Genomic DNA, 71735 nt, shown 5'->3' with positions numbered 1-71735 from the left:
TGTCAGCATCTATAATAAAAAGCTTATTATTTATGTTCCACTCTAGAGCTACTGATTTCACAAAATCTGCTAGAACTTCTCCAGTATGTGGTGATGACACTAAATATATGATAGTGTTTTCTTAACCATTTTCCAATCATCATACATGTAATGCATTGTCACACAACAATAATCATCTTTTGTATGTTTACATGTCCACATATCTGTTGTTAAACTACATTTAGATGTTATTGTGTCAAATAGTTCCTGTAATTGCAGTTTGAACTCAGCAAAAAGTTTCATTATATCTTCACTAATTGTATTCCTAGTGTAACACTTAGCAGCAGGATTCAGAGACTTAACAAATTCTCTAAAATATGGATGCTCAACTATATTGATTTGATAACCATGCTTAGCAATCATCTTGGATAGTAGCATCAGGATCATATTTCCAATTAGATAATTAGTTTGTGCATTAACTGTTTTGATTGCCGTAGTCTTTCTTTGCCAGGCTTATTCTCTGTTTTATCTCTGCAGGTAGCTAGATGGAACTTCAGGCGGCTAGTTTCTTGGTTACTTGGTGCTTCAATTCTCTTCTCACAATGTTGGCATTCGGTTTATGCAACCTCCCTCTCATATGATCCTTTCTTCTTTCCAACTATTCTTTCAAATTCAAGCCATACATCAGACCTTGTTGAACGTAGTTTTTTCTTTTCTTCAGCAACAATTGGATCTTCCTCTACCTGTCCCTCTTCTCTGGGACGAATCGCAGGTGTAACAATTGTTGAGTTTATTCTTAAACCTTGAACACATGTATGTTCTTGTAATTGTGATGCCACTGAAATTGATGGATTGATTGAGGAGCCAACATGATTGGATGCTCTTTCGCTTTGGGACATGATTAATTTCACGAATCAATACTGAAAACCCTAATTTCAGAAATCCTAAATTGAAAATTGAGTTTTTAAAAACGAAATTGAACTCAAAAGAAATAGAAGAAGAGTAATCACACATGATTTGAATAGAGAAGAAGATGATTTTGCACTGAGCCGAAGATGGTAGGCAGGGGAAGTGAGTTTTTCTTCTCTTTTTTTTTCCTCTTTTATATCGACTGAACTGAAGTGAATCAAATGATTCAAGTGAAGGAACAACTTAGGTATAGGATTTTGCATGCGAATATCAGGCTAACAAAAAATGCCTCAACTAGTATCGTTACGATAACATAAATAATTCCAATAAGTTTTGCGACTTCAATATCCGATAATCGTTATGTCCGAAATTAATATATCGGAATCCGGACGATTATCGGATATCGGATACGCATTGACAGCTCTAGTCGAAGAATCCATGAGTTATAATTATTGTCTACTATTTGTGTTAGCCCATTAAACTCAACAAATCTAAGATTCTAAATATCTAATCTAATACCCTTGTCACGAAGAAAGAAACAATTATCTTGAATCCGTTGTGAACAGATTCCAGCTGTGTTTCTCTTGTTATTATAAGCTACAAACAAAATGAGTTGGAATTTTAATAAACACTTTACATACTCTTTTCATTTTTATTGTTTTCGAGATACCAAACCCTTATTATGGTCATCGAAAACTCATAACCTACCCAGAACTGGAAATTCTTGATCAAGCCTTCATCATATCTAAAACTCAACACAATCCAAACTATCAAAAATCAAATCAAATCGAACCACAGAAATCAAAAATTTGTCTCCTCCTCCTAGTTTCAATTGGTCCATTTTGCACTCCATTGGTAGGTCCCACACTCTCTCATTCACTGTGGGTCCCACATTAAACTAAAACAAAGACACCCCTTCTCTCCTCCACCATAGAGAGAGGAGGAGGAGAAAAACCAAAAACCAAACCTAGATGATTGAAATTTGAAAGGTGGCTTCTTTTGTTCAGTCAATAATCCAATCAACTAACTACACACTCACTTCCTCCTCTCCTGCTCCTGTTCTTCTGCTGTGAAAATGGCAGAGTTGGCGCAGCAAACCAGTACTAGTACAGATGTGTACACAACTGGAACACCTAGCAGTGGTGGTAGTAATAAAAACAACACAATATGGAGAGGTTTGTTAAATTGGTTGAGTTTTTTCTTCCAAGTATTCATTCAATTGCTCAAAGGGACACCATCTTTTACAACTAAGTTTCTCTCGTTTACTCATTTCCGCCATAGATTTCTTCTTTCTTCTTCTCCTTCTTTGGATTCTTCTCCTTCTTTCTCTCCTTTGCCTGTTGTTGATGAAGTTGAACTCGACCATCTTGAGTCACCACCTTCTCATCTCAATACCCCCACCACCAATAACAATAACAAAGATGATGAGGGCATTGAAAAGCTCACGGTATGTTGAAAAATCTACTGTCTTTTGGATCTGATTCTATGGGTTTTTATTTCTGTTTTTGGGTGTCTTGATTCAATTGTTAGGGAAGGAGATTGATTTGATTTAGTGGATGTGAAATTTTCCTATTTAGGTGAATTGTGAAATGGGTTTTGTTTGAAACTGAATAAAGTTTGCAAATTTAGTATGTTTTACTGTACATTTAAGAAAATGGGCCTTAAATGGTGCACCCCCTTTTGGCATGTTGGCATTACAGGTAGTTCTTGATTTAGATGAGACGTTGGTGTCTGCGTATGAGACATCGAGTTTGCCTGCTTCGATTATTAACCAAGCGAAAGAAGCTGGATTGATGTGTTTTGAACTGGAATGTGTATCTGTGGAAAAGGTATGGGTTTGAGTTGTAGTTATTATATGTTGCTTCATTGTTCTGGAAAGGTAACTTACTTGAAGGTAAATTGTTTTGAGTTGAAGGATTATGATGGAAAACCGAAGGTGAATCATGTGACGGTGTTTGAGCGTCCGAATCTGAAAGAATTCTTGAAGCAGATAAGTGCATTTGCAGATCTTATACTCTTCACTGCTGGACTTGAAGGTATGCAGTGTCTACTTCTATGTGTTCACATAGGTTTCAACTCTTGTTTTACTTTTTTGATTGACTCTTGTGCCATCCATCAGGGTATGCGAAACCGCTTGTTGATATAATTGACACCGGAAATCTATTTAAGCTTCGACTTTACCGGCCTTCGACATGTAGCACGTAAGTTGTCTTTGCTTTTTAAGAATGTTGCATTATGAGTAGCACATTACTTTTCTTTATAGTCAAACATGAGTACATAACAACACAGTTTCAGACCTACTTGTCACATGACATTATGTTGGAGTCAACGCATATAGAGAGCTGATAGTCGCACACATTCGTTTGGTGAAGTGTCGGGGATCTACCATCCTACCAGATAACTACTAGGTGTCGCCTGCAACGCTCAATAAATTTTACCTACTCATTTCAAGAAGTTAAACTAATTGAAATGAGTCTAATGATGAGATTTATACTGCAGTGCAGGTCAACTATTGAGCTAACTGACAACTCCATGTTTATAGAACTTTGTAGCAAAGTGAGTACGAATACCAGGCGGTGTATTTGCAAGTACGAGATTTTACTAGCTGTCCCCCTTAGAGTTCTGTGCACTGTAAGAGGTAAACTGGATTATCTGGAACGGAAAGACTGACACGTTTGAGTTATGAGTCCGTCTAGCTATCCTTTTTATTTGTTGCCTATACAGGAATTTCACCATCGTTAGGAGTATCTTTGCTTGACCTACCAGGTGAATAGGAGTTCATTACTATTGTCTGCTTGTTTGAGCTATCAAAGTGCTAAGTTTACATACATTCCCAAATATGGCATGGGTCTCATCTTCGAATATGAGAGGAATGCAATGGCAAGCAATGTTTTAACATGAGGGACCACAAGTCTTTCTAAGGAAGCATGGCATAAAAATGTTTAGTACTATAATGTTTTCTACTGTACCATCAATCTACGACAACTGATTTCTGACTTTTAAAATTGATACAGTTGTAGTTAACTTGTTAATGACCTTGCTAATGTTGTGTAAAATAACAGGGAGTATAGGGAGCACGTTAAAGATCTATCTTGCCTTTCAAAAGACCTCAGTCGAACAGTTATTGTAGATAACAACCCTTTCAGTTTCTTGTTACAACCACTCAACGGAATTCCATGTGTTCCGTTTGTTGCAGGACAGCCTAGGGATGATCAGGTATAAAAAGTTACAGGACTTAGCAGTTCCTTAATATATATATTTGCTTCATGTTCGTTCATAATTCTAATTGTTCTGTTTATCCGTCTATTATCCTTGTTTAGCTTTTGGAGGTACTTCTTCCTCTTTTAAAGCACCTCTCTCTGCAAAAGGATGTACGACCCGTACTGTATGAAAGATTTCACATGCCTGAATGGTTCGAAAAACATGGAATCCCAGCATGCAATTGGACATACAATTCTGTTTCTTAAGGTTCCTGAACATCTCCATCATTTTGTACACACGTATAATCCAATTAATGATGCCACTCATTGTATATTATCAGTTCCTTGTGTATTTCCCAGTTCGTTCAGTAGGGCAAGTTGCATCAACTCATAGGGAAAAATTGCCGAACTTTAGCTATGTGATGGTTCATAATATTGTTATGCGATTTGTTTATATCATATGCTTGAAGTTGTCTTCGTTGTCCTAGGAGTATTGAGCTGTCTAAGCTGTTCCTGCTGTCTCGATAGCTGCCTGTAATAGCAGTTGTACATGTGGATTAAACTGTAACAAATTTATACAGCAAATTAACATTCTTGAATTAAGTTTTGTTTCTATAACTGGATCTTCAAAAGATTAGCTTTTGCATCGTCAGGTACCTCCAAACCTAAAATGGATGCATCATCCGTTCTTTTTGAATTTTTATTCTCTGCTGTTTGTTTCTTATCTTTGTCTTGCGGTGTCATATTGTGATTCTGAATCAATTGTCTGCATTTGTTCGTAACCATGGATGAACATGAATTTGTGGAGCAGTTAAACGCTTACTTGGGTCATGCACTAGCACTTTCCTGATAAGTTTTTTCGCGCTCTTAGAAATCTTTGGCCATGGATATGTGCTCAAATTTAACTCCCCTTTAAGAATTAGCCTCCCAGTATCTTCATAAGTATGTGCAGACCATGGATTGTACCCACTTAACATGGTATACAGAATCACTCCTGCACTCCATATATCAGCCTCTGGTCCATAATTTTTATTGATAATCTCAGGTGCAAGATAGTGAATGTCTCCGACTACCTCATCAAACTTCTCCCCGGGTTCGAAACAAACTGAAAGTCCAAAATCAGACACTTTAACAACAGAATCTTCATTTTCATCAACCAGCAGCAGATTCTGTGGCTTCATATCTCTGTGCATAATTCCATGTCTGTGTAACTTGTCAATTACTTGTACAACAGTCTTGAAAATATTTGCCGCGATACGGTTCCGTAAAAGGGCCTCGTGCTGCCATCCGATCGTAAAGATTGCCGGCTTCACATAGCTCCATTACTATCTGAATTGATTCTTTGTCTACATGAACATCTTTTAGTCCAACAATATTTGGATGATGAATGTTCCTCATAACATATACCTCTTGATCATCATCGTCTACACCATCATCGCCATCATCATTGTCACCAATTTCGTCGTCTTCCAGCAGGATACATTTACAGGCATAAGCTTGTTTAGTTTCTTTATCTACAAAACGGTAGACGATCCCAAATCCTCGTCTGCCAATTTCACAACCCACCAAGTATTTTCCGTCACAAATTTCTCTTGGTGTCTCGCTATCATCATCACCTTCCAAAAACTGCTCGTTGTCGCCGTTTTCCAGATCCATCGCTAATGATGATCTAAGATTTCTCTACTGCTTCTGGTTTTTCACTCTCAGTTTGTTTGTAACCAACTTGGAAACAGATGCAAAGAATAAATAGAAACAAACAAAAACTTGGTAAGGAAGAAAAATAAGTAGTCCAATTTTCTGTCCATAACAACCGACACGGTTTGACCGCGGATCAGTCCATCAGAATCACGAGGAGTATATAGTAAGTCCTATAAGTACCCTTACTTTTCACATTAGACTATTAGACTAAAAGAATGCTCCCGTTTTTTTGAAATTTATTAAAGTATCCCGTTTTATTCAAAAGGCAAATTCCATCCTGCTAAGTGTCAGGTGACATTCATCTTTCAGATTAAAAGTCCTATTTACCCCTGAACTACATCTCCTTGGAGGGGAGGATAAATGTTCCGACGATCCTGAAAACGGTGTAACGATCCTGAACGGGGCTCGACGAACCTGAAAGCGTTGTCACGATCCTGAACCGGGCTCGGCGAACCTAAAAATATGCCGTAGACGGTAGATTTCTTCCAACCAAAAACCCCAAAACACTTGAGATGATGAACCCTTTTTGGGAAATGAGGTAACGAACCTGAAAGCGGTGTAACGATCCTGAACCGGACTCGAAAAGCCTGAAAAATGATGTATAAAATCAATGTGGGAATAAATAAAGGGCAAATATGTAAAGTAAATTATACTTAACTAACACTAGATGGAAATACTAACGTGAGGGCATTTTAACAAATTATAAAAAACGGGGGCATTTATTTTTTGGATATAAAAAAACTGGGATACTTTATCAAAATTCCTTTCATTAAACGGTCCGCGAGTTATAACCCCAAAGGTGTCACTATCCATATACAAAAACTTCAACAAAACAAATTGTTCACAAAAACCCCATTTAATATAAACTGTCTATATTACCCTTCTAGTTTAAATCACCCCAACAAAAACAAAAATCAACCACACTTTAATTCTTATTATATTGTCACCCCCAACAAGAAATAGACAACCACCAATAAGCACTGCCGCCACCGATAACCACCGCCACCACTTCCGACCACCGCCGCCACCGCCACCACTTCCGACCACCGCCACCGCCGCCGCCACCGACCACCGCCGCCGCCACGACAACCACCGCCCCAACTGCCGCCAAATGACCACCGCACCGCTCCGCCGCCCACCACCGACCACCACCCACCACCACCCCCACCACCCACCCACCACCACCACCACCTCCACCGACCCACCACCTCCCCACCGACCACACCACTCCGCACCGACCACCACCACCGCCGCCCGCCGATACTGCGCAATTGCACCACCACTGCCAGCCACCCTACCATCCAGCACACCATTGTCGACCACCACGCCACCACCTCCGACCACCACCACCACCACCACCGATACTACGTAATTGACCACCAATACCAGCCACCCTACCATCCAGCACCACCACTGTCGACCACCGCCGACCAAAACCAGCACCACGACCGCCCACCACCACCACCTCCCAAAAATACGATGAAACCATTTTGGTTTCATCATAAATACGATGAAACCGATTTTGTTTCATCTTGGTTTCGTGAGAAATCACCGGCAAGAAATTTTTTAAGAGGTATTATACATCTTCATGGATAGAAATACATTGTTGAAATACGATGAAACCGATTTTGGTTTCATCATAAATAAGATGAAACCATAATTGGTTTCTGCGCTTCAACAGCAATACCACCAGTTATGTCTCAAGACCCATTACTCAGCTTCACAGGTATATCTTTCCATCTAGGTTTACAGGCAATTCCTCATTGTATTGCAGCACTTCATTGCACCTGCAACTACAAATTCACTTCAAATCCCATACCCACTGCATTACTGCCTTCCATTTCAGTTCAAGCTCATACCTGAACACCACAAATGCTCCATCTCAGGCTCAGTTTGATCTTCAACTGGACCTGCAATATCCATATTAATTCAACCAGAGCAACACCAGTTCCTCCATGGATTCTGATTATCACCAGCTGCAGTTCATAATCACCACCAACATAGGCATCTCAGTTCTTCTCTACACTCTCAACCTGCAACTGTACTTAAAAACCATTCTCAAGCATCAGCTCAAACCATTCTTCATAGAGAACCAACTCAAAGCCAACACCAGTACCACCTTCTCTATAATATTAACTTCAGCTGCAACCGGAGCTTACTAGCAGCATCAAATGAAACTCGTCACAAGACCCTGTCACTGCAATAACCATATCAAACCCATCACTGCAATAACCATATCAACAATACCAGCAACTACACTTGCACACTGCCAATCTGAAAGCAGCGGCAAACATCTCCTAGCTGACTCTACTCAGCTCCACAATCCAATTCACCACCTGCAATTGCTTCCCATTTCAACTGTAAGAAAAATTATAAGAGATATTATACATGTTCATTGATAGATGGAACCAATTTGGTTTCATCATAAATATGATGAAACCATAATTGGTTCATCATAAATAAGATGAAACCATAATTGGTTTCGTCATAATTCAACTGCACATGTACATGAACCTGCATGTTATTGATTCATTGACCTCCACATGTACATGAACCTGCATTTCATACTTTTATGACATAAATAAGCAATTTCTTATTACTTAGCACATGGTTAATGAACAAGCTGTAGACAAGTTCGAAGTCTCTGATATGAGTTTTGTGACTATCAACACAAATCAAACATCCATTGTTGATTACATCGCATTTTACTAGCTACGAACGTAGGTCAACATATACAGAGTTGATAACCAAACAAGAACAAAGATATCAGGACACCTAGGAGAGTATAATCGGCGAAAGTCATGCATATTGTGACAAATGAAATTCTTAAGCATGAGATTTATTTAATTTCAAGGTTGGATAGGCTACAAACACTAAACAATTAAGATGCAAGCAACTTCCTGACACTGGCAGCATGTAGATTAAAGAAAAAATTGAACAAGGAGAATTGAGTTACCCGTGGCATATTCAACTAGTTGAATAAGCTCAGTGTCCCTAACTTGGACGATAACATATGAAGTAGTGGACACAGCTGTGATGTTACCAAAATCATTGACTGCAGCTTCTTTACAGATGCTTTTTGTCTTGTCCAATTTAGCTTCTCCAATTCCCCTATATTCCAAAGATTGCAATGTTGATAACTTCTTCTCATGCTCAATATTTTCCCTTTCAAGAGCCTAAAAATCAAGCAACATATAACACATATAAGCAATCATTAAGACTAAGACTAATGCTCCACGTTACATTGAAACTCAACAAGACACCTAATGGCTTCACAAGCAAATTAAAATCTGAATTATCAAAGGTCAAATTTCCAATTTATAATGAATTCAATGTTCAATATCCTAGTCTAGTGGTTCTCAATTTTGTGTCACAAACAAGCAGTACAATTCTGCATACCTTAACTTCCTGGTGTAGCTTCTTCTCCCATGCCAAGAGTTGCTCCAATGTGGAAAAGTGACTCTTCGGACCTTGTTCCACAAGCGCGCCGGTATCCAATCGATACTAAATATCCAAAGGAGGTTTTGATATCTAGCTTGAACTCAAATTTGTCAAAAGACAGTTTCTGGTCAGTCAAAATGTGAAACCCCAATCAATCCTAAACCCAAATAAACTTAATTTTCATTCAAAAACAAAACTACAAACTTTTCATTTAGATGGGCACGACTAATTTCAAGCAGATTAGAGACAGGCTCACCAGCAACAACAGCTTTCTCAAGATAGTATTTGATACAAGCAACAATTTGAGCAAGATCTTTATGTCTTACCACCAATTTCATATTTGCTATCTCACCACCACCTCCGCCGCCACTGCCGCCATGATTATGAACAGACTTATTACCCAGTTCCATATGCATCCTAATCCATCACCTGCAGTTCAGTTTAGCTTACAGTCACCACTGCCATCAACAAATCCATCTAAGTCATAACCTAGGAACAAAACAAACAATCAAATCTATTAAAACCCAACACCACAAAACCCATTTCAGTTCAACATCTCTTCTTGTCGATCGACAACTCAATCCACCGCAGAATCATCTCAACCAATCACTACCACCATCAAACAACAACCAACAGACTCATCCTAGTTTTGTGAAATTAGGATTTCCATTTCAATTTCACAACCAAAAGACTAATTCCACAAACAAATTTGAAAAAAATTTAACAAAAAATTACAAGAAATTTGTGATTTCTTACCGCTATCGCCGATGAGACAAATTAGGTTATCAAATTTGACATCACCACTCCGTCATCTCTTCCTTGAAAATCGATCTCAATCATCAATTCGTCACCAACCCATCCCTGTTCTTCTTGTTCTTCAATTGAAGTTACAATCGCAACCCTAATTTCAACAATTTATTCATCTAATCTTACAGAAATATCAAAATATCACCAGATCCACCTGTTTTTTCTTCTGAATTTGAAAATGAAACTATGGTTAGGGTTTTAATTAAGGTTGGGGTGGTGGTGGTAATGGTGTCGATGGTTAAGGAATTGAAGGAGGCGGAGGAAGGTGGTGGTAACGTCTTTCGAATTCTTCACCTCTTGAATCAGCGCTGTTCTTCTCGTGCAGTTCTATTGTTGCTGCTGGTGATGATGATGGTGGGAGAAAGAGACGGAAGAAAGAAGAAATCAGAGAAGAAGAAGAAAAGGTCGAAGGGTATGTTTGGCTTTTTTAAAAGTAACAAAAACTAAATTTACACATTATTATTTGGCTTGGGGTTTTTGTCCCAGTTTTATTTGAAACGGCTTTTATTTGGTAGAAATAATATGACCGGTTTTTTCTTATCACTAATTTGTTCACCTAGGGGTTTTGTCACTAGTTTTGTTCATTAAAAGACTAAACTGTGACGAGTAAGAAACTGAGAAGTAACCAAACTCGATAGCTGGTTTCAAAACGACTTTTCAAAGTCCAAAAAGTATCTAAGGGACTTTGGTCAGGCTCTAATCATCCCTCAACAGTGGCGTCAGCCTAGCGAAGAAATTCAGCTATTTCGTCAACATCACCACCAACGACGTGATATGCTGCGTCCCATGCGTACTAGAGTGGCTCCTCCACCTCTCGACTGGAATGCAATTATCATACTTCACAGCGACAGCTACACCTTCACATATTGAGGCCCACAGAGTACCATTACATCAGCGATTTGGGACCTGTAGTGAAACTGGGAGTTCAAGCTCATCTCAGCGTAAGCGTACTAGAATCGGTCCAAGTGATAATAAGGATGATGAAACTACTGATATGGATGCCACCCCTGAAAGACAACCAACGGTTTCTTGGGACCTAGCTCTACAAGTCAATAATGCTAATGCTATCACCACTGCTGGCCAACAGGTGATATTTCCTTCCTTTGTTTCTCTCTATACATCCCTCTTTCGATTTAAAAGTTAGTTGCTTTCTTTTTTTCAACTTCTTTGTTTATATGAAAAAAAATTCCTGGAACTGCCAAGGTTGTGGTAAACCTGCAACCAGAGACTATTTAAAACATTGTCTTCATAAATAGAACCCAGATATTGTTTTCTTGTCAGAGACTAAAACCAAAACCCATAAGATGAATACTTACCTTCGCCATACTAATTATCCTAATTATTGGTGTGCCTCATCGGTTGGTCTCTCTGGTGGGATTGCTCTAGCCTGGAAAGATGGTTTTTATTTTGAAATCATGCATGCTACCAGACACATGGTTAATTATGTATGCTGCTCATGAACGTGATTTTAAACGCTCTCAATGGCGGTACTTGCATGAAATGAGTAAACATGTAGATATCCCTTGGGTTCTCCTCGGAGATTTGAATTTCACATTAACAGATTCGAAACCACTAGTCAACATGTAAATACTTATCACTTATTTGTTAGAGATTGCATTTATCAAATGGGTCTACTAAAGCTTGGTGCCTCCGGTGATCAGTCTACTTGATCCAACCACCGCCAAGGGGATGCACACACTCAAGTTCGTCTTGACAGAGCCCTATGTAATGCATAATGGTTCACTTTATTTAATTCGGCCCAAGTGAAAAATCTGGTAGCCCATGCTTCTGACCACGCTCCAATTTTACTTGTCACAAGTGTTGATGAGCTTAGAATTCTCACTACTTATAAATTCTACAAGTGCTAGTTAGCTCACCCAACTTGCAGAGTTGTTATTCACTCTTTGTGGCAGAAAGATTACAGTGGCTCGCCATCATATCAATTGGTTCAGAAACTCAAAAATACCAGAAATGGTCTGTTGGATTGGAAAAAGCATGACGTTGGTCATATAGAAACCAATATTCAAAGAGTCAAGCAACAAATTTAGCAATGTCAACAAAAATAAAACTCAGCCAGCAGATTAATACTCCCACGACTTCATCAACAACTCTAGCATTGGCTTCAATTAAAGAGAGAATTCTGGCTGCAAAAATCTGGGCAATATCATCTTCAATATGCATACAGGAACACAAGTTATTTCCACTCATATGCCAACTTCCGCAAGAGGAGAAATCACATTGATTCTTTACAAGACAATTTGGGTTTGCGGCACAATGACAAAGACAGTATTGCTCAATTGCTTCGTTCTCACTTCAGTTCAGTCACTTGCACGACTCATCCTCCGCGAAACCAACAAATTCTAGATCTAATTACCCCTTGCATTACAGATCAATATAACGCACAGCTGCTCGCCATTCCATCAATGGAAGAGGTAAAAGAAGTCCTATTCATGATGAAACCGTGGGCTGCACCTGGTAGTGATGGATTTCAAGCTGGCTTTTATCAAGAAACATGGTCAACCGTGGGATATAATCTAGTTTCGATGGTGCAACACTTCTTTAAATCGAAGCACATTCTAACAGAGATGAATGATACATACCAAGTTTTGATCCCCAAGATATATGCCCCGACACAACCTGCAGATTTTCGTCCAATCATCTTATGTAACATATCTTATAAGCTTATCTCCAAAATACTGTCTAACCGTCTCAAACCATTGCTTGACAAGATCATCTCACCTTCTCAAGTTGCTTATGTTCCAGGCAGACATATTCAAGATAATCTGATAATATCCCATGAGTTAATCCACTCTACGAAGAAAACAAAAGACATGCAAGGATGGGTAGGAATCAAACTTGACATGTCTAAAGCATTCGATCGAATTGAATGGGGATTCCTCAAAGATGTATTATTTCAGCTCGGCTTCCATGAAGATTGGATCAGCTAATTGATCAATGTATTTCTACAACCACAATCTCTATCATACTGAATGGAGTGTCGGGTGAGCCCTTTAAACCAACCAGGGGTCTTTGTCAAGGCGATCCTCTCTCACCATATTTATTTATATTATACATAGAAGCTTTCTCATGTAGCTTACATAACGCAGAATCGCAGGGGAAGATATATGGCATTAAAGTGAGCAGGTGTAGTCCAAGCATTAGCCATCTTTGTTTCGCGGACGAAATTCTTCTCTTCCTCAAAACCAAGCCAGCTGAACTCAGGTATCTTCAGTTCTTATTGGAGCAATTCAGCACTGCTTCCGGGCAAGTTGTAAATCTTCAATCTTTTTTTTAATAAAAAATCTTACAAAGTCAGTATGCAACCAACATGCTCAGATACTACAGATGAGAACTATAGGTTTAGGGGAGAAATATTTAGGGCTGCCTTTGCTGATGTCTCGCTCAAGAACACAGAACTGTTCATTTCTGTAAGAAAAGATGCAAGTGAGGTTACAAGGCTGGGAAGGAAAAATGTTATCTCAAGCAGCTAGGAGTACTCAACTTCAGACTGTACTAGGGACCATGTCCCTTTATCCGATGAACTGCTTGAAACTACCCCAGCAAACGATAAATGCTCTGGAAAAAATTCAACGGAATTACTGGTAGAATCATAAAGATACTACCAGATCCACACACTATCTGAATTGGTCACGCTTATGTCTACCGAAAAGATGTGGAGGTTTGGGCTTTAAAAATTTATCTGCCTATAATTCTGCACTCTTAGTTAAAATGGCATGGCATTTATTGCACAATCAAGATACTCTATGGGGTAAACTACTGAGAAGCAAATATTTTCCTTATCAAGACTTGCTAACCTACACTCTCAAGCCAGGAACTTCGTGGTGTTGGCAAAGCATCTATCATGGACTACAACAATTAAAACAACTATCTATATGGCAAGTGGGGGACGGTAAAGAAATCAACATATGGCGACACCGGTGGATTCCCAACTCAAAAGGCCCAATTTTAAAGCCAGAAGAACTGAATTTGAGTGATTATCAGTTTGTAACGGACCTTATTGATGAAGACAACCAAACTTGAAAAATGGATCTACTTGAACAATTATTTACTCCAGATCAGGTACGAAAAATTCTCACTATCCCTCTGGATCTGACGGCAAAAGACAAGATTGTTTGGCCATTAATACACTTTCTTTCTTTGGAAGCTTCTCCACAACATTCTTCCTATTCGAACAAGAATTTTTGGGCTCCACTCTCAGCAAGAAAAACTTTGTCCATTGTGCTATAATGATCCAGAGACGACATCCCATCTATTCTTTCAATGCTCAGTCGCTCGTTCAGTTTGGTCTGCAATTGCTCCTCAGCTGATTAGCACGGCTAATGGGTCCACCACAGTTACAGATTGGATTATCAAATGGTCTGATAAAATAAATGCAATCCAATTCCAACATCATAAAACCACACATATCATTGCATACATCATGTGGGCTATATGGAAACATAGATGTGATAGTGTCTTCCAGAATAGTGACCCTAATCCACTTAGAATTATTATCCATATAGAGCAATATTGTCATTGGCAGCATCTCTGTCTTGAAAATGCTTCTGCTAACGCTATTTTGCAGAGAAACTAGTATTGTTTCTCATTGGAAACCACCACCAGAGGGTTACTTTAAATTCAATATTGATGCCTAATAATACTATTGCTTGAATTGCTATTCTAACCCAAGATCATGCAGGACGATTCGTGGCAGCCATGGGACTCATCCAACCTACCAGAAGCATAACTCAAGCAGAAGCATGGGGATTCTTACATGCTACCCAATGGGCAAATAAACTCCAATATGACAAGGTAATATTCGAGAATGACAATTATCATGTAGTGAATCTCCTTCAAAAACACAAGCTACATCCTCCCTGGTAAGACAGTTGTATCATAACTAGATGTATAAAAGTGTTGGATCAGAACCCTAACTGGTCTTGTTCGTATGTAAAAAGGAATTGTAATCATGTTGTTGATATAATGGCTAAACATGTAAGGAAAAATAACTTAGCCATAGTACGGTGGTGGTTTTTCCCGCCACAGTTCAGTGCAGCTTTAGAAGCTGAATATGTAAAAACTAATATTTAATGAATAAAAAATGAAGTTGTTTTGCTGTAAAAAAAAAAAAGTCCAAAAATTATAATGTGTTTCGATACGGGAAGTATAAGTCAGAAGTAAGAAATAAAGTTATTTTGCTTCACAAAAATTTGATTATTTTGCTTCTAGAAGTCGTTCTGAAATGTTACACGCAAACTAACTTCCTTCCTTTTAACTTCTAGAAGTCAAAAAAAGTTATTTCCGGAAGTGTATCCAAACTAACTTCTTGTGAAGTACATAAGAATTTGCTTTTGTACTTCTAAAAATCGAAAAGTCAAAAATCAGTTTCGACAGCTGTTCAAAACGACTTTTAGAAATCAAGAAATCAAAAAGTTACTTTTTTATGAAGCAAAACTGTTTTGCTTGTGACTTTTACTTCTGATATTTTTCTTTTGTGTGAAACAAAATAATTTTGTAATAGTTACACGTCCAAATTTATTGGACAATGAAACTAACGTTGGAATCTGGTAAGGGACAAATAAGATGAATGAGGTTTGTAAAAAATGCACTTTTATCTGGACCACGACAGCCAACAAGTAGCTTATAAGACTCCACTCAACAACATTTAATTAAGAAAATGAATTAGTCAAATTTAAATTTGAGACGACACTCAACAATATCTTGGGTAGCGTTATTCTTTAGTCCGTATATACAATCGTTCTAGCTTTTGGTAAAATTCGTACTTTGTGATTGTTGTTGATGTATATAATAATAGTAATTTTTAATAAAATTTGTGATACCTCTGTATAATCAACCAACCTATAATCGATATTTAGGTTTTAACATCACTTTGACAATTTCATAAACGTATTCTTTTTTTCACATGGACCTTAGATAGTGCGTACGGGTTATTTCTAATAAAACATAGACAAACAAACCATTAGTTTTACTTTTTTTTCCCTCTTGTAGTTGTTAATTTGTTACCTTTGTTTCTTTATACTATATACGAGTAAACCTTTACTAGGTTTTCCATTTTAGATTTCAATTAAAAACCGATGATTTTTGTCCGTTTGTTTCTAGTCATTAAATTTTGAAGATAACTTGTAGGGTTTCCCTCTTATAGTTGTTCATCTGTTACCTTTGTTTCTTTATTCTGATATAAATATTTTTCCGTTTCAATAAAACGCCTAACATCTAACATATATATACTATCGAAAAGATAGGAAAAAAAACGAGAAGAGAACCCTACGTACCTCATCCATCGTCCTTATCTTCCATTTCTTTTGAAAAAAAAAACTACACTTCTTAAGAAATAAGAGTGAAGAAGATGAACAAATATTTCCTTTCTACTCTCTTGAAAATTCTTCACCATGCACGGAAAATCAGAAGAGAATGAAAATTTAATAAAAATTTATCTTGTCTCCATCCATGTAAACTAGTGCCTTGCGCGTGCGTATTGGAAGTTGATTGTGCTGTTTCAGGGCAGTGGAATAAGTCCTGTGTTATATGGTGCAAATGGCGTGTGTTTTGGCACAATTCTTGAATAAAAAATATCTAAACACTCAATGCACTAGATAAATTTGTATGTACATCAGTTATGTATTTATTTAATAAGATCAAAATCACTAAATGAGCAATTTATAAAAGACCAAAATGGTGAATCAACAAAAATTACATCATAGCAAAATCAAACGTGAAAGAATTGCATCATGGTCCCATATGTACCACTCCTAGCACTTCCTACATCACTTAGCACACCTCTACCACCAAGTTATGTGATGGGAATCCATCTCGCAAATGCGACAGTAATCCACTTTCAGGATGATACCAATATGCAAAAAGACCACTCTCCTTTCCAGCATGTATAATCCACTTCATTATCATGCAGTTATTCGCATATATTCCATACTGGCCTGTGAATAGTAAGATCAATAGCGAGGAAAGGGGTCGTAATCGATTGCCTGCTTAGTTTCCTCAGGCTCCCGAGTGGCGCGCTTGCGTTCGAATATATTTCTTATGGAAAAACATTCTTCCGTCGGGTGTCCCAATCTTCGATGATAGTGGCAGTACTTGGCCACGTTCTTATCCATTTTGTTGACATCTACCACTGTCGGAGGCAGCTGGATTTTCTTTCCGATAACCCACTAGTTCAGTAATTCGACTGCGTGTTCCCTGCTGCAGGGCAGAGGGGGCGGTGGGTTTGAGTCGCGCCTAACCCATCCATTCCTTCCTTGTATCTTGCCGATGGTTTGGAGTTGGTCCCTTATCTCCCTATTAGTGTTGGGTCTTACATATCGCGGTGCCTCGGATGAGGTGCTAACTGTGTAGCGCCAAGAAGGGTCTATGGGTGTTTCTTTTATGCAATCGTTGATCCTCTCAGCTGCTTCTTCTAGATCAACAAAAGTCTGGAACCTGAAATTGATCAAACTTCCCTTAAAATATGGGATCATTCCTCGCACACAGATTTCAACGAGCGTCCCTTCAGCGATGTCTTCATGATAGTCTAGTGCCAAGCGCCGGTACGCCAAGATGTACTTTCCTATTTCTTCTCCTATCCGTTGTACGCTCTTGCTCAAGTCTATTGTCGTGATTTTCCTCTTGGCTGAATAGAATTTTCCGAAGAAGAGTGTGGACATAGTTGGCCAAAAATCCACACTTTCCGCTTTTAAGTTATCATACCAGTTGAATGCCGTGCCTGTGAGCGATTTGAGGAATTCCCTTAGACACAATTTTCCGTCGGAAGCTCTGTCGTTCATTGCTGATAGGAATCGGCTGAGATGTTCTCGCGTGTTCCCTTGTCCATCATATGTCTTGAATTTCGGAGAAGTATAGTCCTCGGTATATTGATATTCTCGGATGTTTGCCAGGTATGGATTGCTTACGAGACATGATTGTCTTGTTTTATCACATGGTAATTTCGCTCCAAGTATTTTTCCATTTCCTCCTGTGACATCGTTGTTGTCTTGTCGTTTTTGTGCTCTTCTCCTTTTGCCGTTTCTTCAGGAGCGCTTTGTCCCGCTATTACTGCTTGTGCCATCCAGTCTTCAAGCTCCTTCCTTCTTCGTAAGCGCTCTTCTAGTTATTTTTGCATGTCTTGCAGGGCTGGTGATGTGGGTTTCGTTAGCTGGCTCGCTCACGTGTTCTTCCCTTGTGTTTCTATTATCTCTCTGTTTTGGGATTCATTTCCCGTCGATTGTTTGATAGCATCCTGGGCCGACGTTTCTTCTTCATTGTCATCGTCTTTCATTGTTACCTCATCTATGTTGATAGGACGATTGGTCGCTTGGTTTTCTATCGCGTCTAAGCTAGCGCCTTCTGGGTGTGTCATGGTGAGCTAGGCACGAGTCTCCGGGTGTGGTCGCCAAATGTTGAGGGGTGATCTTAGTTTTTGGTTCCACCCGTCCTAGTCACAACAAATGACCAGAGTTGCCCTTCCATTGTACTTTTTCCTTTCTTATATAGACTTTCCCAAAAGTCCCTCCTTTTATAACATCATGACACATGTCCTAAACCTCCTTAATTACTTCTAATGTCATTCCTTAATATAACCTTCGCTCCTTATTTATTAATCCATTCCTTGTCCTTCTTACCTCATGGGTATTTTATTGGACTTGGGATTAGTCCCGAAGACCCCGTATCTCATAGTAGGCTTACCTCCCCTCTTGGAGGCACCACGAACCCGTTAAGGGGTATTATTTTTCATGTATCAACAAGTATCACATAGGAGGTGTAGGGATTAGGTTTCCCAGTTGCTAGAGTTCTCCCTTATATAGTCTTCAATCAGGGTTGCAATCAATGCTACCTTGGTAGCAGAGCATTCAATATTTACCGTTAGATGAAAACCTGATTAGATTCAAGATAATATCTTTCAACCGTTAGATTATCTTAGTTTGTTACACACAAACGAAATGTACCTCCATTTAGATATAAGTAATCGTACCTAAACGTGTACACTTAGTTGGCTCAACAATAGTTGACCGAAGTTAGCCATATAAACACTTCCATATCAACCTTGTTCATCTTAATCACAACTAGTTCAAATGACTCAAATGACACTAGTTATAAAGTTGTTCAGTTTTGTATATTCTCATAGAAGTATCAATTCATGAACATTATAGCCATGGTTTGCAAAGACTGCATTCCTTATTATATAAATGTATTTTTTCATGAGTATGTAAACATATATAACCGATTTTAGAACTTAAACCACTCAGGTATGCAAACGAGTACGCATACTGTCGTTCATGACCGAACTCAGTTGAATCAGTATGCATACTATAGTTCCCGGACTTCAACTGTTGAATCAGTACGCATACGGGTATGCATACTAAATTCTCAGACTTGGAATACACGTGCAACAGTTAGCATACAAGTACGAATATTGTGATATATCCAATCAAAGGTTAATCGTTCTAAACTCCTATTTTAATCATTGAAACATTCTTAGAAGACGAGAATAGCTCTCTCACACAAACGATAAGCTTCGAAGCAATTTTCAAGTGATCAAATGATCAATACGAAACATTCCGAGTCTACATCAAATGACTGTCTCACACAAATCATATAAGATGTTACCAGGCGATTTTTACATGATCATCTTTGACTTTCGTCAAGAATAAAAGATGAACTTGGTTAAAGCGAAAGCTTACCGACACATATTTCGAGAAATATATAAGCGAGTTAAACTCAGCTCGAAATATCAAATGTGTATAAAGTAAAATTTATATATCTATATGACTTTTGTCTCAATAGGAGATAGAATAGAAATAGATTTCTGAGTGATAGATGAGTTCAAGTATCCACATACCTTTTGTTGATGAAGTTCCACAAGCTCCCCTTAGTAGTTCTTCGTCTTCAATCGATGAACACCGTGAAGTCTAAAACTCCACTACACATGATATCCTAATCCGAGACATAGCTATAAGTAGACAAGAAATCAAGACTTACAATTTTGATAACTAAACTTGACAAACAAGGTTAAGATAGCAACGCTTGCGAGTTCGACCGAGCATGCTCTAACACCTTGCACATTCCGAATAGTACAAAAATACACTCACTCATAATCCGTACTTCTTCTATCTCCCAAGAAACATTGCAGCAGTCCAGGAAAAAAAAGATAAAGAAAGTTTATAATGAAGGAAATAAAGTTTAAATCGTTAACAAACAAATAAGGAATTCGGGTAGTTGTTCTTCTAAAATAATATTTACTTCATTCTTAGGCTTGTCTTCTACATGATCTTGATCCATATTTTCACGATTTTCCTCATCATCAGCTACATCTTTTTTGCACTTACTTTTTCCTTTTTCAGCCGATCATCTGTTTCATACCCAATAACATGAGATAACAACTAATGGTTAAAGATGACATTAGTTTTTAGAGTACAAATACGAAACACATCCCTTTTCTCGACAATAATATCTAACCAAGAAAGGAGGTAAAAACAACTTACCTGTAAGCATCTCAATTGATGCTCTCATTTTCATGATAATAGAGAGGAAAAAATCATCCTTGAATTCTTTCTTATGCCTTTTTTCATTATCCGATAGAGACTGAAAATGTGAAGCCAGGGTTGAAAGGATTAAACATCCATTGTCATTATAAACCAATAGCAGTTGATAAAACATGGTCACAGTTCAAACAATTGAAATTCTTCTCTGATTGTCGTGTCAGCTTAATTATCAAAGTACTCAATCGTACTTCATAATGAAGGGTCCAAATCCACTACTTCCAAGCAAGTTACCAAAATTAAATTCATCGTTGCCTTTCATAAAGTCTTAAAATGAAAATAACTTGCCGTTCGAAGATTACCTTCGTGGAGTCAGGTGCATCCGCAAATCAAAATTCAATAATGGATCCTTACAAAAAATTGTTTACTACGCAAATTTTTTCCAATTTGGAGAACACAGAGTATCTTTACTCAGTTCCTATTTACATCGTATAATTATTTCCTTCAACTCAACACACTTAGCAAATTTCTGAAGTAACATTAACAAGATCAAACAAATGAAAATTAATATTAAGAGAACCAAGAAAACCAACATCCACTGCCAATGGGTGAATTAGTGGCTAGAGAGCATGTAAGCATATTTGAGAGAGCACTTCCTAACAAATGCAAAGTCTATAAAATTTGAAAAATTGTCTCAAATATACAAAGAGAGATCGGTTCTGGTAGATTCTCTCTATAACACCTTTACCGATTGGCAATGAATAGAATGGCCCTTCCATATTATATTTTAAGTTAAATACGTAATTACTAGCAATGTGGGACTATTTTCCTTCCACAACCTTGTATGACAATCCCCAAGTGAATTATTTCCTATTAAACTCTCTTCCCCCTAATTATTTCCTTCATTTGCCTGAGCAGTTCTGAAGTTCCTATTAAACTCTCCTCCCCCTTGACAAAAGCATTGGTAGGTTGTGGTAGTTGGGTCAGGTCCCTCCCTGATCATGTCAGTCAATAAATAAACACGCGCTTCATCCAATTTATTTGCTTCATATAAAGGAACTGTGATGGAATCGAAGGTATCATGCTTTTAGCCCAGTCTCCTAGTTTTTCCAAGAGATTGAGAGCATATTTGAAGATTCTCATGTTAGTATATACTATATATAAGTGAATTGTAGACGCTAATACCTGGGATCCACCCTCGCTTCCTCATCTCATCGTAAAGACTTGGCGAGTCAAATAATTCTCAAATGAAAACCAACTTTTTCCACCTTCAGATGGACAACCAGAAGTCAGCGAAATTAAATGGTTGAATCTAAACAAGCAAGCATTTGATAGATGTGAGATTCATCCCTCTCTATTAATATTGGTTTCAAAAATTGCTTCGACAACTTCAAGTGGCTTCTTTCCGGAGTTTATGGTTCTTGCAGTGTGGTGGAAAGACAAAGATTGTGGAAGGAACTTAGCTTAATGAAAGACATTTGGGGTTGGCCTTGGTGTGTTTGCGGGGATTTCAATGAAGTGAGATTTATGGCGGAAAGAAAAGGTTGCAGTAGAATTTCAAGGGGAATGCAAGACTTTGGTGAATTCATTAAAAACCATGATCTTATTGACCTACCTATTCATGGAGCTAAATATACTTGGATCAGTAGTTCGTCCATTCATTCTAGTAGCAAGCTTGATCGTTTTGTGGTTTGTGGGGATTGGGATGATCACTTTCCTTGTATTTCTGTTAAGGCCATGGCTCGTCCTATGTCAGATCACAAGCCTGTCGTTCTCAGCTGCAACATTGAAGATTGACAACTCTCTTCTCGATCTAATGGCAGGTTGGTGGAATTCGTTTGAGTTTGTAGGTCCACCTGGTTTTCAGTTAGCTAAAAAGCTTCAACTTTTGAAAGCTAAGTTAAGGATTTGGAATAGGGATGTCTCTGGCAATATTAATCGCAAAGTTGAGTGGACTCTGGAACAAATTAAGTTATTAGATCAGCTCTTGGACGAAGGTACCATTGCCGAAGAGCAGTCTGTCTCAAGGAACCAATTGAAGCTTAATTTTGAAGACATCGCAGATATGCAAGAGTTGCATCTGAAAGCCAAATCTAGAGTCCAGTGGCAATTAGACGGTGACAGGAATACATACAAAGTTTTATCATCGCATTGCTAAATCCAGAAGAAGGAGAAATACCTATGCTCGTATCCGTATCGATGGCTCTTGGGTGGAAGATAAAAACACTATTAAAAACAGTATTGTGAACCATTTTCACAACCGATTCAAGCTTGAGGACGACCCCAAATTCTCGCTGGACAATTTAGGCCTTAACTCCATCTCTACTGTCGAGAATCAAGGTATTGAAAAACCTATTGATGAAGACGAGTTTTTTGCTGCTCTTAAGTGTCTTAGCCAAGACGGGGCTCCAGGGCCAGATGGGTTTCATGTGAATGTTATCGTCAAATGTTGGAGTTTTATGAAGTTCGACATTATGAGGGTGGTAAAAAGGTTCGAGAAATCTGGGTTTTTAGATTGGAGACTTAAGTCTACCTTCATATCGCTTCTGCCTAAAAAATTAGTTGTAGAAGAGATTAAAGACCTGCGGCCTATTAGCTTGTCCAATACAGTCTTTAAAGTTATTTCAAAAGTGTTGGCCGAGAGATTGAAGGGATTGCTCCCAAATCTCATCTCTGGTTCTCAATCTGCGTTCAATAAAGGTAGGCAAATCCTTGACAGTATATTAATCGCAAATGAGTGTTTGGACTCAAGGATTAAATCTAAAAAGCCTGGAATTATTTGTAAGATCGATCTCGAGAAAGCGTTCGACAACGTTAAATGGTCTTTGGTCGATGAAGTTCTTCGGCAGATGGGTTTTGGTTCTACTTGGCGGATGTGGATAAAGGGGTGTATTCAGAAAATTCCTTTTTCTGTTTTGGTCAATGGTAGCTCTTGTGGAAAATTCTTGAGTGAGAAAGGTTTGCGCCAAAGAGATCCTCTATCTCCGGTTCTTTTTTTACTTGTTTCTGAGGTGCTCAGCATGATGTTATCCAAGTCTTTGGTGGCTGGAAAGCTGAGAGGGTTTAATGTGAAGGAAGATGGCACCACGATAAACAATCTGCAGTTTGCTGACGACACGTTAGTGTTCCTTGAAGCAGATTTGGAGCAGGTCAGATATTGGAAGTACATCCTTCTCTCTATTAAATTCGTTTCAGGTTTAAGTACAAATTTTAGCAAATGTAGTCTGTTTGCGGTCGGGGAAGTGAACAATCTTGATTCTATGGCTGCTGTTTTCGGCTGCAATTCTGATTCGTTCCCGTCTATTTACCTCGATCTACCGTTGGGTGAGCATGATCTTTCTAAATCTAAGTGGGATCGCATTGTAGAGATTTGCAAGTCAAGATTAGCCACTTGGAAAAGAAGCACTCTTTCGAAAGCTGGTAAACTAACTCTAATTAAAAGTGTATTGTTAAGCTTACCCATCTACTACTTTTCTTTGTTTATGGCTCCTTCTTCGGTGATTAAAAAAATCGAAAAAACAATTAGATATTTCTTGTGGCACAAATCCGCAGAGAAGAAAAACGTTCACTGGGTTCGCTGGTCCAAATTAGGATTACCTATCAGTAGTGGCGGTTTGGGTATCCGTTACATCAGGTCAATCAACAAAGCCTTGTTGAAGAAATGGTGGTGAAGGCTAGGGAAGGAAAGAAACACTTTGTGGGCTAAGATTATTTTCGAGAAGCATGAATGTATTGATCTTGGATGGAGGACTAAAAAACCAACTTCCTCTCATGGGGTTAGCGTTTGGAAAAATATAGATAAAGTCGAAGAAGATTTCTTTAGTAGTACTCAATTTAGAATTGGAAAAGGTGACAAAATTCGTTTGTGGGAGGATAAATGGTGCGTTCAAGGACCCTTAAACTCTACATTTCCAAGACTTTATGCGATTACAAACAACAAAAACAGTTCCCCGCTTTCTTTGTTTTCTCCCAATGATTATGGTTTACATTGGAAATTAAATTTTTCTAGGAGTAGGTTATATGATGCTGAGATCAATGAGCTCACTTCTTTTTTGCAAATATTGAATGATGTGGCCTTTTTTCCTGAAGAAGACGACGAGCTTGTCTGGGTTGGAGATAAAACATGGATTTTCTCCGTCAAATCTGCTTATTTGAATGACTGTCCTGCTCCTTCGGCTATCGTTTTTCCTCGCAAGAAAATCTGGTCAAAGCATTGGCCTCATAAAGTGGGATTTTTTCTTTCGCAATTGGTGCAAAACAAGCTGCCAACTATCGATAATCTTCAAAAGAGGAAATGTGTTCTTGCTGCTTTCCCAGGTAATCCTCCGTCTTCTCTTTGTTCCATGGTGAATGAGACTGGCAATCATCTGTTTTGGGATTGTAACTACACCAAGCAAATTTGGACGTACTTTTATGATCAAGCCAACATTCAACTGCGAGCGTTCACCAGCCTTGTAGATTTGCACAAGAACTGGCCTTGTTTTAATAGTTCTTTCATTGGTAAAGTTGTTTGGAATTGTATCCCTGCCAGCATTTGTTGGAATGTTTGGTTAGAACGTAATGCTCGCTGCTTCAGTGATAAAAAGAAGAGTCGTAGATGCTATCATTACTGAAATTAAAGTCAGCTCCTATCATTGGGCTTCGGCCAATTCAATTTCTGTCAACTATGTTCTCCAGGATGTTATTGCTAACTGGAAAACGTTATTATTTGAACCTCCTTAGATTGAACGGATTTTTGGATTTCCTTTGTTTCTCCTCTTCCTCCTCTCCCTCTATTTGGTGGCTTGCTTTGATACTGCTTTTGTAATTAGCCTTTTTCTTAATATATATTCCCTACTTACCGAGAAAAAAAAAAGAGATTCATCCCTCAGTTGCACTGAAAAATTATCAGATACAACTGGACACTCAACATGGTTGTGCAACCATTTGATAATAAAATGAAGACTACGAAGGTGAAAAATCTATAAGAATCTCTGAGAAATAAAATTAAAATATTTGTTGAGCATGTTGATAAAAACATTTGAAACCCATTTTCAGTTTCTAAAAGAATTTCGTTTTCAACGTTTTTCTCATAAGAATGCAAATACAAACAAATGATCACTTAAACATGAGTCTCACAATGGCATGAAAGAAGTAAAAAAGTTCATGCCTCGATGTTTTATAGCTAAGCTGGAATAGCATAACACATCTGAGATATCACCTAGACGGGGTTGTTGACAAGGTTGACAACAGTTACAAACAAGACTTTGCAAATTTTATAGCCAAGAAACGAAGAATTACTCGGACTGGATAGCTGATTTCAAAACGACTTTTCAAAGTCCAAAAGTTATAGCGTCTTTGGATACAATAAGCAGAAATCAGAAACAAAACTATTTTGCTTCCCAAATGTCGATTTTTTTGCTTTTAGAAGTCGTTCTGAAACGTTGTACTCAAACTAACTTCTTGTTTTTTGATTTCTAGAAATCCAAAAGGTACTTCTGGAAACGTATCCAAACTAACTTCTTGTGAAAGTACATAAGAATTTTCTTTTTCTAAAAATCGAAAAGCCGTAAGTCAGTTTGGATACCTAATTTCGAAACGATTTCTAGAAATCAAAAAATTAACTTTTTGTCAAACAATTTTGTTTCTGACTTTTACTTCTGATTTTTCTTTTCTTTTTTGTGAATAGCTTTATTTTAGTTCCACATCCAAATTTTTTTTCTTTTTTTTTTATGCAAACACGGAAGAATTTTTAATCAAAAGAATGAGTACTGACCAAATTACACATGCAAAAACAGAAGAATTCTTTTTTTTTTATCCAATTTTTTCTTTTAATAAAGGAAATTACACGTCCAAATTAATTTTCGACTTTTTGACTTAAAAAAAGTCGAAAAGCTGTTTCTACATTCCGTATCCAAACGACTTGTAGTTCTTGCTTCTAGAAAAGTTACTTCTCCCCGGATTCCGTGAAATAAAATTTTCTCTTTCTTTGATAAGTTTGTTCTCTCAATTTCTTCTTTATCTTTCAATATCTTCTCTCTTTTCTTCTTGAACACTGGAAATAATGAAGCTTCGTTCGATCAAAAACCCATTAAATTACTTTGAAAATTAATATGATTCATTGTTTTAATCAGACAAATTCTTAATCACAAAAATCATTAATTTCGGTACTTACGAAAGTCCTGTGAAGATCGATTCTGTAAGTATCATCTACTAAAACCCCAGTTCTCAATTTCAATTTGGTTCGATGATTTTCTTTTCATGTTATTCAAATTCGTAACCCTTAAATTAAAAGATGTAACTTTGTTTGATGATTCGTTACGGCTTGATAGATTTCAATGTGGTTATGCATAGAATTTTTGTTGCTTGATAATTCTATAATGTTAGCAGATAGAAGTTAGATTAGGGTCTTAAACCCCCCTTAAGGCTCTGTATTTTTGTTTTTGGGTTAAGCATTTGGGAGCAAAATGTTGTTAGTCTTTTGTTAATTTTGCATTTATTAGGATGAAATTGTTTCCAGAGATACTTAATACAAACCGTACGCAGTGTTAAGATGATACGCATGCCCTATATTAGATTGTTATACATGATGGTCGTCTCTAATGTTTCTGTAGATTATGACATCAAAAGAAGCTATGTTGCCTTTGTTTGAAGATGTTAACGAAATTCACGCCGATGGGTTTGAACTGCATTAGCCATGTTGATGGCAGTTCTTGCACCAGGCTCTTATATGACTGATGCACGTATTGATATTTTTCTATACAGACAATTATTAAGTCCAACTTAGATTAAGAATTGGTACATCACTATCTTAGCTCGACTGGTAGAGCACATGGTGTTTAGCCGTATAGATGTGGCTTCGACTCCCGCAAATGGTATAGAATTTCATTGAGCCAAGGCATATGTTCTTTTGATTCCCATTTATCTTTGTAATATGCAGTGTGACGTAGGGACACTAATGTCCTCACATTATGTCGATGATGGCCGACACTGTTTATCCGGTTAGCCTTTTTCAATCAGTGGATGTCATTTTTCCTAAATTTTGATATCCTTAAATTGGTCAGCGACTAGATTATTGCAGCAAAACGGTCTTATATCATTTTAGAGATGTTAGATAGGTATGTTGGTATCTATTCTTTGTTAAGAACTGGTTTGTCTTGGAATAAGAAGAGCAGTGTATTCGGTAATTATTGATAATTACTGAATGAATTATGCAGCGGTACCAATGACCTATGCTTGCTTTGGTGCATAATGTGCCAGTCCTCAAAACAAATACTAATAGACCCGTGACATTATTCAAGCCTTCCATAAACTTCATCCGTTAGCTGCTTGTTTGTTTTCATACATGCATACAATTGTCTGACATAGCTTTATATGATTGTGTGCTTGTATGTCTGTGTACCCACACAACAATTCTTTAGTTGGTCATTTTGCACAAGGATTCTTTACTATGACTAGCAAGTGGTATCCATTTCCTTCGAATTATTTGCAAGATATAGCAATGAAGTCAGTCTGTTTGGTGAAGGAGGAGTTGTTTATACTCTATTGGTAGATGTAGAGACCCGAAAATAGTTGATGTTTTGTTTACTTGAGTCGTTATGTGTCAAATGCTAAAATTCTTATTTATTTGGGCTTGCAGGGGCCCGGAAATGCAACAGTAACCTCATTTGCTCCCGTATCTGAAGTAAGTGCTGCAGCTTCCTAGCCAAGTGTTGCGGCCTCCTCGACTTCAAAGACATCAAAAATCAACCTAGAAATCTCTCTCTGGTTTTGTGGACAATAAAGAAATCGTAATACCATGAAAGATGATATCTCATCAGACAAAGGAATAAGTTTCCCTGTCGATCCAAATCTTCCTAGATGGCAGTGTCAAAACTGTCGTCACGCACTTTGTATTGTCGGTGTTGATTCTTACGTAAATGAATCCGCTTCTCGTGCTGGTTAGAGTTTTATTCAATCATCTCTTAATCCTTAAATTGTTTTCTTTCAATTTTGATGTGAATTTCTTACAATCTGGAACTTCAAATGAATGCCCATCTTAGTAGTTAATCTGAATTAGAAGCTGGGAATAATTTAATTTTAGTTCGAATTTGCTCAGTCGATTCTTGTAATTGAGAAAAATCATTCTTTCTTTCTTCAAATATTGACAACAGTTCAATCTTATGTTGATGTGTTTGGGCTAGACTAGCTTAATTCCAAGAATCTCAAGTTGCGAACTTATATTTTGCTTCCTTAAATCCTGGGTTTCAATGGATTAAATTACTATTTGGCTTTAAAATTGTTTGAATTTGATGGGTAAGAATTCCTATTAGACTCAATTTTTACCATGTTGCTTGTACTGAATCTTACTGTCTTAGTTTGTTAGAGCTTCAGAATTTCCAATTTAATGTAAAGGATAAGCATGGGTTTCAGGAATGCAGGGCTCTTCTGTTCATGGAGGAGCAGGCAGCGTTGTGGCTTCAACTAAAATGGATCATTCCTTTGTTGTTTTATCGAAGCAAAAAAACTCATCACAAGGTGGTGTTCCTCCCCGGCCTCGTGGTGGACCAGGTGATAACCGTGCGAGTGGGAAAGCAATGGAAGATTCCTTTGTTGTGTTGCCACCAGCTGCTGCGTCCATGTATAATAGTGAATCTGGTTCAGATGGAGGAGCTCATTTACCATCATCTGGAGGAATTCCTGGTAACCATTTGCATCCAAACAATTCTGGGTTTCACTCGAGTATAACTGTTTTGAAACGTGCATTTGATATTGCCACCACTCAGACTCGGGTATAATGCTCAAACTTCCTTTTTATCTTTTCATTTTGTTTTAGTATTCAAACTATTATCTGTCACCATGAATCTGAAGCTTTTGTTATAAACCTTGTGTTATTTGTTATACAGGTTGAACAACCTTTATGTTTGGAATGTATGCGGGTATTGTCTGATAAACTTGATAAAGAGGTTGACGATGTGAACAAGGACATTAAAGCGTATGAAGCTTGTCTTCAGCGTCTTGAAGGAGAGACACGTGATGTTATGAGCGAGGCTGATTTTTTTCGCGAAAAGTTAAAGGTGCTTAGTTTGCATCACCATACTCATACTTCTCGTCTCTTACTTTTTGGCAAGAAAGGGAAACTGTCTTCGCCAATAAGCTATTTATTTACTGTGTGTTAGTGAATAGTTTCTAGTGTATGCTCACCACTAGAGCAACATGTACAGAGTGACTTCTTATTTCACAACTTGACTACATCATTAACGATGTTCTCTGCTTTTCTTTATAGATCTTATTTCAGTCCTTTTTACTGCATGTTCTATTAATATTGATATAAATAGTGCTGATATTAAATCTATTTCCTCTCTGAAAGTGGTGACAATCAGCGTCATATCCCCTAATTTGTCCGTCTTTTTAATAGGATTTCTAACTTAACTTCCTAATTTGTCCGTCATCTGGTTCTAACCATCTTTAAGAAGCTACTATTTCCTTCACACTTAATAAGAAATTATGTTACTCTGTTTATGCTATTTGGATTCCTTTAGTATGTAACAGTCTTCTCGTTGAGTTTTGCAATATCCTGTCTTACGTGTTTTTCGTTTTTACTGATTTTGTGGTTACCTTTTCAAGATTGAGGAAGAAGAACGAAGACTTGAAGCAGCAATTGAGGAAACTCAGAAACAGTGCATAGAAGTTGATGCTGAATTGAAGGATTTGGAAGTAAAATCTAACCGCTTTAAAGACCTAGAGGAACGGTAAGTGGTAACACCTATGATTTGTTTATTCACAAGCTGTAGAAGATTAGATTGCTATTCCTGAATGTGCATCTTTAGTTGGGTCTTCTCTTTCTTCTCCCCACCCCACCCCCAAAGATTGTTGACTATCTATCTGTTGCCAATTGAATGTAAATAGGTACTGGCACGAGTTCAACAATTTCCAGTTTCAGTTAACTAGACATCAGGTATTTTGATCTGTCTTATCTGATTGACTCCATCAGCTAGTGCATTTTAAAATCTTTCAAGATTTTTATGTGAATATGTTGATTCCTGGTTTGTGTATTTTTTTAGAACTTGGAGTAGATATGCAGACAAGTATTATCTTGTTATACTTTTCTTATGTATTCTATTAAGAAACTCTTTAGATGTTTCATTGAATGCAGTTTTGGCTCCATAGACGGGAAGAAACTATAGGGCCTGTTTCTGGTTCATATTTGTCAATATTAATATGTACATAGTCAATGCACCTCATCAACAATAGCTGCAAACCCTGCATTCTGCATACTTTTGCTGTTCATAATTTTTTATCTGGTACATTCTTTTTCACAGTTAAGTAGACCCGTGAATTTGAGGTTAATGTAACCAACGATAACTGGTAGGTTCTTAGGTTAGCAACTATTGATTTGGCCTTGGAACCCTTACTAATCATGCAGCTGCCTTTCTAGTAGAGTGGTAAAGTGCTGGGTGTTGATACCACAACTTGTGTTCAAAACTCATTACCATCTAATTCCTACCGCCCGACCCAATCAAAATGAAACAACACAAACTTTATTCACTTCCTTAGTATATCACCCCTTTCACCTCCCAAATATTATTCACTTCTAGATTTGCTATTCACCCAAAGGGGTTCACCAATCTCAAGAACTAGGGCTTTAGATGTGTGGACAATATTGCTAGGGCGATGACTAGGGCGTGGCACTTCCCGTTAAATGAACCTAACAATGAAACTTGCTAGTTTCATTCAACCAGAACCTTTTAGCTTGATCTGAATAGATCTGGTTAAATCCAGAAGATGCTGTTTGTTCTTTCATGCTATCTGTTAACCATCCTGCTTTTTTACCAGAAAAATAGCATTTAGTTTTTTTTTTAAAGCTTGGAGAATGTTGTACAGAATTGGTGTTTGTGTTCTCTATTTTTTATTTATTGCTTCCCGTGAAGCCAACAACTGTGAACTCTGAAGTTTTCGTGATCCGCAGGAAGAAAGAGACTCGATATTGGCAAAGATTGAAGTTTCACAAGCACATTTAGAATCTTTGAAGCGAACCAATGTTCTCAATGATGCCTTTCCAATATCGCATGAGGGAGAATTTGGAACCATAAACAATTTTCGACTTGGCCGTCTTCCGAAGATCCCGGTATGTTGTTCTGCAACTAGGTCACCCTTATTACTTGCATTTAAAGCTTTAAACATGAGAAATGCTTGCCTCGGAACTCATGAACTAAGGGTCTCTTCTCACTTTTGGTGGTTTCAGAATAGTTCTCTCACGGCTTTTGATATGTTTATTTACTTCAATATTTAGGTTGAGTGGGATGAGCTAAATGCTGCCTGGGGACAGGCATGTCTTCTCCTTCACACAATGGCTCAATACTTCAGGCCAAAGTTTCCGTATCCTTTAATTGATCCAAGTCTTTCTGTATACAAGTTTGCAGTATCACAATTTCAGATTGACGTCATTTTATGGGTTTGATCTTGGAAGGGTTCTTCCTGAAAACATTTTCTCACCATGTACACCACTGCCTAGGTGATTTTTTACTTACCAATATGAATAGGTATCAACTATTATGTGAATTACCTAGTAGCAGTGAGGTAATGCTAAGTTCATAAGTCACTTGACCTCAGCAGTCAGCACACAATAGATATGTTGATTATCTTTTATATTGATACCCTATACGCTCAGAAAGTCGTTATGCCATTTAATTGTTCATGAGTTTTCCTTAATTTATAGGTTTCCAGGTATCGAACCAAAATTCTTCCTATGGGAAGCTACCCTCGGATTATGGATAGCAACAACAACACATATGAGCTGTATGTACCGATTATTTTTTATATTTAACTGCATTTGACTAAATAATTTGTAGAAATGGGTGTCTTTAATAAAAAAAAGGGAGCTTGTTAATGGTCTCTTGGATCTACTGCTTCATGATCTAGTTAGAGTTTCAGTACAAAAGGTAGGTAGGAGGAGTTTGATTCCACCATTTAGCGGGTTCCACCCAGAAACCATTCCTTGCCATTGCAAACCTAGTCGGAGACTGAAAAATGTGGGGGTAAATCAGGAATTCGTCCGCAGGTTGAACTGTTAGATCATGTTATCTGATTTATTTTTGGTAAATGAAAAAATAGAATATGTGCACCTCTTGCCACACAAATCTAGATCTCCATTCAATTTTTCTCCATGTGATTATCGATTTGTTTCTGACTTCTTCATTTCTTTAATTAGGCTCTTTTTTTTATCTATTTATTGTAATAACTTAAATTGTTGACTTCAACAGATTTGGTCCTGTGAACTTATTTTGGAGCACTCGCTATGACAAGGCAATGACTCTGTTCTTAACATGCCTTAAGGAGTTTGCTGAGTTCGCAAATTCTAAGGATCAAGAAAACAGCATTCCACCAGAAAAGTGCTTCAAGCTGCCTTACAAGTAAGATCATCTTCTTTTTTTCACTGGAAGAGAGATTCGCTAAGATCTCAGTGGTGATACAGGTTTCCAAATGAATTATTTTGTTATGTAGGAATTTATGGGCTTGATAATAGGAAAATAAATAGAAACTTTTGACAAGTGTGTTCTTACACTCTTCCCTTAGAATTAGAAACATCATTTCAATAATCCATCTGAATGGTATTGAAAGCAGTCCAGGGAGGGAGTGGGTCCTAGTAGGTTCCCTGGGTGATTAATTGCAGTGATGCTAAAGGCCCTTGGCATGCTATGAAATTCAAAAATTTGTCGTGCAAACCAATTTTACAGGTGCTTTTGAAATTTGCTGTCTTACTGTCGACCATTCTCTTGTCTTTCTATTCTAAAGATCTCTTCTCTTTCTTCACTTTTTTTCCCTCATGCTAATATGAACTCCATTACTACCGACTGCAACTAGTATTTCTCTTAACATCTTTGTCGCCAACTGCAACTCTTATATTCTCTAACAACTTCATCCTAATCTTTTTCATCTTTGACAAATCTTGGGTTCTCTCAGGGTCATTTTCTTTTGTAAATCTAGTGTTCAGTTTGATTCCCTTTCTTCTTCCATACAGGTTAAATGGTTTTTTCTTCATCCATCTCATTTTGATTTTAGTGCAATTAAGTGCTTTGCAATGGCATAGATGACTTCTACAGGTGACTCTGGGCCAGCCTTTGTTGTGCGAGGGTTCCTAAACAGGGAGAGCCAAATGGGTTATCAGGATAGAAACACTGGACTACGAAGACACCCAAATGACCTAGTTATTCCTAAAATGCATACTAAGCAGCAACAAAAAAGTTCCATTTCGAATTTATGCAAATTTGAGCATCTGCTGTATTCACAGTGGTCAATCTCTGCAATCTGCAAAAGAACTAATGGCAATCGCCAACACGTGGCACTCAGTGATTGGTTGACTAATTGGACTGCGTGTAGGCGCTCCGTTTGCAGGGATGATCCTATTCACTATTGGGTCAACTAAATTTTTACTACAATTGTAAACTTACAGTCCTAAGAATTGTGATAGCGTAACAGCCCAAATGTCAGTGCTCCAACTGACCAGAAACCACTTGGATAATTTCCATTTTTTGAGTAGACATGCCTAGATTGTTTTGATATCTTAATTTCCTGTGTGCTAACCTTGTACATCTGTATGCTTTACAGGATTGAGAATGATAAAGTGGAAACCCACTCTATCACGCAGAGCTTTAATAAGCAGGAGAACTGGACCAAGGCTCTTAAATACACACTCTGCAACCTGAAATGGGCTTTATTCTGGTTCGTTGGGAACACAAATTTTCAACCTCTTTCTTCAATGGTATCTTCTCCCTCTGAAGTTCCAGCAGTTGGCTCTTTGTATGCGAAAAGGATAACTGGTACCAAGTCTGAATCTCGATAGGATTCGTGATGAAGATAAAACATCTTGTAAACATAGATTGTGTTTAAAGTTAATTATTGCTTTCTTTTTTGCTAAGTTAATTACTGCTATTCGCAAAAGATGTACATAAACTTTTGTTCCCATTGCATATTAAAACACATTAAGACTTTTTATTCAGACTGAAATCAAAGATTTGCCAGTTGGGAAAAGATGGAAATGCCAGCAGCAGAAGATTATCATTTGAAATTTGAATCCAACACCCACAGAGATGATGAATTGAAGCAGCCAAATTAGATAGATAACATTGTTCATCATCTAGGGAATGATGATATTCTGGGGTTTTAACACATTTAATCAGGCTCAATCTAGTTACTAAAACCAATGGTTTTTTTAGCAGGGACTTGCATTGACTAAATTAGAAAAATCGTGCACCACCCATTTCCTAGTGATTGTAAGATACAACTCATTCTAGTTTACAACAATTTATCTGTCCATGGCCCTTCTTTTACTTCCATTGAAGAAACTGACGCTCAAATCAGGCATCCTTCTCTTGTCCCAAGCTCTACCAGGCTATCTAACGAGTACCTCTAAGGAAGACGTCTGCTACGAATCAAACAAACAGTTGATAGTAATTAGCTAGCTGTTGACGATTCTTTAGTAGCTGTTACTCCCTCTGCCACAGTGACAGAGGTGCAAGTTTCGGTCGTTTGATGACTTGAACTCTTTGGTGCCTGACTGGAAACCTGAGAATCTTGTGCAGGACCTAAAACCACCAGCGGTTACGTATATATAATACTAGGGTATGACCCGTGCTGTAATGGCACGGGCTTTATGATGATTTTTTTCTTTTTTTTTTTTTGAAGCATTCGTGATTTTTTTTTTCTTTAAGCATATTCATGATGTTATTATAGTGGAATATCACTTTCTAGATGTGTTTGTCGGTTCTTCCCAGAATAAAAAAGGGTTTATTTTTTAACATTTGATGTTCCTTGCTACTCATGTTATAAAATAATAAAATTGCTACTTATCATTTGATTTGGTAGGTCTCACGCTATCTAGACATTTGCATAAAACAAAAATTAATATATAAAACTCAAATGCTAATAAATTTTCCTTTTAATATAATTTTTTCTTTCGAAAAAAAAAAAGGAAAGAAAAAATTCCAATCCAGTGGATTTTGGTAATATGTTTTCTAAAGTTCTCCTATTTCTACTATAAATGAGTATAATATGAGAGGACCAACACCACTTTCACAATCAATGGTTGAAAATTGAAGTTAAAACTAATAGGAGGGATGATAAGGATTTGATAACATGGTTAGAATGACATTATCATGACATGGTGACGTCGTTTCTTCTAAAAAATCCAAATAACAATTAATTTGAAACTAATCTTTTTGTGATGTATTTCTCTTAATAAAACTCTGCATGACTATCAAAAATGAGAGTATTTCGAAATTCGAAGCTTTTCCATTCACAAATTTTAATATCAATATTAATCTTCAATGGTTGATATTCAAAATATTCAAAATGGTAGATGGTGATCTTATACATCTCAGAATGCTCATTCTTGATTAGAGTGTAGAGCTTTATATAAAGAACATACCACTAAAAATTAGCTTCAAATTCATTGCCGGTTGGGATTGATAAATAAAAATGACGCCAAAATATCAAGGTAATGTCATTTTATCCATGTCATAGATCCTCCACCATTATAGAAAAAAATAGTAGTAATATATACTTTAGACTTAAGTACTTGGATACAATTTTTCTTACCAGTAGACATTTCTTTTTTACTGTGCCACATGTTTGCTCTGTCAATAAAAGACCCTTTGGTTTCGTTATTTTAAATTTCAGTATTAATTTTATATTACCAATATCTGATTTAAAATGATAATTTAAATATCAAATGTCTGTGTAAATTAATAATACAAATTACAACATCACTTATGAACTCTCTCCCAGCCTTTCAGCTCCTACTTGTTGGATCTTTTTTCAGTCTAGTCGCCTACCTTTATGCTCCCCTGACTTACACTCTCCCATCATCTCAAAGTCATTTTTTTTTCTGATTTCTTCGGATTACTGATAACTAAAATTACCTTTGGTCAAAATGCAGAAAGATAAAGAAAACAATATAAAAATAACTAAGCACATAGAGTGGGAACCAATGTTAAACTAAATTAAATATCGATTACAATGTTATATTGGATGGTAGACGATTACAATATTAAATTGGTTTGAGGTAAGAGATAGTTTAAAACTGCGTCACCTTTTGTTATTTTTTCGGCTATCTACCATGATTGGCTTCTTACACAGTGCACTTTTTGGATTCTTTTCTGTTTTCACCATTACTAACATAATTACGTTAAACATAATTTCCCTCTTCGTTCTTATACATATCACTTGACGGAAATATATTATTTCATGACAGATAATTTATTTTTTACGTAAGCAAAGCAATAGTTGTTGGTAAAAAAATATAAAAAAAGTTGTTAGTAACACTCATTGTCAGGATACTTGAACAAATTCTTAGCAACATGTATAGATTAAGAGAGCCTATTGGTGCATACCTTTCTTTCCCCAAAAGCGACGGAGCAATTCAATTTTAATGTGATGCAAAGATTATGTGATCTAATAATGTAAAGGGGTAATTTGCGTTACCTCCCCGGCAAAGATCATAATTTGAGTTATTTTCCCTACAGAGATTGAATTAGCAAAATCTCCTCTCATTACATATCCAAGGTCAGTTAGCTGAGTCAGCATCTTTGTATAGGTGGACTAAAAAATATTCATGGATCTTTAGTTTTCTAATATACCCTCCATACAAAGCTGATTACAGGCACGCATGTGATATCGGTCGGCTCTTGACCATGTTAGATAATAGATGGTTTAGATGCGTACTGCATCCGTCTTCTCTTTCTTTCTGAACAGAAAAATAAATAGTTCTTCCCCAAAGTATCAGCAGCAACCATGGATGGGAGATTAGGAGTTTGGTAAGGGTTTTGACTCTTGGTGCTGATGGAGAAACAATTGAGAAGACAAATCAAATCGAAGAACTAAGAAGAATCCAAAGCTTCTGCCGTTGACTGTTGATCCCGATGGAGGAACTGATAGGGATTGTAACAGAGAGAAGACCTTTTTATTCCTGATTTGAGAGGGGTAGTGGATGATTAACGGTTCAGGTGGGAATTATAGGTTGGATTTCATTTCAATTTGCAATTTGTAGATGATTCCTCGACTACCTATCGTTCTGAATGGTTAATGAAATTGTTTTCACCGACACCATCTCTCCGCCGTCGCCGCTGGAATGCAACGAAAATTTAATTCTTTCTAAAGAAAATTGAAGCACAAAACAGAATACAACATCTTCGACATCCAAAATTGCAAACAGATCTTCTAAATTAGGACTCCAAATATAATTTCATAAACTTCCATCTCAATCGTTCCTCTGTTGTACAGAGAGGGTAAAGCAAAAAGCGAATCCCATCTCTGAATCTCTAATCATTGCTTAAATTTCCTTGTAAGTGAAACCCCAACTCTAAATCTAACAGCTTTAGTCTCAATTGAAGTTTGAATCAACTCCTACGAGGCTTTGCTTAATTTCAGATAGCAACATGGGTTGATTTGTCTTGTTTTTTTTATATATAAAAGATTTCGTAACATTGCATTATAAAGCTCTGGGATTGTAGAATTTTTTTCAATTTTGTATTACAAACCCTTAATTTACCTTTAAGTTTTAATTTAGGATGAAAACTCCGAATGATTGTGACAGATAATGGTTTTCCCACCTAAGGTATTAGCATATTAGGACACTGATTTTGGTTGTAGAATTCCTTTTCATGGAGTGTATTGGCTTATAAAATCTATTGCAGATAGAATTGAGGGAGAAACTGAGATGGTGTTGTTGCTGCAAGCCCGATGATTTTTGAGAATCAATATATCTCACGTAGAAGATGAGGGTATTTTCGGCATCGAAGTACCACGTGTATTTTTTAGTACACCTATACAAAGATGCTGACTCAGCTAACTGGCCTTGGATGGAATATGTAACGAGAGGAGGTTTTGCTAATTCAATCTCTGTAGGGGAGGCAACTCAAATTATGATCTTTGCCGGGGGGAGGTAACGCAAATTACCCCTAATGTAAATGAGTGTAGTAGCAGATCTTATTGGTCCGTAGAAAAACAAAAATAATCTCTTGAAGCAAATCAAATCAAAAACTTGATAAATGGTGACTGCACCAAAAGCAAATCAACTAATGTTTCCGTTGGTAACTATTCAGGGTTCACACATGATCACATCCATATTCCAAATAAAAGTAGCAACAAAGTTGAACCTTGGTAAACTTACTGCAATGAACAAATCCACATTCATTCAAAATGATAAACATAAATAACAGTCGTAAACCATATTATTTACAAAAAAAACAAATCAAATAATCTTGATGAATAATCACTCACAAACCCAGATCTTCTGCACTTTCTACTGGCAGTTGTCGATGATTAGAGAGAAACCCTATGATGAACAAAAAAAAATGAAGTTAAAATTTTTGGGAAAGAAGAACCTTAACCCTGAATCAACCAAAATCAGAAGAACAAAAAATACCGTTATTATAGACAGTATGGGACAACCATATGGAATGACGACAACTTGATCTTTACGATTACTATGAAACATAAGGAAATGGTCCAATGACAACTGTAAGCATTCTTGATGAAAAAAAAGCTCCATAGAGTAACCAAGTAATATTATCTAAAGTAAAAAGAATATAGAAATACGTAGGTTGAAAAAATTAGCAGCATACAAACACTTTTGGAATGAAATCTTTACCTTTCGTCGACCTATTAAAGCAAAGAAACACTCTTATTTTTATCAAATACCACAAAGAACCCAAGGGCTTATCGACCTATTAAAGCAAAGAAACACTCTTATTTTTATCAAATACCACAAAGAATCCAAGGGCTTATCAGTAGTTATTCTATCCAGAAAAGAAGAAAAAATAGCATGTCTGCAATTAAAAAAAGAAGAAAACCCTTATAATTCATCGTAACGTATGAACGCTGCACATAAACGGCCATAGAAGAAATCATCGATACGGTGCATCACATAAACGGTCATAGAAGAAATCATCGATAAGGTGCATCAAGAATGAACGTACTTCCGTAACCAAGAACAAATGAATATGCTTCCAAAAAAGATAAAAAAGGAAAAAAAAAAAAAAAAAAAAAAATCCACCATGAATTGGTCTACCCTAATACAAAATTAAAACGGGAGAACTCAAAAATGAGAATCGGTGAAAGAAGTTGGATACCTCTTGTCAATTAATCCAAATTAGCCAGAGCCATACCTGAGATGATAGATGTGTTCAATTGGAAAGGTTTGTTTATCTTTGTCAGTGTGTTTACATTTGAGATCGTACCACTTTTTTTTCCCTTTTGAAACATAGTATCACAGTTTTGATTGTTAAGAACATATGAAGCGGATGTTTTTCATTAATATGAATTGTAAGATTAATGGCAGGCATTAATTTGCTTGATCGAGAATTCAGAGGGGTGAGTGAAAGGTGAAACGCATGGCATTTATGTATCAAAACATTAACACCATTTTGTTCCTCGCCAAATCTAAGACTGAATCTAGACCGTCCTTTATATGTCCAAATTATAAATCTCCAACAAATGTCCATCAATATATCTGGACCGTCTTTTATATAACCAAACTGTAAATCCCCGTCCATTAGGTAAAACACCACTGTCCCTTATAATATAGAAGATAGAATAGAATAGATTCATTTTATTAAAATTACAGTTAACAAAAAGTTGATCAATTTTTATCAAAAAAAGAGGTTAGATTGTGAAGTACCTAGGTAGAGAAGATCGAATGCTTGGTGGTATGGCATGGGCAATCAAGAGAGCCTTCAGAGAAGCAGCAGTTCTGCTCAATGCACTTTCCAGTTGCGCTGCAGGTAACAAATTGATAGTAATAACTTGGTCATTTTACTACTGGGGATCAAATTATTAATAGTACAACCCCTTCATCTTAGCAATTTTTGAGGTTCTGATATCAATTCAACCTGGGTAATTGAACCTAAACCTGTAACCTGATTTCTTAAGCTGCACTCTCTAATGAGTTTACAGACTCTATCTCACCAGCACAAGTGATAAAGTTTGAAATCTTGGCCATCAGTCCAGCAAAGAACAAGGCCACAGTGGAACGTCACCAACTCTATGTTCCATATCGTGTCTCAGTAAGCCAACAACGCATAATCAAGACATAACCTACCTGAGGTAACACGCCAAATGACTGAGGTTGTGTCAGGATAGCACACTTCAAGAAACCAACCCATAACTTTGGGTATTTCCATATCTGCACTCAGCCAATGAATAAAAATCGTACATAAGGGACGACCAGGTAGATTGTTTCATGTGCAAGTCATCAAATTTTAGTATTAGCCAATGACATTATACCTGCTGGGTCACAAGCTGCGAGAGAATCTCCGTTATAAAGTCTACCTACAATGTCCATATTCACCAATATTCTATTACAACTATTGGAATAAAGCAAGAAACTATTCTCTAAGATAATAGGAAAATGATTCGCAACTCAACCTCAAAGCATAAAGGAACTATCCACAATTCAATGAATAACAGGCAAATGGTCCAAGTTACCAAGCGAAAGTAAAGTCCCAGAGGAAGCTAAAGCACGTGACGTAAATTAATCCTCACCAAAGCTGGGAAAGCACCAACTGCTTGCATGACTGAGCGTACGAACAGCAGGGGAAAGCGGAATCTGCTCAACCTGTAGTTGAACATGTTCAGATTGTAGAAAATTTTAAGAGATGAAAATTGGACATCTTGGCATGAAAATAATCAAGTTTCCGGAGGAAATACTAACTGATTCAATACCTTTGCTAGCACTTCTGGTTGCTCAAAACAAGCATTGCATGCATCCATAACCTGTGAACAGAAAAGTACTTGCTTAGCTCAAGTGTCCAACATAGTGTAAGAACTGTAAACTTTTATGAGAAGTATGACACGTGCCTTTGCCATGATTCCCATCTTTCTCAGGAACAATTCCATGAATTGCAATTAAGACTTCAGCTGGGAAGTACTGAACTTGAATGAGATGATCCCTGCATACAACATTTCCAGCAAGTCATCAGTACAAAAGATGAGTACTGATTTACAATGAAAATGAGCCTACAGTATAACAACATAAAGGCTGACATTGAGAGAAACACAAACGAGAAGAAAAAGGAAAGGGATGCATTGATACCATGGGGAAGTTTTCAACCAACAGTTCTGAAAGAGAATTACCAGCAGCATGCGAGCAAGTGTAGTTTAAAACCTATCTGCCGGAAGGTTGACAAGCTTAGGAAAAATTGGTAACACCTGATTAAACAAACTCATGAATCATACAGAACTCACAGAAGAGGGGAAGAAGATCACAGATCTTTGTCAACTATATATCATGATAAAAAGATAAAACAAAATTGAGATGAAACCGAAAAGGTAGATTGATCAAAGAAACCTTGTCTTTTGGTAGAGATGATAATACTGGAATGAGAATCCCAACATCCTGCAAACAGCATAAAACAAAACAAGATGCAAATAAATGCTAACAGTTTCGAATTGAATAGAATCAATAATAAATTATACACAGTTTACGGATGCTACCTTTAGTTTCAAGTCATATAACTTTCGGACAGTGGATACTAAATCTAGTGAAGGAACTGTGCCATCCGTTAATATATGTAATGCCTATCCAGAGGACCAGATAAGTGCAATATTAGTTTCACTTTGAGATGAACTTAACAAAGGTCCAAATTATAAAGCAGTGTCGCAGGAGGAGTGGAAACATACCTCAATTGAATCCAAATGCAGAATACGTTCCATTAGTAAGGTCTGAAGAGTTTCCCCAAATCCGGCGCACTGGAGAACCAAGGGAAGTTTCACCTCCGGTTGCATTCTAATTCCTCTGCCTCTCGGCTACTTCTTCAATCCCAAGTTATTGGTGCAGATGGCATCTTTTCAATAAATGGGTTCCATCCATTACATGACTAATAACAGTGAGAATTTGCTATTCTTATATTTCAGTAATTGGTAGATTACAATGTTGTGTTCAATAGTTCCAAAGCATGTATATATCACTCTACATTTTATAAATTGGAAGACCAGTAATTTATCACTGAACAAGAAGTGTAAAAATACTGTCTAAGAAAGCTGTAAATTCCTATGAGACCAATAATCTATGACTCCATTTGGTCGATATGATAAGAAAAATAAAATATATAGATATATAAAGATCGATTACAGATGTTCAAGTGATAGAATAGCAACATATAACTAAAACCCTCAAAATCTTTTAAACATCCCAACACTGTACCACCCACTTCCACTACTAGGAAGTCAAAAAACAGCTTACAATCTAGTAAGTCAATATAGCCAGTTAAGCATTAACATGCACAGACATTTAAGCGGCAGAAAATTAAAAACACTAACTAAAATTTGATCAGAAAAAAACACTAACTAAAATCCTATGGCAACATTAACTAAAATCCTGCAAATCTTCTGTCTAGCCAAAAAATTTCACCACTGACCCCCCCACTTGTGCTATTGAGAAGACAAAAAACCAGCTTGTAGTCAAGTAAGTCAGAGAAAAAAAAAAACTTAGGAAGTTGGTGACCTCACTGATGCCCCCGATATCATCGATGCAAACTCATGAACCAAAATAGCCCTTTTCAAGAGCACCTGCATCTCTTGAACTTGCAACTGCTTCCATTTTTCTTCCAACGCCACCACTTTCGATGGATCAATTGATTGAATAGCTTTCTTAGTTTCCTCATTTAGAAACCCTTCTAAACCCCAAGGTGCCTTAGCCAATTGTTCAATAATCAGATTTTCCGATACACACTCAGCATCACCAGCACCAGTTTGTCTCTTCTTCTTCTTGTTTCTCTCTTTGGTTTCACCACCTTCAACTTCTTTTTGCTTTTCAGCATCAGCACGGACATGTACATTTTCTGCTTCAACTTCCTTTTCCTTCTCAGCAACATCATGGACCTGAACATTTTCTTCAGCTTTTCTCTTCTTCTTCTTGTTTTTCTCTTTGATTTCACCAGCTTCAACTTCTTTTTGCTTCTCACAATCAGCATGGACCTGAACATTTTCTTCAGTTTTTCTCTTCTTCTTCTTCTTCTTCTTCTTCTTATTTTTCTCTATGGTTTCACCAGCTTCAACAACTTCTTTTTGCTTCTCAGCAACAGCATTGACATGTACATTTTCTGCTTCAACTTCTTTTTCTTTCTCAGAATCAGCTTCTTTTTTCTTCTCAGCATCAGTATTGACATGAACATTTTCTGCTTCAACTTCTTTTTCCTTCTCCGCATCAGCATTGACATGAACATTTTCTGCTTCAACTTCTTTTTGCTTCTCAGCAACAGCATCGACATGTACATTTTCTGCTTCAACTTCTTTTTCCTTCTCAGCAACATCATGGACCTGAACATTTTCTTCAGCTTTTCTCCTCTTCTTCTTGTTTTTCTCTTTGATTTCACCAGCTTCAACTTCTTTTTGCTTCTCAGCATCAGCATGGACCTGAACATCTTCTTCAGCTTTCTTCTTCTTTTTCTTCTTCTTGTTTTTCTCTTTGGTTTCACCACCTTCGCCTTGTTTTTGCTTCTCAGCATCAGCATTGACATGTACATTTTCTGCTTCAACTTCTTTTTCCTTCTCCGCATCAGCATTGACATGAACATTTTCTGCTTCAACTTCTTTTTGCTTCTCAGCATCAGCATTGACCTGAACATTTTCTGCTTCAACTTCTTTTTCCTTCTCAGCATCAGCATTGACATGAACATTTTCTGCTTCAGCTTCTTTTTGCTTCTCAACAACAGCATGGACCTGAGCGTTTTCTTCAGCTTTTCTCTTCTTCTTCTTGCTTTTCTCTTTGATTTCACCAGCTTCAACAACTTCTTTTTGCTTCTCAGCATCAGCATGGACCTGAACATTTTCTTCAGTTTTTCTCTTCTTCTTCTTGTTTTTCTCTTCGGTTTCACCACCTTCGATTTGTTTTTGCTTCTCAGCAACAGAATTGACATGTACATTTTCTGCTTCAACTCCTTTTTCCTTCTCAGCAACAGCATTGACATGTACATTTTCTGCTTCAACTCCCTTTTCCTTCTCAGCAACAGCATTGACATGTACATTTTCTGCTTCAACTCCTTTTTCCTTCTCAGGAACAGCATGGACCTGAACATTTTCTGCTTCATCTTCTTTTTCCTTGTCAGCAACAGCATGGAACTGAACATCTTCTTCTTCTGGTTCCTCTGCAGCACCATCTTTCCTATGTTCATTTCCAGGTTTCTTAGACTCAACTGCTTTTTTCTTCTTATCTCTCTTAAACTTTCGAATTTCCAGATAATCTTCATTCTCCACCCCAACTGTTTCACTGCCTTCAACACCATCGCCACCATCTTCTAGTTCACCACCACTCCCCCATATGGGCTTTGACAATTCATGACATTCCTGGAGATGAGGTGTTGTAAACTTCAACACTTTCCCTTTCTTCTCTTCCTCTTCTTTTGCTTCATATCTCTGTCTAGCTTTCTTAATTTTATTTCTGATTTGTTCAAAATTAACATCCACACTAATCTTAGTCTGGATAAATTCATAAAAGGCCAGAGAATTAGGGTTTTCACCTTTTTTAACATAATCTGCCATGGCTTTGAGAAGAAGAATCTCATCGGCATACGTCCAAACTCGACGAGGATTCTTCTCATTCACTGCTCCAGCATCATTCTTCTTCTTCTCTGGTTTCTCAGCTTCAACCACCTGTGATTTGTCAGCAGTAGTAGTAGTAGAAGAATTGGGTTTGAATTTGGCGACAGGACGTTTTGGAATGGGTTTGAGTTTCGGAGGAGTAAAATAAGTGGATATGAGTTTGTTGATCTGTTTGCTGTGATCAGTGGTTTCTTCTTCTTGGACCTCTCTTTCTTCTTCTCGGCCAGTGGAAGAAGATGAAGCAGCAGCAGATGGATTCTTTTGTAACCGAGGTGACTTTCGAACATCCATTAAGAAATTTGGAACTGAGAAACTTTTTCTTTAGGGTTTTTGAAATTAGATTTTATGTCTGTTTTTGAAATTACTTTTCTTCTTCTAGACCGGAGAATATAAAACAGGAGGAGTGTCTCGTTTTATGAAACAGGAAGACATGTGTCGAAAGAGGGAAAACGGTGGTATACTCTTTATGACTATATTACCCCAATTCTAAAATTTGAAATCTCTCTAACAGTTGGATAAGAGAGACTAATTTAGACTTTTGTTTACTTTCAACAAAATGTCTTCTCGGCGTAGGAGCTTCATCAATGTTAATATTTATTTCCCAACGGACCCTGCTATTTTCCAATGATATCGTGGAAAATAGAAGATGCCAGAATTTCGATGCAACACCCAAAGGCCAAATTTAACATTGTTCATGACTCGGGGATTGATGTTCTGGGGTTGAAACACCCAACTAATTGACACTTTCAATCACTTTGGAGGAGTCGGGCAGTGGTTTCACAAGCAGTGAAGATTTTACAATCTTGTGAAAAGTTTTTGGAGGTTTTGTTTAAGAATAGAAGATGCTATATCCTGGCTAAAGAGCGCGTAAAATGGAATACATAAAACAGCAATGCCTGATTTAATGGCTCTGTTCTAGGATTTACAGTTTTCAAATTCGGCTATAAGTTTTAATTCAGTAGATGGTGTTAACAATATGTTGGAGCTTACAATTCATCCTAGTTTACAATTCAATTTAACTACCCTTTTCCTAGTAATTTTAAGATACAATTCATCCTAGTTTACAACAATTTATCTATGCAAGGCCTTCTTCCACTTCCATTGCAGAAACTGATCCTCAAATCCCACCAATCCTTCACTTATCCCAAGCTCTACCAGGCTCAGTTTAGCTATCTAACAGTGTACCTGAAAAAAAAAGAAGAAGAAGACTATCCACCACGAATTCTACATATACGGTTGTTAGGGATCAGCTGGCTGTTGATAATTCTTTAGGGTCTGTCGCTCCCTCTGCCACGGTGACAGAATTGCTAGTTTCTGTCGTTTGGTGACTTGGACTCTTTGGTGCCTGACTGGAAGCCTGAGAATCCTGTGCAAGACCTAAAACCACCAGCGTTGACCTGTCCATAACATTCATCCTATTAGAATCACAGTGAACAAGAAGTTGATCAATTTGTATCAGAAAAAGAGGTTAGTTTGTCAAGTAACCTAGGTAGAGAAGATCGGATGCTTGGTTGTTCAGCATGGGCAATCAAGGGAGCCTTCAGAGAAGCAGCAGTTCTGCTCAATGCACTTTCCAGTTGTGCTGCAGGCAACTAAATGATAATAATAACTTCGTCAGTAATAGTAAACAGATAAATCAGTGTGGATGACAACCATTTTAATCAAAATTATTTGTAATTGGGGCCCAAAATATTGATGGTACAATTTCAAGATCCCTTCATCTTAGCAGTTCTTGAGGTTATGACATCAATTCAACTCGGGTAATTGAAACTAAACCTATAACTTGATTTCTTAAGCTGCACTCTAATGAGTTTTCAAATCCTGCTGTCTCACCAGCACAAGTGATAAAGTTTGAAATCTGGCTGTCAGTCAAACGAAGAACATGGCCATACTGGAGCGTCACCAACTCTATGTTCCGTATCATGTCTCAGTAAGCCAATAACGTATAATCAAGGTATAACCTACCTGAAGTAACACGCCAAATGACTGAGGTTGCGTCATGAGAGCACACTTCAAGAACCCAACCCATAACTTTGGGTATTTCCATATCTGCACTCGCCCAATGAATGAAAAACGTATATAAGGGACAACCAGGAAAATAAATCATGAGTGTGCAAAACAAGTCATCAAATTAAAATATTAGCAAATGACATTGTACCTGCTTAGTCACAAGTCGCGAGAGAATCTCCATTATAAAGTCTACCTACAATGTCCATATTCACCATAAGTCAAACGTGTCACAACTATATTGGAATAAAGCAAGAACCTATTCTCATAGTGGGGGAAATTTCACAACTCAAACTCAAAGCATAAACTGAACTATCCACAACTTCATAATTAACAGACAGATGGCCTAGGTAACCAAGTGAAAGTAAAGTCCAACAGGAAGCTGAATCACGTGATGTAAGTTAATCCTCACCAAAGCTGGGAAAGCACCAATTGCCTGCAAGACGGTGCGCATGAACAGCAGGGGAAGCGGAATCTGCTCAACCTGTAATTGAAAATGCTCAAAATTAGGAGATTTTTAAGAGATGAAAACTGGGCATGAAAGTAATCAAGTTTCCAGAGGCACATACCAACTGATTCAACACCTTCGCTAGCACTTGCTGGGTAAACACTTGTCGCTGCTCAAAACAAGCATTGCATGCATCCATAACCTGTGAACAGAAAGTACTTACTTAGCTCAAGTGTTCAACATAGTGCATGACGGCAAATTTTTTGGAGAAGTAGACACGTGCCTTTTTCAAGGCAATCCCATCTTTCTCAGGATCAATTCCATGAATGGCAATCAATACTTCAGCTGGGCTAAGTATTGGACTTGAATGAGATGATCCCTGCACAACAATATTTCCAGCAAGACATCAGTACAAAATTTGAGTAGCAGTGATTTACAATGACAATGAACCTACAATACAATAACATAACGGCTGAAGTTGAGAGAAACTCAAACGAGAAGAAAAAGGAAAAAGCTGCAGATACGTGATACCACGGGGAAGTTCTCAAGAAAGATAGTTCTGAAAGAGAAATACCTGTAGCATGCGAGCAAGTGCAGTTTGGAACTTATCTGCCGGAAGGTTGACAAGCTTGGGAAAAATTGGTAACACCTAATTAAACAAATTCGTAAATCATACAGAAAACTCGTATAAGAGAGGAAAAACATCACAAATCTTTATAAAATATATCATGACATTAAACGGAATTGAGATGAAGCAGAAAGGTAGTGATCAAAAAAAAAAACCTCCTCTTTTGGCAGAGATGACAATACTGGAATGAGAATTCCAACATCCTGCGAGCAGCATAAAACAGGATACACATAAATGATAACAGTTTTGAATACAACCAATAAAAAATTAAAGATCACGGATGCTACCTTTAGTTTCGAGTCGTACAACTTTTTGACAGTATATACTAAATCTGGTGAAGGAACTGTGCCATCCGTTAATATATGTAACACCTGCCCCAATGGACCAGATAAACGCAGTATTAGTTTCACTTTGACACGAGCTTAATAGAGGTACAAGACATGATGCTTGTTTTAGTTTCATTTTTAAAGGCCTATCTACGGAAACAATTTACAAACAAACAAATGAAAAAGTTAACAACCTGCAATAGAAGGCTCTCACTGCCAGAAGGGGGATCTGAAATAATTGCAAGAATCTCAGGTGAAGACCCTATTGTGCGAACTAATATTGGGATATGGCGATGAACTGCCTGCACCATATAATCGAATAAACAGCTGTTCTTAGAACAAAGATAAAGGTAAACTTGGTGTAGCTTTACATATTAAAACCTAGATGCCAAATTAAGTGATTTCAGACCTCGGTCACAGCCTTCGGAATGCTCTTGTAAATGATAAAAATTTGCCGAAAAAGTGAACGTTTCTGCAATAACAGCGGTAAACACATAAGAGCTTGTTTAATGAACAAAAGAGTGATAGTAGAATGCATCATGTACAACAAAGACACTCAGTCAGCAAGAATGGAATATATCTATATATGACAAGAAGCATTACCTTGGTACAGAGAGCAAAGTAGAGAGACATGCACCGCTGCGCCTCGGAGATCAAGGAGGTTGCCGTATTTGAGGTGGAGCATGGCTGATGGGTATCCGAGGAAACTTCCTCGACCCCTGTTTTTGACAATAGCTGGTCATTTGAAGGCTTTTCCACATCAACATCCTGTATATACAATGCATCATTAGCTCTGTTTGTAAACTTTGACCTACGGAATACATTTAAATGATATTGGCTACAAAAGTAACTTTAATTACTGAAATCACAAGGCCAATATACCTTTTGCACTTCAGGGGTTGGTCCTTCAGTATCCAATCCCTCTGTAGTATTTCTTTTTGTTACCGAGAGAAGCATTTCATTAGCGAAGTCTTCGATTTGCTGAGCAATGGATGATATTGGGTAAAGCTTGTTCGCTACCTAAAAGGACAGCAACACCAAAAGCACGGAAGTTAACCATGGAAAGCGCCAACATTTTACATTATCAACATCAACTTTTATATGTTTTACCAGACGTATTGCCTTCATCCGTACTTCTTCTAACTGATGGACTGCACTCTGAGAAGGTAAAAAGGAGAAGATTCAGTTAACAAGTCTCATTTAACAAGGTAATACAGGTAGACCAAAAAGTGATTCTGTTTTTTCTTCATTTGAATCACAATTTCAAGCAAAATGCCCACAGCTCAGAGATCACCTGTAAAGCAATTTTCAAGCAGATATCTCGAATTGGAGGTCTTTGCAAAATCAAGCTCCACACAGCACTGAGGCCTTGGGTAACTCTATCACCACTTTGGGCTTCCTTGTCAGTAATTTCGCTGCTTCCAGGAGAACACAAGGATTCTAACAATTTAAATGCTGGCCCTGGCAGGTAAGGGACTTCACCAAACAGCCTACTCAGAGATTTGTCAGATGCTGGAAAAGAATCTCGAAGCGTCTCAGCCTACATGATATAATTTCCTTATTCATCAACTGTATGAGAATAAAACGTTCCTATATATGAACTAAAAAAAAATCTAAGAAATACAGTACTACACACCACGGTGAGAAGAAATGTCTCATATACTGATGTTGCAGTTGTAGATGAAAAGAAGTCATTTTCTTTTTCTGCCTCTCCAAATAACCTATAGAGCACACGCAACGTCAACTCGTGTCCCTGAGGACATCAAACAATTCATGTCAACGAAACTGCTTTCACTACATAAAAAATATGAGAACTAGCATCAAAGATACCCAACGATACAAAAGAAGTAGAAGCATCCAACACGTTTTTTTAAGACCCATTTCATTTTCTTAAGGCATATTAAGTGTGGTTCAAAAATCAAGAACACCGCCTACCCTAATAGCTCACAAACAGAAACCACGGTGCAACTAAACAAGGAACTTAACTCGGGAATCAAAATCGACTTGAGCGAATTATTACCTCGTAGGTTAAATAATCTGATGATATATGCTCTTGCAAAAGCTTCCAGGGGTCCAACTCCAACGGGTACTGCGAATTTGAGATTGGGTAAATAAGAGTTTTAAAGTTGACAAGATTGAGAAGCTAAACAGAGTAGCCTCTAAACAATGACTACAGATTACAACCATTTTGCACTCAAATAAAACTCCGAATTTTACGTATCTAGCCGCCTGGCATATTTGTAGTTATAAACAAAACATGCACAATTGTCAAAAGCTTGAACCACGAGCTAAAATACTGCATATATCAATTCTACGAAAAAATCACGTAAAAGAGTAGGTTGGCTTAAGTTGCTTACCTCAACTCCCAAATAAGCAAGTAAAGAAAACCGAACATCAGAGGCTCCAGCTATTGATATTTGCTTGTAAGCCTCAATTATGCGAATGAAAGCTGTTTTTTGTAGTTCATCCTTTTGTTCATCAGTAAGTTCAACTACAGGTGCTGACATCTTCGGGAGGATGCATTGGCTAGATATTGATGTAGAAATAACGCTATTGGTATCTGAAACAGGTACTTGTAGGCCAAATTCCTCGGTCTTATCAGCTAGCACAGAAACAGTTGAAGAATAGTCCATTAAAAAACTCCCATCTGAGTTCGTAACTTTATCCTGACTTTCTCCTTCTGTATCAACATTAGTCAAATGAGAAGCACCTGGTGCTTCTGGCATAGCATCGGCGAATGCACTGGAGTCGAGACCAGGTATTCCACTCTCAGGTGTACCTGCATCATGCATGTCAGATGACATAGTTGGGCTTTCATACTTTGGCCTGATTGGGTGACCAACACTTCCTGGATTTGTCATAATGGTGGATGCTATGGTTGCAATAGTATCATTTCTGCTACCAAAAACTGAATCGATTTCAGGGGTGACCACTTCTTGATGTTCATCCTCCAAGTGTTTCTGAAGTTTCAATAAAAAACAAACAAACACGCATCCATAAGAAAAATAACAAAATTGAAAAGATCTTCATTGTAGAGTTTGCTGATAGGAGAAAAAAATCATAATACGTTGACATTTGTAATGCCGACCATCAAGAACATAAACTAATATTACCTGTTGAAACACAGCAGAAAGTGAAGGGATGTCTGATACAAGTGACATAAGATGTGACGCAAGGGAATTACTATCAGCTACGTTCAAAAGAGAACTCATGTTCGACATTATTTGTTCATCTTCCTCAAATGTAGGAGGAAGGCGCCTCATATTAGCCATCACAACTTCTCCTAGCAAGTCAGCGGAGATGCTTGATAAAAGAATCTCCAATGATCCAGCAGCTTTGTCACCTTGAGCCACCAATGCGCCAAACATAGCAACAAGCTGCTGCACAGTTCCTGTCTCTCCATCTCCGGTAGAGGATGTTGCTCCATTCGAAGAAAGGGTACCCTGATTCAAATTAGGTTTTCTGTCTCTGTTTGACCCCTCCGAGTTGATTGGTGATGATCTGGCACGTTTCCCAGTTACCCCATCATCTTGCTCCGGATCACTGATTTCTTGAATCATAGATCTTTTCCTTCCTGATTCTTGTACAGCATCATATGCTTTGATTAGAGGCTTCTCTTCCTGTAACATACAACAAAATTAAGGCTACCCTGGTCATTCTCCCAAAGTCAATTTTAATTTGGAGTGGATGCTGATTGGGAGGAATAGGTGGCCACATGAATCTGATTTCAAATCTATAGTTACGCAATATCAATTAAAACCTCAGAGGAAGGAGTTGTCAAATTTTTTTTTTGTTTTTGCAAAGACATTATGATGCATTCAAGATAACCGGATACACCACAAACTAAACTTTTATTATGGGTAGTGCTAGTTCAATTCACCATCCCCAAACACAATTAAATCTGAAATTAGTGAAATACGAGGGAAAATAAGTACCTCAGTAGATTGTGACTCACATGTTCCCGCATCTAAACTTCCGGCAGTTGTATGTTCCACCAACTTTCCATCTTCCATTTCTTTCATGGCACCAACCAATCGCTCACACCACTGCAGGTAGCATTCTAATCCATTACTATATCTTTCATTCAAGTACATAAACAGGAAAAAAGAATTCTGCACTGGTGAAAAACATAATTTTTACTCGAATTTAAAACTATAAACTGTATAATCTACATAAACAAGGAACATACTGGAGCAGCACCCGGGTGTGTACATTGCAAGCAGGATAGGAATGCCTTTTTCAAAGCATGATGTGCACCAGTAACTCGCACCCCTTTGACCACAGAACTTGATGGTTCCAAGCCAAGCAATACCGGCAGAATACGGCCATAAAACGCAGGCCTTTTGTTTGCAATGGTTGAAAGGCTGGTAACAAACATTCAATCAGAACACAGTGAAAGAATGGAGCACGAATAGAGGATCATTACCCAACTGCACAATACAACAAAGAAAAAAATACTAACCTATTGATGAGAACAATTATTGTTAGATTACTGAGTGATTTCACTGTGGGAAACCGCAGCTGATCGAGCAATAACCCTAGGCTTTGACTGGCTTCCATTGACAGATCAGCAACATTCAGCACTGGATGGCCTCCACGCAACCATGATATGCTGAATCCCTCTAATTTTCCTGCAAAAATATAGACAGACATCAGAAACTCTGAAGTACTACAACTAATCTCAGCCAATCCATCATCAAACATCATTTACTGTTGTCTCATTTCAAGGCTTAAAATAACATGTACGATATACCTTCAGAAGATTGATGTGGGGGAGGCTCCGAGGAGCCATTAGGATCTGGTGTGTAAAGAAGAACAATTGCTTCGACAAACTTTATTGCTAGCAGTCTAATCCCATCAGTTCCATGCTTCTATACACATAGAAAGACTGAATTAGCTCATATAGTCAAGAAATCCGAAAACGTGCGACTCTCATAGCCAATTCTCGAATCAATTACCTGAAATGCAATGGGACATACTGCGTCTTTGAACTTCAACATCCATTCCCACGATGTTTTAAGTGAATCATCCAATTCGCTTGCACTTAAACCCTAAAACATTATAAATCATGCTATTGTTAAAAACAACCACTCACTGAAAAGATTAAAGAGAGTTATAATGTTGTTACTCTCTAACCTTTACTGCAACCTTCTCAAGCGTACTGCGAAACAAATCTGTACCACTAGAAATGGCTTGTCTAGCAACTGCTGGTGTATCATCTTCCAAAAATGATATCAAAACTGGTACAATTTCAGGTATCAACTCCGTACAAGTGGATCCAATTTCACCAATTATCCTATATTTTAACAAGTAAGAAAAAAGAAGATAATCAGGATCCGAAGTTGCTCAAAACGAATTCTCATCAAGCAGTTCCATTCAAGGGTTCCTCCACCAGCAGCAAAACCTGCACCACCTCCCCACCACCTCTGTCTCCAAACCATCCACCTGCCCAACTGCCTAATCCTCGGCACTCCATCAGTCCCACCTCCTACTCCAACACCAATCCCACTACCTGCCCCGGCACCGCCTCCCTCATAATCTCCATCAAAAGCCCCAACTCCACAGCACTACATAAAGCAGGTAGTGGCGTTGGTGCAGGGAGATAATTTGGTGGTATGGCTGTTGGTGCAGCCGTGGAGGATTTCTGGTGGAGCTGCTTTGATCTTGGTGGTGGTTAAGGAAGAAATGGAAGTGCAGTTTTTTTAACAGAGGAACCCTAGAATCAACAACGCATTGAATAATTGAAATTTTTACTAGACATGATAATCAACAAATAGAGAAAGAGAGGAAGAAAAGATACATACTGTGCGAGTAATTTACGAATGGGGCTAAAACGATCCTTCTGAAATTCGACAAGATTAGGGAAAAACTCAGAGCATAAAGAATCACCATTCTTTAACAAAATCTCTTTAAATTGATCCAAGTATTGAAGTTTCAAGGGCATATCAGTCGTGTATTTGATCAAGTGAAGAACATTGCTTGTCTTCTCTTTCGCATTTGATGTCATTCCCACCATTTTTTATTTCTTTTTCAAACCCTAGTTTTTGGTTTTATTTCAGAGAGGGGTTTTACAGTGTTTCTTTCATTACTAGTTGATTCTGGTCTAGTCCAGGGCAAGGAACACAATGTGAGAACAAAAGAGTTAATGATGATATAGTGGTTTTTAGCCGGAGCGTGCAGTGGTATGTCTCTCGATTTGCACCCTTGGATTGCCTTGACGCTGAGCTGATCCAACCGTAGAAAAAAAGTTAGGCATTTGGTGGAGTTATTGGAAAAAAAATTGAACCCATGCTGCTCGAGCATATTTTAATTTAGCATCATCATAACCAACAGGTGCGGTTACGATGTGGTCAGGCCACATACACATACTTCAAGTATGTGGTCTTTCATTAAATGCTGACACGTCCTATAAAGTAGGAAAAAAAACAAAGACAGTTTTATTACCTAACTGTTTATGTTTTTTCTTTTTTTAATTTCCTACATTTTTTTAGAAAGTACAACAGTTAGAGGGATTTGGAGGGGGCGGGTTTTTTAGTTAAATATATGTCAAAAAATGAGGAAGAGACACATATAATATGTATATGGCCCGACCACATCATAGCCGGGACGATAACCAACAACATGAGTATACGCTAGTTGCACTGAATCAACTAATTTAGACAAATTTTTAATTTATCAAGTGTTTTTGCAAGTATCATTGTAACCATCCATCTGTTCCAATTCAACGGCGCGCGATGATATAATTGTCATCAATTTATTTTTATGGGAACTTGCATGTGTTTTATCTGTAAATAATTACAAGTATTACACCAATATAATAGATGATTTTACTAAATTTTGTTAAGTTTTTCCTATGACTGCTAAATCTGATTTTATTATTACCCGTGCATAGTACATGCAGCTTAGTTACACGTTAAATCCCTAAAAAGATAAACAAAAAGTTAATGTGTATCAGCCACTCAAGAAACTTGTTCATATGCGAAAGCTGAATCTTCAATTATTTTATTTTCATTTTTTATCACAAAAGCAAATTCGTTATTGAAAGAAAAGCTTAAACTGGGGTATCCTTTTGTAAAACAAAGAGGATGAATCTTGGTGGATTTTCATATCGTACTTGGTTACATTCGCATTTCTTAGTATATTTGGCTAATGTTTTCAACATGGTGAGCAGATCTCAACTCATCAAGGAAGTTTGTCTCCATTGTCCATGTATTTCTCGCTGGGTAGAATTTTGTTACTCGAGGCCTACTAAACTCTATTACGACCATTATATTTTGTCCTCTGCCCTTGGAGTTCAGCAAGGCGACCCTCTCGGTCCCTTGTTATTCGCTTTGACACTTCACCCACTGGTAAAGATTATTGCTTCTCAATGCAAACTTGATTTGCGTTCCTGGTACCTAGATGATGGTACTATTATTGGTGATACTTTGGAGGTTGTTAAAGCCTTGAGTATTATTGAAATAGAAGGACCATGTAGGGGTTTACATCTCAATGTAAAGAAAACAGAAGTTGTTTGGCCTTCTATTGATCCCAGAAGCACAACTGACGGTGTTTTCCCGGATGATATTGGTAGACCTTCTAACGGTGTCAAACTTTTGGGTGGACCGGTGAGTTTGGATCTGAACTTTATCAGTGATATAATGTTGAGCAGAGTGCATAAAACTGTTCAATTAATGACTGCAATCAAGAAACTCAAAGACCCCCAAAGTGAGATGATATTACTTCGCAATTGCACTGGTGGGTCTAGATTATATTTTGCAATGCGTACTACCAATCTTACGGCCCTGCAACCAGCCACTGACCTTTTTAATGATCATTTACTTAAGTATTTGAGACTACTAATCACGGGTGATGGTGCGGGGTTTGGTCCTTTACAACAGCGATTAGCTACCTTGCCTATCAAGGATGGTGGACTTGGCATTTACATCATGGCTGACACCAGCACCTATTGTTACCTTGCTTCTCAGAGTCAGACTACTTCGGTACAGAAGGTGATCCTTGGAAACTCATTCTCAACGGACAGAGGTTCTGCTTATCGTTTTGCACTTCAGAGATTCATCCAGGTATGTGGATTACCTTCTACTTACCTTGTCAATGATACTTCCCCCCCTTCCATGTACTCCCTGGAAGTTACTTATTTTGATGTGGTTAAGAAGCAAATCCCAGACCAATTTTCTATGTCTGCAAGAGATTTCATCTTGTGGAAGTGCAATCGTGTTAAGCATGTTCAAGACCATTTATTGGTTGTTCCCATTAGTGGGCTCAATTAGCGGATTGGACCCAGACAGTTCAGAGTTGTGCTTTGTTATCGTCTTGGCATCCCACTTTTTGTTGAGAATAGTTTGTGCCCAAGTTGTAACAAATACATGGATATGTTTGGGGATCACGCGCTTCATTGTGCTAAGGATATAGGCCCTAAGTTTCGTCATGATTTTGTTCGTGATATAGTCTTTGACATTTGTTACAAAGCTGGTGTGCCTGCGCGTAAAGAAGTTTCTCTCGATTTTCTGAAGGATGATGACAAAGATTTGAAACCTGCTGATATTCTTGTGCTCAATTTGGAAAATGGACAAGATGTTTGTATGGATATCACAGTTGTCTCGCCTTTTGCTGGTGAAGGTCATTTGTCCCGGGAAAAACTATATCCAGTGCGGTTTCACGTAACACACCAAACACTTAGACAAATGTATTTCTCATGGCCATGGTTTGGGGGTCTTAACTTTCTCTACTTTAGGGGAACTTGGTGAGGATACTTTGTGTTTTTCAAACGTCTAAATAATTGTTTAATTAGTAATGACGCTAGTAGTGGTTTTGGTAGTTTTATTTTTCATATACTAGGAATTGCTATTCAAAAAGGTGTTGGCGCCCAGCTTGTTGCTAAGTTGCCAACCAAAAGCTTTGTATGAGTTAAATAATAAAATATATAAGAATAATTTTCATTTGGCTCATTTATCTGTTATTTTTTTATTACTTGACTAAGTTCGAAAGAAAACACGTTCGAGACTACTAATGGTTTCTAAAATTCTACTAATATCCGAGAAGAAATTATGATTCTGCCAATAAGAGGTTACAAAATATGAAGACAATGCTTTAATGACAGTTTTACGGTCTCTTTTTATGATGATGTTGCTCCAACCTTTACTATTAATCCATTCTACAACTTCCAATAAATATGAAACCTTCAGCTTGTTTAGAGTCTTTGGCTTTACTAACTTTCACCATTTCCTCCATGCATATTCTTGAATAATCTCATAATATTAATCCAATTCCACTGATTTTAGTAATTTAGTTATATGCAGCATCAAAATTTAATTTACACTAGTTTACCGGTGTTTTTTCTCATTTTTGGTTTGATTTTGTTGACTTGAGACTTGCACAAAGAGTTGGCAGCCAAGATTAGGATATTATTTTTTTTATAGCAAAATTTTCTAATGCATATGATAATGTTATTAGGATGGGTGAATTTCCCTTCAACGACTTTTAAGCAACTATGTTTCCATATTTGCCACAAGACAACAGTGGTTAAAAGGATACTTTTCTCATTCTTAAAAGAGATGATACTTTTCATCTTAATTCTAATATATATCATACACTATTTCGAGGAGTTAAAATTCTACTGAGAGTATATAACTTCTGGAAGAATAATAAACTAGATAACTTTAGAAAGCACATTGCATGAATATGTGAGCATCAGTTTCTGAAACTTGTTGACATAAAGGAAAAGAATAGTCATCAAGTTAGATATGCCCTTCGACTCTGCATCTTGTTTGTATAATATTATTTAAAAAAACAATTTAGCTTGTAGGGAAGTTGAGATGCCATATGAAAAAGCGAGGTCTAACAACCACACCCAATATTTCGTTTGGAAATCAGTATGGACAACTCCAATATAATTCCAAAAGAATCAACTAGACAGTCAGACTCAAACACAGAAAAGTATCAAGAGTTATATCTCAATTTCTCAAATCAATATGCAATCGAACAGATATAAATCTATGAGCCAGATCAATATGAGAAATAACTTGAACGGTACCAAAGACCAATATTCAAGTGTCAATCCATTTCAATAAACAACCAAAGGTTTGATTTACCAATTGATTGAACTACGCACAACCTGTGATATTTCAATTATATAAAATATAATGCGGAAAATAAATAACACAGACATCAGAAATTTTGTTAACGAGGAAACCGCAAATGCAGAAAAACCCCGGACCTAGTCCAAATTGAACACCACGTTGTATTAAGCCGCTACAGACACTAGCCTACTACAAGATTAACTTCAGATTGGAATGTAGTTACGCCCTAACCAGTCTCACACTGATCAAGGTACAGTCGCGTTCCTTACGCCTCTGAATCTCAACAGGAGTCTACGTACTTGATTCCCTTAGCTGATCTCACCCACAACTAAGAGTTGCTACGACCCAAAGTGGAAGACTTATAAACAAATATGTCTCACATAGAAATGTCTATTCTAATAGATAAATATGTCTCCTACATAAATACCTATGAAGTTTTTTCGGTCTTATGATAAATCAAGGTGCACAGGAACCAATTGATAATCCAGTCTTATATTCCCGAAGAATAGCCTAAAAATATCAATCACCTAACAATAACTTAACTATATGGTAGTAGAACAAGTTATTGTGGAATCACAAAGAATGAGACAAAGAGCTTTGTGATTATTTTTTATATCTTACCTATTGGAGATAAATCTCGAGTCAATCTTATAGAATATAATACTCAATACAAGAGAACAAGTAAGATAAGAATACACAAATACAGAGAAAATAGTTGGATCTGGCTTCAAAATCAAAATGAAGTCTTTAGGTCGTTAACCAAAATGGTTTTAGGAAAAATCAAGGTTAATGGAAAACCGACTCTAGTACGCAACTAGTATCACACATGAGGTGTGGGGATTAGGTTTCCCAATTGCTATAGTTCTCTCTTATATAGCTTTCAAATCAGGGTTTGCTTAGTACCTTAGAAACAAAGCATTCATTATTCACCGTTAGATGAAATCCTGATTTAAGATGCAAACTAAGTTTTGCTTGGAACCAAAGCAATATCTCTTTGTTAGAGCATTGCTCGGTCGAGCTCGCATGCGTTGTTATCTCAAGCATGTTTGTCAATGTTAGTGATCTAAACTATAAGTCTTGATTTCTAGTCTATTATAGTTAAGTCTCGGACTAGGATAGAAAGTGTAGTTGAGCTTAAAGACTTCGTGGCGATTCATCATACAAGCAGAAGAACTACTCAAGGAACCGGTGGAACTTCTCGACAAAAAGGTATGTGAAGACTTGAACTTATTTATCACTCAAAAGTCTATCTACTCTATCTCCTACTCTTTGAGACAAGAAGTCGTATGATATATATATATAGACTTGGGTTATATACACTTGGTATTTTGAGCCGAGTATACCTCGCCTGTCTATATCTCGAAATATGTGTTGGTAAGCTTTTCGCTTCGATCAAGTTTATCTTTACTTAGTGATGAAAGTCATGATATGTTTCAATCATTTTGAAAATTACTTTGATGATAAATGGTGTAACAACTATATAACGTCCTCTAAGAATGTTTCAATGATTGAAATGAGAGTTTAGATTACATAACCAATGATGGACATAAGCATTGTTGTGGAAACACATTTATGTATAAGTCTTATTCCTTGAACCAAAGTTTTTGAACTTTGTTGATCAAGAGAAACCGGAAGAATGGCTTTGCCAAGTCCGCGAACTGCCGAACTTCTCATCCCGAGAAATTCTGTTGGAGTTGACGAACTAGATGCGTCCGCGAACCCAGTCCGCGAACCGGCGGAAGGTCTTTTGCCGAGATTTTCTGTTGGAGTTTGTAAACTCTGCCCGGTTTCTTAAGTCCGCGAACTTAAGAAGGTTATATATCTGAAGATGATTTCTGAACTTGAACTTATAAAGACTAAGGAATGCAGTTTGCAAACAGTGGCTATAAAAGTTCATGAACCGATTCAAGTGAATCAAATCATCTTTGCTTCAATTGTGTCTTGTGTAATACATAAGATTTCATTGCAATTGAACAACTCTCTAACTATTTCATTTGAAGTCATTTGAACTAGTTATGGTGAAGAAGAACATGGTTGATATGAAATGCTCATATGGCTAACCTTTTGGTTAACTATTATTGAACCAACAAGTGCATACATTTAGGTGCTGTTAACAAACCTAGAAGTGTGCATTGTCAAGTGTGTGTAACAAGCTAAGTTTTCGATCTAACGGTTGAGAAATATTAGCTTGAATCTAAATCAGGTTTTCATCTAACGGTGGATATTGTTTGCTTTGTGACCAAGGCAAAACCCTGATTTGAAAGACTGTATAAAGGAGACATCTAGTATTGTGCAAAACTAATCCCCACACTTCATGTGTGATACTAGTTTGCGTGCTAGAGTCGATTCTCCTTTAACCTTTGGTTTTCTTCTTCTAAAACCAGTTTAACGATTTAAAGACTTCATTGGGATTGTGAAGCCATACCAATACTACTTTTATCGTAGTTGTATGATCTGATCTTGCATCTTCTATCATACGAGCACAATCAGATTGATTGGCTTGATATTGATATCTCTGATTGGCAAGATATAAAAAGTAGTCACAAACATCTTCGTCTCATTTTTTGTGACTCCGCAACATCTTGTTTCGCTACCATACGATTAAGATTATTGTGAGGTGATTGATAACTTTAGGATGTTCTTCGGGAATATAAGACAGGATTATCAATTGGTTCATGTTCACCTTGATTATTATCAAAAGACGGAACAAAACCTTGAGGGTTTATTTGTGGGAAACAGATTGATCCTTTGATAGACTTGTCTGTATGAGACAGATTTGTTTATTGTCAAAGCCTGCGATTTTGGGTCGTAGCAACTCTTAGTTGTGGGTGAGATCAGCTAAGGGAATCAAGTGTGCAGTATCCGGCTGGGATCAGAGGCGTAGGAGTATAATGGTACCTTGGATCAGTGGGAGATTGATTGGGGTTCAACTACAGTCCAGTCCGAAGTTATCTTGGAGTAGGCTAGTGTCTGTAGCGGCTTAATATAGTGTGTGTTAAATCTGGACTAGGTCCCTGGGTTTTTCTGCATTTGCGGTTTCCTCGTTAACAAAATTTCTGGTGTCTGTGTTATTTCATTTTCCGCATTATATTGTTTATCTTTATAACTGAAATAATACAGGTTGTGCGTTTGAATCAATCAATTGGAAATCCAACCTTTGGTTGTTGATTGGATATTGGTCTTTGGTACCATCCAAGTTATTCCTTGTATTTGATTAGAACTCGCAATTCTTGCTTGAGTAAATCAAATCAAGAAGAGATATATAAACTCGTTGATATACTTTTAATTGATTGAGTCTTGTTGATTCTCTTAAAAGTATATTCGAGTTTGTCCATACAGATTGTTAAGCGAAATATTGGGTGGTGTTGTTAGACCCCCGCTTTTTCACTCTTCACCGTTAGATGGACTTATCATGCCAAGCACAAATGAAATATACTTCATTTAGATATGGATAACCGTACCTAAACATGCATACTTAGTTGGTTCAATAGTAGTTAACCAAAGTTAGTCATATGAACACTTTTGTCTAATCCACATTCATCTAACACATCTAGATCAACTATGATGACCAAAGATAATCAAATGATCTAGTTGTGTTCTTCATAGAGTTGTTCAATTGTTCATTAACTTATAATAAAATACATGAAAAAATCAAAGAAAAATCGGATTGATTTGGAAGAAACAATTCATGAACATTTAAGCCACGGTTTGCAAAGATTGCATTCCTTATTATATAACTACATTTTTTCATGAGTATGAAATCATACATTACCGATTTAAGAACTTGAACCACTTAAGTTTGTGAATGGGTATGCAAACTTAAGTTCCGGACGTTGGTTACAAGCTAACAGTTTGCAAACGGGTACGCAAACTTTGTTCCCGGACTTTAAAAGTTAAATCAGTTTGTGAACGGGTATACAAACTCAAGTACCCTGACTTAAACAGTTGAATAAGTTTGCAAACGTGTATGCAAACTTCCGGTCCTGAAATTCGTCAAAATAGTTCGCACACTAAGTACACAAACCATAATGCATCCAGACATGAGTTTTAGCTCTTAACTCTCATTTCAATTATCGAACTTTCTTAGAAGACGACAATGGATGTCTCACACACACCATTATCTAATATGCAATTTTCAAGTGATCGAATGACCAATACGAAACTTTCCAAGTCGATATCAAATGATTGTCTCACACAAATCATGTAAGATGTTTCAAGGAAATTTTCACTTGATCATCTTTTGATATAAAGCCTAGAATAATGGTGAATGTAGCTAAGACAGAAAGCTACTGACACGTATTTCGAGAAATAGATAAGCGAGTTATACTCATCTCGAAATATCAAATGTGTATGATATGAAAGCCTACATCGTATACGACTTTTGTCTCAATAGGAGATAAGTAAGAATACAATAGACTTCTGAGGATAGATAACTTTTAGTCTCCACATAACTTTTGTTGATGAAGTTCCTCAGAATTCTTCAGTAAATCTTCGTCTTCAGTTGTAAGCGTCGTGAAGTCTAAAGCTCAGCTGTACAATCTATCATAGTCTGAAAATCCTATAGATAAACTAGAAATCAAGACTATAATTTTGATCAACTAAACTCGACAAATAATCTTTAGATAGCAACGCTTGCGAGTTCGATCGAGCAACGCTCTAATAATCTCACAATTTGTCAATTTTAGTGACAAAATTACCAATACATATGGATTACAAAATAAACAAGACTTTGTAGCTTCTCATCCATCATGCTTGATTTCCTTGATTCTTCAATGTAACTTGAATTCTTTGCCGCTCCAAGAATTCCAGTGACTCTGAATGTGTTCGGCCCAGCATCATTGTTGTTGAAGATCCGTAGCTATAACAATAATCAACAAGATTGTTTTCATATTATTATACAGTGTCATAGTATTATTACACAGCATCAAAGTTCAATTGTACCACAACTTTGACAATAATACTATGGTGATAATTATCACTCCCCCTTAGTCAATACTTCATCCCATAATGAAAACCACTCCCCCTTACATAATGATCTGTAAACCATACGTATGTAGTGTGAACTACAAAATAATTCTCCCCCTTTTTGTCAATATAAATTGGCAAAGGTATAAAAATTATGGCATCATAATGAAATTCTCACAAAGATACTTCATGACTAAAGGAGAACATATCAACTTTGTTTCGATGATTTCACATAGTCGAAACTTAGTGTATTCACCAAAGAGTTAATAAAGAAACAATATAACTCCTACAATATTCCACAGCACTCCCCCACAAAGATTTAGCAATCAATCACAAGTTCAATTAAGAACTCTCCCCTATAAAATGTCATTCTCAAAAGGAACAACAAGAGCGACCTTACTTTCACAAGAAAAGAAGGATTTCTTTGGATATTAACAAATCATATGAAACATGAATTTGTATCCACAAAACTCAACTAAATTAACCACAAAGGAAACTTAATGATTAATTTAATCATAAATGCTCAACATAAGAAAACTTATGGAGCCATACGGTACTTTCACATAAAGTGGATCAGGGAAAGATCAATACTGCGGAATATTCAAAGGTCCATTCTATTTTTCATCAATATTTGCATAATGACACAATAGACTTAAATTTTGAGTATATTTTCAGCTAAACTTCTTATGGATTTAACACATTTAACAGTTTAATTGAAATATGAAATCATCAAGGCTAAAATACCATTAAAGTCATTACAATCATTAAAAATAATAGTTTAATAAGTTCGATATAAGAAGTTCTACAAAAAATACCACAAGCAACCAACACAAACAAAAATATTTAACCCACCATCTTATAATAATCCATAGCAATTTCATCAAACTTCTCAATCAGTTATGGATAAGCTTCTTTGGCATAATCCAACTGCTCTCCTAAGCATTCAACTTCTTGCTGAAGACGGATGATCTCTGGGTTTGAGGCTGTTGAAGTTCCTGCTGATGTTCCGGATGAAGTTCTCTGCATCTTTTCTATGCTTGTCTGGGTTAAGACTTTTGGTCTACCAAGATCGGTACCAAAAGCAACAATGCCGAATTGACTGCAAATCCTTGAAATAAGACAAGGAAAGCCTGGAGTCTTCTTAGGAGTGTTCTTTACACTTATATTCTGACAAATGATAAGACTACAGAAATCAATGTTTATCCCTTGAACAATGTAACAGACCAATTCAGCAAGAAACCTGGTCCATATTATTTTGTCAATTGTGCTCGGTATCCAGTTAGCAACAACCAGTTTTCCAACAACTTTGAGAAAAAACTCAGCATCATGAACATCAATCTTGCCATCTTTCCAAGAGACGTCTTTACTAAGAAGACGATTTGATAGCACGTTTGGAGACAACCTTTCATGCTCAGGAGGTGATAATTGGAAGTTTCCAACCCGGGTCAAGTTCAAGAGCTCAACAATAACTTGACGATTCACTACAAAGATTTCATTCCCCGTAATAGTTTTAAAGTGCAGTTGACCAAGTCCGGTTCATGTAAATTTGCATAAAACTGGGAAGTCAGTTCAACATGAGCAGTTCCCATGGGTTGATGAATTATGCCCCATTCAAAACCTTTAAAAAACCTAGAGAGAGGTCAAACACTAATTTTTGAAGTATCATAATATCTTTCCATGATAGGAAGTTTCTTTGCTATATTCCAAACAGAGGTCACGAGCCTCTTTGCTAACAAACCTAGTTCTCAAACTTGAATCATAATAAGTTTCACCACTATCATTAGCACCCCAACTCTCACCACGATTTAATCTCTTCCTAGATGCCATTGAAACCAAAGAAAAGCTTACAAGAAACGATGAAGAACTTACCGCGTACGCGTACTATTGATGATGGTGAAGCTCCGAGAATGAAAGAGAAAATGAAACAAGAACAAACCCGTGGATTAGATTTTTGTTGTCATTCCAACGGTACTAAGAAGTCTCAAAAAGATTGAGAATTGAGGTTATGGTGATTAAGGGTTTACGAACTATTGGGTTTCTTTTTCGTTCTCAAATAGTTGGGAAGAAGAGGTGAAAAGAACAAGAAGAGTCATTTTCTATTTTTATCTGTGTAGGAATGGATCCTGACCCGGCTATGTACGTTCAGGAGAGCGGTTCTAACACATAATGGTTCTAGGTTCAACGTACATGAACCACACGAGTGCAAACAAGGACTTATTTTTTATATGCTACACAAAGTTGATACGCAAAAAACTTTGACTTGAGCAATTTTTTGTATGATCTTGAATACACAATACAAATTAGCCTTGCACATCGTGACACCAAGAAAGAATTTCCTTCCAACTACTTTTGCACCAACAAAATTGAGAAGTATCCATGAGTTTGGTTTTACAAGTTTCACAAAAGATTCTACAGAGATACTCAAAAAATTGAGTCCCTGATGTCTCACTTTAAAACTTAATAAAAAAAATATTTGTAGATAATATTTAGTGCTGCGCAGGGAAACTCTTTTGGTGTAAAGAGACATCCTGACATGTTTACTACAGTACGTAAAACAATTATCATTACACAGTGTATCAGGGTTTGATTGATGAATAGAGTCATGTTCTGAGATGAAATTATCTGGTATATGAGATTTAAACTCCTCAGGTATTATATCCAGTTTGTTATAACTTTTTAGAATACATAATAGAGAAGTATTAGTCTCACAAATAATTAAATCAATATCAATCTCAACACGAAGATTATTCACCATAATTTTGTTTAGTTTATCAAGAGAGTCTTGCCGTTTCTGGAGATATGACTCAACATCAAAAGATAAACTTTCAAGTTTCTCTTCAAGTTCTGAAAACACTTCAAGGGATTTTAAACCTGGCGGGGGTTTAGATAGAATTTCTTCCACTTAATTTAATAAATCAGTCATGGAAGAAAACTCTGACATCCCTGGATCCGGTGGTACATTTATTGAGATAGCACCCCAGTCCATAGAGTCAGATTGATACAAACACAGACTTATGAAGTCTTAAACGTGTTTGGCTACTCTGATACAATTGAAAAAGCAGGGGTCTAACAACCACACCCAACATTTCGTTCGGCAATCTATATGGACAAATCCATTACAAATCCAAGAGAATCAACTAGACAGTCAGATTCAATCACAGAAAAGTATCCAAGAGTTATATCTCAATTTCTCAAATCAATCTGCAATCGAACAAATAAAAATTTGTAAGCCGGATCAATATGAGAAATAACTTGAACGGTACCAAAGACCAATGTTCAAATGTCAATCAATTTCAACCAACAACCAAAGGTTGGATTTACCAATTGGTTGAACTATGCACGACCTGTGATATTTCAATTATATAAAATATAATGCGGAAACGAAATAACATAGACACCAGAAATTTTGTTAACAAGGAAACCGCAAATGCAGAAAAACCCCGGGACCTAGTCCAGATTGAACACCACACTATATTAATACGCTACAGACACTAGCTTACTACAAGATTAACTTCGGACTGGAATGTAGTTGCACCCTAACCAATCTCACACTGATCAAGATACAGTCGCGTTCATTACGCCTCTGAATCCCAGCAGGACTCTACGCACTTGATTTCCTTAGCTGATCTCACCCACAACTAAGAATTGTTACGACCCAAAGTCGAAGACTTATAAACAAATATGTCTCCATAGAAATGTCAATTTTGATAGATAAATCTGTCTCCCACAGTAATACCTATGAAGTTTTGTTCCGTCTGGTCATATATTCCCGAAGAACAACCTAGAAATATTAATCACCTCACAATAACTTAACTATATGGTAGTAGAACAAGTTATTATGGAATCACAAAGAATGAGACAAAGAGCTTTTTGGTTACTTTTTATATCTTACCTATCGGAGATAAATCTAGATTCAATCTTAGAGAAGATAGTACTCAATACAATAGAACAAGTAAGATCGGAATACCCAACTGCAGAGAAAATAGTTGGATATGGTTTCAGGATCCCAATGAAGTCTTTAAGTCGTTAACCTAAATGGTTTTAGGAAAAACCCAGGTTAATGGAGAACCGACTCTAGTACGCAACCAGTATCACACAGGAGGTGTGGGGATTAGGTTTCCCAATTGCTATAATTCTCCCTTATATAGCTTTCAAATCAGGGTTTGCTTAGTTAGCTTAGAAACAAAGCATTCATTATTCACCATTAGATGAAAACCTGATATAAGATGCAAACTAACTTTTGCTTGAAACCAAACAAATATCTATCCACCGTTAGATGGACTTAGCTTGTCACACACAAACGAAATATACTTCATTTAGATATGGATAATTGTACCTAAACGTGTATACTTAGTTGTTTCAATAGTAGTTAACCAAAGTTAGCCATATGAACACTTGTGTCTAATCCCATCAAACACATCTAGATCATCTATGATGATCAAAGATAATTAAAGGATCTAATTTTGTTCTTCATAGAGTTGTTCAATTTTTCATTATCTTATACTAAAATACATGAACGAATCGAAGCAAAATCGGATTGATTCGGAAGGATCAATTCATGAACATTTAAGCCAGGGTTTGCAAAGATTGCATTCCTTATTATATAAATGTATTTGTTCATGAGTATGAAATCATACTTTACCGATTTAAGAACTCGAACCACCTAAGTTTGCGAACGGGTATGCAAACTTAAGTTTTGGACACTGGTCACGAGTTAACAGTTTGCAAACGGGTACGCAAACTTTAACTCCGGACCGAACTCAGTTGAAACCGTTTGCGAACGAGTACGCAAACTTGGTTCCCGGACTTCAACATTTAAATCAGTATGCGAACGGGTATGCAAACTGAAGTACCCTGACATAAACAGTTAAATAAGTTTGGGAACGTGTATGAAAACTACCGTGCTTGAAATTCGTCAAAATAATTCGTACACTAAGTACACAAACCATAATGCATCCAAACATGGGTTTTAGATCTTAACTCTCATTTAAATCATTGAAACATTCTTAGAAGACGACAATGGATGTCTCACACACACCATTAGCTAATAAAAAATTTTCAAGTGATTGAATGATCAATACGAAACTTTCCAAGTCAATATCAAATGACTGTCTCACACAAATCATGTAAGATGTTTCAAAGCAATTTCCACATGATCATCTTTTGACATAAAGTCAAGAAGATCATCTTTTGACATAAAGTCAAGAATAATGGTGAATATAACTAAGACAGAAAGATACCAACGCGTATTCCGAGAAATAGATAAGCGAGTTATACTCATCTCGAAATATCAAATGTGTATGATACGAAAAACTATATCGTACACGAATTTTGTCTCAATAGGAGATAAGTAACAATACAGTAGACTTCTGAGGATAGATAACTTTTAGTCTCTATATACCTTTTGTTGATGAAGTTCCTCAGAGTTCTTCAGTAAATCTTCGTCTTCAGTTGTAAGCGTCGTGAAGTCTAAAGCTCAACTAGACAATCTATCATAGTCTGAAATTCTACAGATAGATTAGAAATCAAGACTATAGTTTTGATCAACTAAACTCAACAAACAAGCTTGAGATAGCGCTCGACCAAGCAATGCTCTAACAATCTCCCCCTTTTCAATTTTAGTGACAAAATTATCAATACATATGGAATATAAAATAAATAAGACTTTGTAGCTTCTCATCCATCATGCTTGATTTCCTTGGTTCTTCAACATTACTTGAATTCTTTACCGCTCCAAGTATTCCAGTGACTCTGAATGTTTTCGACCTAGCATCATTGTTGTTGAAGATCCATAGCTATAACAATAATCAAAACGATTGTTTTCATATTGTTATACAATGTCATAGTACTATTACACAACATCAAAGTTCAATTGTACCACAACTTTTACAATAATATTATGGTGATATGTATCACTCCCCCTTAGTCAATACTTCATCTCATAATGAAAACCACTCCCCCTTACATAATGATCCGTAAACCATATGTATATAGTGTGAACTACGAAATTATTCTCCCCCTTTTTATCAATATAAATTGGAAAGGTATAAAAATTATGGGATCATCATGAAATTCTCATAAAGATACTTCATGACTAAAAGAGAACATATCAACTTTGTTTCGATGATTTCACATAGTCGGAACTTAGTGTATTCACCAAGGAGTTAATAAAGATACATGATAACTCCTACAATATTCCACAGTCGCATTCCCCACAAAGATTTGGAAATAAAGCACAAGTTCAATTAAGAACTCTCCCCCATAAAATGTCATTCCCAAAAGGAACAACAAGAGCGACCTTACTTTCACACAAAAATAAGGATTTATTTGGACATCAACAAATCACATGAAACATGAATTTGTATCCACAAAACTCATTAAATTAACCACAGAGGAACCTTAATGATTAACTTAATCGTAAATGCTTAACATAAGAAAACTTATGGAGCCATACAATACTTTCATATAAAGTGGATCAGGGAAAGATCAATACTGCGTAATATTCAAAGGTTCATTATATTTTTCATCAATATTTGCATAACGACACAATAGACTTAACTTGTGAGCATATATTCAGCTAAACTTCTTATGGATTTAACACATTTAGCAGTTTAATTGAAAGATAAAATCATTCAAGGCTAAAATACCATTAAAGTCATTACAATCATTAAAAATAACAGTTTAATAAGTTCGACGTAAGAAGTTCAACAGAAAATACCACAAGCAACCAACACAAACAAAAATATTTAACCCACCATCTTATAATAATCCATAGAAATTTCATCAAACTTCTCAAACAGTTAGGGGTAAGCTTCTTTGGCATAATCCACCTCCTCTCCTAAGCATTCAACTTCTTGCTGAAGACGGATGATCTCTGGGTTTGAGGCTGTTGAAGTTCCTATTGATGTTCTAGATGAAGTTTTCTTCATCTTTTTGATGCTTGCCTGGGTTAAGACTTTTGGTCTACCAAGATCGGTACCAAGAGCAACAATGCCGAATTGACTGCAAATCCTTGAAATAAGATAAGGAAAGCCTGGAGTCTTCTTAGAAGTCTCCTTTGCACTTATCATCTGACAAATGATAAGACTACAAAAATCAATGTCTCTCCCTTCAAAAATGTAACAGACCAATTCAGCAAGAGAACTGGTCCATGTTATTTTGTCATTTGTGCTCGGCATCATGTTAGCCGCAACCAGTTTTCCAGCAACTTTGAGAAACAACTCGGCACCATTAACATCAATCTTGACATCTCTCCTGGAGACGTCTTTATTAAGAAGACGATTTGATAGCACGTTTGGAGATAACCTTTCATGCTCAGGAGGTGGGAATTGGAAGTTTCTAAACCGAGTCAAGTTCAAGAGCTCAACAATAACTTGACGATTCACCAAAAAGATTCCATTCCCCACAATAGTTTTAAAAGTGCAGTTGACCAAGTACGATTCATGTAAATTTGCATAAAACTGGGCAGTCAGTTCAGCATGAGCAGTTCCCATGGGTTGATGAATTATGCCCCATTAAAAACCTTTAAAAAACCCAGAGAGATGTTCTACACTAATTTTTGAAGTATCATAGTATCTTTCCATGATATGCAGTTTCCTGCTATATTCCAAATTGAGGTCACGAGCCTCTTTGCTAACAAACCTAGTTCTCAAACTTGAATCATAATAAGTTTCACCACTAGCATTAGCACCCGAAATCTCACCACGATTCAATATCTTCCTAGGTGCCATTGAAACCAAAGAGAAGCTTACAAGAAACGATGAAGAACTTACCGGGTACGCGTACTGTTGATGATGGTGAAGCTCCGAGACTGAAAGAGAAAATGAAAAAAGAAAAAACTCGTGGAGTATATTTTTGTTGTCATTCCAACGGTACCAAGAACTATCAAAAATATTGAGAATTGAGGTTATGGTGATTAAGGGTTTACAAACTCTTGGGTTTCTTTTTCGTTCTCAAACAGTTGGAAAGAAGAGGTGAAAAGAACAAGAAGAGTCATTTTCTATTTTTATGTGTAGAGGAATGGATCCTGAACTAGCTATATATGTTCGAGAGCGCGGTTCAAATACATAATGGTTCTAGGTTCAACGTACATGAACCACACGAGTGCGAACAAGGACTTGTTTTTTATATGCTACACAAAGTGGATAAGCAACAAACTTTGACTTGAGAAATTTTTTGTATGGTCTTGAATACACAATATAAAGTA

General features: G+C 37.0%; 5 protein-coding genes and 1 pseudogene across 6 annotated transcripts; 2 read left to right on the top strand and 4 right to left on the bottom strand.

Moving 5' to 3' along the window:
* Positions 1 to 1814: 1814 nt before the first annotated feature.
* LOC113322858 (CTD small phosphatase-like protein) lies at positions 1815 to 4706 on the top strand. The gene is made up of 6 exons (XM_026571032.1): positions 1815 to 2335; positions 2589 to 2717; positions 2804 to 2924; positions 3008 to 3089; positions 3951 to 4104; positions 4209 to 4706. Exons 1-6 carry the CDS (start codon positions 1964 to 1966, stop codon positions 4353 to 4355), a joined length of 1005 nt encoding a protein of 334 aa, XP_026426817.1. The 5' UTR covers positions 1815 to 1963; the 3' UTR covers positions 4356 to 4706.
* A 140-nt stretch (positions 4707 to 4846) lies between these two features.
* Positions 4847 to 5744, bottom strand: LOC113324979 (calcium-dependent protein kinase 32-like). Its single transcript, XM_026573233.1, has 2 exons — positions 5312 to 5744; positions 4847 to 5193 (listed from the first exon to the last, which is right to left on the bottom strand). Exons 1-2 carry the CDS (start codon positions 5742 to 5744, stop codon positions 4847 to 4849), a joined length of 780 nt encoding a protein of 259 aa, XP_026429018.1.
* A 2563-nt stretch (positions 5745 to 8307) lies between these two features.
* Positions 8308 to 9637, bottom strand: LOC113324978 (annotated as a pseudogene).
* A 16752-nt stretch (positions 9638 to 26389) lies between these two features.
* LOC113322526 (beclin-1-like protein) lies at positions 26390 to 34510 on the top strand. 2 transcript variants are annotated; one of them, XR_003347199.1, is made up of 11 exons: positions 26390 to 26699; positions 28140 to 28440; positions 28913 to 29271; positions 29386 to 29556; positions 30107 to 30231; positions 30389 to 30437; positions 31449 to 31607; positions 31773 to 31858; positions 32199 to 32278; positions 32743 to 32892; positions 34088 to 34510. XR_003347199.1 is itself a non-coding variant. In XM_026570624.1 (11 exons), the coding sequence occupies exons 2-11, from the start codon at positions 28299 to 28301 to the stop codon at positions 34320 to 34322; spliced, it is 1548 nt and encodes a 515-aa protein (XP_026426409.1). In that variant the 5' UTR covers positions 26390 to 26699; positions 28140 to 28298; the 3' UTR covers positions 34323 to 34510. The 2 variants fall into 2 exon arrangements, 1 of the variants encoding a protein (XP_026426409.1); XM_026570624.1 differs by having other exon boundaries at positions 32207 to 32278.
* An 8144-nt stretch (positions 34511 to 42654) lies between these two features.
* Positions 42655 to 45433, bottom strand: LOC113321399 (axoneme-associated protein mst101(2)-like). The gene has a single exon (XM_026569304.1). It carries the CDS (start codon positions 45365 to 45367, stop codon positions 42965 to 42967), a length of 2403 nt encoding a protein of 800 aa, XP_026425089.1. The 5' UTR covers positions 45368 to 45433; the 3' UTR covers positions 42655 to 42964.
* Positions 45434 to 45926: 493 nt separating this feature from the next.
* LOC113321634 lies at positions 45927 to 54586 on the bottom strand. Its single transcript, XM_026569535.1, has 27 exons — positions 54290 to 54586; positions 53622 to 53781; positions 53444 to 53536; positions 53239 to 53356; positions 52948 to 53116; positions 52675 to 52849; positions 52421 to 52531; positions 51599 to 52105; positions 50843 to 51445; positions 50506 to 50574; positions 50122 to 50238; positions 49780 to 50025; positions 49596 to 49643; positions 49368 to 49505; positions 49089 to 49253; positions 48895 to 48957; positions 48680 to 48787; positions 48447 to 48530; positions 48315 to 48362; positions 48106 to 48180; positions 47815 to 47910; positions 47653 to 47733; positions 47496 to 47567; positions 47235 to 47279; positions 47042 to 47125; positions 46562 to 46668; positions 45927 to 46473 (listed from the first exon to the last, which is right to left on the bottom strand). Exons 1-27 carry the CDS (start codon positions 54499 to 54501, stop codon positions 46323 to 46325), a joined length of 3945 nt encoding a protein of 1314 aa, XP_026425320.1. The 5' UTR covers positions 54502 to 54586; the 3' UTR covers positions 45927 to 46322.
* Between the last annotated feature and the right edge of the window lie 17149 nt (positions 54587 to 71735).

Source organism: Papaver somniferum, chromosome 11, assembly GCF_003573695.1.
Source record: "Papaver somniferum cultivar HN1 chromosome 11, ASM357369v1, whole genome shotgun sequence".
Lineage (NCBI taxonomy): Eukaryota > Viridiplantae > Streptophyta > Magnoliopsida > Ranunculales > Papaveraceae > Papaver > Papaver somniferum.
This window is presented reverse-complemented; position numbering and strand designations above follow the sequence as displayed.

What these genes read in the sequence shown, in the direction of transcription:
- LOC113322526 (XM_026570624.1), top strand. Translation starts at nt 28,299, where the DNA reads ATGAAAGATGATATCTCATCAGACAAAGGAATAAGTTTCCCTGTCGAT. An exon ending in TTTTTCGCGAAAAGTTAAAG is followed by an intron (nt 29,557 to 30,106) that starts GTGCTTAGTTTG and finishes TACCTTTTCAAG; the next exon opens with ATTGAGGAAGAAGAACGAAG. An exon ending in GCCGTCTTCCGAAGATCCCG is followed by an intron (nt 31,608 to 31,772) that starts GTATGTTGTTCT and finishes TTCAATATTTAG; the next exon opens with GTTGAGTGGGATGAGCTAAA.
- LOC113324979 (XM_026573233.1), bottom strand. Translation starts at nt 5,744, where the DNA reads ATGGATCTGGAAAACGGCGACAACGAGCAGTTTTTGGAAGGTGATGAT. An exon ending in TTTTCAAGACTGTTGTACAA is followed by an intron (nt 5,194 to 5,311) that starts GTAATTGACAAG and finishes TTGGACTTTCAG; the next exon opens with TTTGTTTCGAACCCGGGGAG.
- LOC113321634 (XM_026569535.1), bottom strand. Translation starts at nt 54,501, where the DNA reads ATGGTGGGAATGACATCAAATGCGAAAGAGAAGACAAGCAATGTTCTT. An exon ending in GTGAGTCACAATCTACTGAG is followed by an intron (nt 52,106 to 52,420) that starts GTACTTATTTTC and finishes TGTATGTTACAG; the next exon opens with GAAGAGAAGCCTCTAATCAA. An exon ending in TTGCTTATTTGGGAGTTGAG is followed by an intron (nt 50,575 to 50,842) that starts GTAAGCAACTTA and finishes TCAAATTCGCAG; the next exon opens with TACCCGTTGGAGTTGGACCC.
- LOC113321399 (XM_026569304.1), bottom strand. Translation starts at nt 45,367, where the DNA reads ATGGATGTTCGAAAGTCACCTCGGTTACAAAAGAATCCATCTGCTGCT.
- LOC113322858 (XM_026571032.1), top strand. Translation starts at nt 1,964, where the DNA reads ATGGCAGAGTTGGCGCAGCAAACCAGTACTAGTACAGATGTGTACACA. An exon ending in AGGGCATTGAAAAGCTCACG is followed by an intron (nt 2,336 to 2,588) that starts GTATGTTGAAAA and finishes TTGGCATTACAG; the next exon opens with GTAGTTCTTGATTTAGATGA. An exon ending in GACAGCCTAGGGATGATCAG is followed by an intron (nt 4,105 to 4,208) that starts GTATAAAAAGTT and finishes ATCCTTGTTTAG; the next exon opens with CTTTTGGAGGTACTTCTTCC.